The sequence below is a fragment of the Mugil cephalus genome, chromosome 16 (assembly GCF_022458985.1).
Source record: "Mugil cephalus isolate CIBA_MC_2020 chromosome 16, CIBA_Mcephalus_1.1, whole genome shotgun sequence".
NCBI classification, from domain to species: Eukaryota; Metazoa; Chordata; class Actinopteri; order Mugiliformes; family Mugilidae; genus Mugil; species Mugil cephalus.
In genome coordinates, this window is record NC_061785.1 from 5,389,036 (window position 1) to 5,459,005 (window position 69,970).

A 69,970-nucleotide genomic window follows, 5' to 3' on the forward strand; every position below is an offset into this window, starting at 1 on the left:
TGCACCACAACCCCCCTCTATGTTATGATTATGGCACTGATTAGTGAAATACATATGTATTTATAAATATATATTATTTATTTATTTGTTTTTCTTTTAGAGTAATCCCAAAATTAATTAATCCGATAAATGTTCACCTAATCTGATAAACTGGAGTGAGACTGTCCAGATGGAGATTTGCGCACAGTGGGCCTGGGCCCTGCTTCCTGTCGCCTTTGCAGGACTGTACCAACGGTCACGGCGAATCAGCTGATCATTGTGGGACCAAGTTAAATTTGTTAAATCTGCCCTGGATTATTTCATTAGAGTAATTGCGTGGTATTTTGTGAGTTCATTTGAACAATTACGCAAGGATTAGGAGCCCGGCTAATTGATTTTATGCACTGCAGTCACGTCACTTAAAGCCATTTGTCATAGATATTTAGAATAATATAAGACCACCGGCACGCACGGAACTCTGGAAAAATCTGACTAAAAATGCATCATAAGAAATTAATCGGGTCATTAATTTAGCCCGAGGCACATGGCCTACAGGTTTATATTCCAATGGTTAATTTGAGCCATTTTTCATCAATGTAATAATAATAACCACATTAATAACAATAATAATAACAATATAACGCGTTTATTTAAGTCACAAAATGTTAGTGTTTACTGATTTTTTTTTTTAACCCACAGGTGAGTTTTAAAGGGGTGAAGAGTCACGCGCAAAGTCTGCTGCAGGAGCGACTGTGGATTCGCTTTTTTTTTTTTTTTTTTGAAACCCTCTTTAACCTTGTCCGATGTCCGATTAGTTTCATGCGTCGGTCTCTCTGCAGTCTCCACCAAAAGTGCATGACCGGGAGAGAAAAAAAAGGGGGTCCCTCTTTTTGCGCGTGTGGACACTCGGGCTCCTTTAACGGCGGAGAATAATGAACAGATGCTGAGTGAATTAGGAAAGAAATACTGGGTCCCTCCCACAAGGGCCACTTTGGCAGGGGTCGCCGGGCTGCCACGTGGCGCAGCTGGCACCGGGTTGGTGATGGTGGGCTCTACTAGTCTCTGGCTTTACTGGTGCTCAGACATTTAGCGAGTTGGCACCGAGCTCCGTCATCAAATCCTCTGCCAGCCGCCGTGCCCTCCTCACTAAATAATAAAAAAAGAACTCGGGAGCTAACCGAGAGGTTAGAGTAAAAAAAATAAAATAAAACTAGAAAGGTGACTCTGAGGCCTTCCCTTCACCTGGGACAGGAAGTTAAAATGGATGACCATGACTAAAAGGGATAGAAGGACTTTCGGATGAATGGATTTTTTTTTTTTTTTAAGATGCAAGACATTTACATGCATGTTTAAATGTAGTTTTAGTCGCTCATGCGCCCACAGGTTACAAGTGTCTGAGGCATGCGTATTTTTCGTTTGCATTTATTGAGTTAGGTCGATGGATAATCTCAAAAACCTGCCATCTAAGAGAAGACGTGTCAAAAAACCCACATCTCAAGACTTTAATTGTGCTAAATTAAAGGGTCTGCATACTATATTTTTCTTTATTTTAGGCGTATATTCGTGATGTAGTTCATTAATAAAAGTAAACTTACTTTATTTTAAAAGCAAAATAATCTGCCAACCTAACACGATGATATTTTGCCCCAGTTAGATATTTAAGAATCATAAATTCAATGTATGTTTTAAATGAAATCATTCAGTTTTTGATGCGTAAATGCACAAAGAAAATAAATTAATGTTTTTCCCCTTCGTCCAAAAATGAGAATCTTGAAAATATCGTTTGAATTAACCAACTTTAAAAATTTAGAGACAATTAAATCATCTGCTAAAGCTATGAAGTCAAAGTGCACCCAAAAGCAGCTACTGCGTAAATGTACTCTCAAAAACCTAAAATCCTTTTCTTCTGTCTTTTTTTTCTGCTGCTCCTCTGCCCTTGATGATCACTAAAATGCGGCCTTGCCAACTGCTTTCCAAATAGTTTATTTATGTATCTATTAGCGGTAATGATATAGTCACAATTTGGACTGTGGTCACAGAACATGATCTGTGATGGGAGGTATGTGTGTGTGAGAGAGTTCATTCTTCCATCTCATCTTCATTTTAAAACCAACGGGCCATTGATTCACCTGATTTTGCACCTGCCCCTCTTTCTCTCAATCATCCGTAGAGTCAGATGGACCTTTTACGCAAAAATAAAATCATCTGGAAATCTAAAAATACTAATAATAACATTTTTAAATACAACGTTGTGCGGTGTACGTCATTTTGATGCAGAATTTGCTGATGTAGTTTTTCTTTTTTCTTTTTTTTTTTCTTTTCTTTTTGCCGTGGTCAGTGTTGGATGGGACGGATTCCACCCTGCGGTGCCCGGTACTGATTTCCCCTGGATGTCCGCAACAACATATGGGACCCAGGGCAGCGATCCAAATGGTGCCTGCTCCCGCTATTCATAGGAGAAATCACCAATGATGTGTTGTATCCCACATGAACGCGAACGATCAGATATTCAGTTCAATTGTGGGAGGGTGGCTTAAAACACGGGGAAAAAAAAGTTCCTCACTTGAATTTGTGACCAGTTTTCGCTTCATTTTCCTACAGTGAGCCGATATGCTAAATATTTCTAAAAAGAGAGAAACAACTCTTTGTTTTAGTGCTCTATTTGGAAATGTTTTAGGGTTTATCAATGAGATGATTGTATTATTCAAACAGCTGGACGAATTTACTCACCTGAGAGTCAAACCCACGGCGGTGTGACAGGGCCCAGATCCACCAGACTGCGCACTGTGCGTTTGCCGAGTGTATACGTCGAGTTTTGGTCCACATTAGTGAGTGTGAGGCCTTTAAACGAAATACTGACCAATGCAATGCATTCCCGAATAAACTATCTGCGCCTCTATAATGTTACAGGCAAATCGATGTGCACAATAATTCAAAATCCAATCCAGTGTTTGTATTTTTTTTTATTAACTGGTCAGTGTTCGGGAAATTATTTTGGCGACAGGTCAGTCGCACCTTAACCTGTTGGGTTTAATAAGCGCTGCAGAAAACACAAATGTTTAAGTCAAACATCGCAAAAGATTTAAGGCAGCTCGCTCCCCAGCGGGTCTGACATTTTAGAATACTTTAAATGAACTGCTGCTTTTAACGCATGTTTTTTATTCCCATTCCTCCTTGTTTTTGTGCGCAGTTGTGCAAAAAGAAAGGTCAGTGATGTTCACTCCAAACTCACTGGCAAAGTCGTTTTAATTTCTCTGAACAGAACTTCACTGCAGTCATTTTTTAATTGTGCCTCTGGCCACTCCACTCTCTATGCAAGAGGTTAAAATAACAAGTGGAGCTAATTGACTCAGAATCTACAGTTGAATTCCTTATTCAGTGGCGTGACTATTTGATTTCTGTTTTATTTTTATTTTCTTCCTTGAAATATTTTACGTAGATTTAATATTTGTTAATTTAAGCGTTTTTTCTATCTAACTAATGTAATTTTATTCAGATATTTCAGGGGCCACATCTAAAATCGCCCCTCAGAACAACTGAAAATCTACTGTATTGTGCGTGTGCCTTAGATAAGCTGTGTTTCTCATCGAGGATGTAAAATTGTTGCAATTAATAAGCCAACGCAAAATCAGTAAAGTAGCTTTTTTTCCACTAGGTCAAGTTAAGATAAATCACCTATATCATATTTATTTATGTATTGACAATATATAGCCTTCACAAACGCGGAGAAAGGGGCCAGAAAAGAACCATTTCTTTACATACCATCTGTTTCCATGTTTAATTTAATCATCCACTTTCTGCTGAATCAGTCACTGACCTTCAGTTTTTAATTTGTGTGGAAACTTTGCTGAATTGAGCTACTAAAGTTTTATTTCATGAAACCGTCAGTGAATGTTTTACTCGTGTTCGAAAGAAATTTGGTTCGATCATTTCAGACAGTTATAAAACACTTTTTTATTTCTGTTGTTTGTGTCGTAACATGTTTCTCGTTGGCCTATACATCGTTTATGTCACTTGCACTCATTCTGCATACAGGGTAGTACTGGACACACTTTGATAGGATGTACAACAGTATAGGGGTGACATCAGTAGAATACAGAAGATAATCAGAAGACTGTTCCGTCTTCCCGGAACTCTTCTCGTTTCCCAAACAATAGTAGACGTTATAGGATTGTCACTGTAAAGTTACTGACTGGATCGTTGTGTGGGCTCAGTTGTGGAAAAACGCATTGAGATCCTCGTACGGCGGCGCCCTGTCGTGGTGCAAATGCACGTCATGGAAAGGTGGAATGTTTTCTGAGTGAGCACCACTACTGCGCGCTCCGGAGGGCCCGAACGGCAGACTGTGGCTGGGTCGAGACGTGGTCAGTCCGGAGTAGTGCATAGAGTAATGATAGTTCCTGTCTGTCTCGGAGGACTCCTGCTGCTGTCTCCCTGTAAGTCCGTTGTTCAGGCAGACGGGCGGGCTGGGCTGGCCTTCGTAGTCCGGGCTGTGGTAGTCAGGAGATGTCCCGCCCGGTGGGTACGGGGCCTCGTACCCAGGCGCGTACGTGTGGCCTCGTAAGTTGAGTGCACCTGTCCCGGGCTGGTAATGAGGACTGGAAAGGCGGGAACACCGGTAGGGGTAGGGGTGGACGGAGAAAGGAGAGGACGGCATGTGGAAGCGGGCTCCGTCTGAACACGGTTCAGTCAGGAAGTTCCTGGTGTTCAGCTGCAGACAACCTGCCACCAGATTGGTGGTGGGCTGGGACAGGCCCTTACACAACATCTGCACGTAGGTCATCACATCTGGACGCTTTCCGTTGCGTAAAATCTCCCCAAGGGCTAATATGTAATTCTTGGCCAGCCTCAGGGTCTCTATCTTGGAGAGTTTTTGGGTTTTGGAGTAGCACGGCACCACTTTGCGCAGGTTGTCCAGCGCGGAATTCAGGTCGTGCATGCGTGTGCGCTCCCGCGCGTTTGCCTTCATCCGGCGCACCTTGGAGCGTTCCACGCGGGCAGGCGTCATTTTGCGTTTCTTTGGGCCACGCTTCTTGGGTTTGTCTCCGCTGTTCTCATCCCCGCACTCCTCTTCCTCGCCCTCGCCCTCATCCTCGTCATCGTCGTCGCCGGCCATCTCAGACTCGGCCCGACTGCTGCCTTCCTGCGGCTCGTCCAGATCATCGTCGTCCTCGAGGTGACAGGGATCGTGCTCGTCATCCTTGGACTTGCATCCCTCGTTCTCATTGTCCTCCACCCAGTCAGCCGCGAGCCTCTGGACGTCCGGCAGCACCTCGCTGAACAGACGGCTCAACATTGTGGCAAGCAACCTGCAAGACAGACAGATACTCTTCAGGTGGACTGTTCTGCACCTTCCTTTTACGCACCGGTAGCTGCGCTGCAAAGAAAGAGAGCCTGTGTCAGTGAGCTCTCATAGAGCCGCAGCCTGTAGGTGGACAGGGTATCTCTGCGATCACAATTCCTTATAATTGCCTCACAACACCTTGTGGTGTTTATCGCTGAAGGCCAAGACCTATATCGCTTTTCCTTATGTTAAATCATTCCTGCCTGTTTGATCCTCGTTGCCAAAGAGAGACTTGCTAAAAGATAAGAGCTGGTCCAGTCAGAATCCAGACAGGGGGCTATCAAATACGCATGAGATGATTGATATTGATCTATTATTAGGCTGAACAGAATTAGTTATAATAAAGATGGGGCCTGGGCGTGTGCACAGATTCATTAACGTCCAAGTGTGATTTTTATTATATTTTCCCATCCTTTATAGTGCTCCGAGCCCGGAACGATTCGCAATAAAATAAAAAGGAAAGCAACAGCCTGGGCCACTCTTAGGGCTCGTTATGTGCCCGGATCTGCCCCCCACCTGCAGCCCGGCGCAGGGAGCGGCGCTGGCCTGCTTCACATAATCCTCCAGGGACTTGCTCGTGGTCCGGGTCCTTCCACAGAACCAATAAATTACCAACGTGGAATTCCAGCACAACCTGGACCACGAGATTCTAGATATTTGATTTGTTTTCATATCTAAATTAGCGTTTTCTTTTAATTGCTATTTTTTTCCAATCCACAAAAAAAAAAAAAAAAAAAAAAAAAAGATTTCGGTTTTTAAAAATAAACACCAAATGTAATGCATTTCAGAAAGTGAAACGAATGAAACGAGACATAAATGTGCCTTTATTTGAGCAGAACGCGAACCTTATTTTGGACTCTTCGTCTCCAGAAGACGCAGGCCACAGCGAAACCTTTAAATGACATTTACCTTTGGTGAACTTTCGTCCGTCTAGGTTACGTTTCTGACTAAACGATGACCGTTTTTAAGTCGCGCTTTTCCCCCTTTATTAACAACTGAGAATTTTACATTTAAATTCTAAAGACCACAATGATAGGTTTTCGTGAAATATACTTTTTTTCTATTAAATGCTTAAAAAATGTAATTTCTTAACAATTCATATTATCATACCGACCACTATACTCATATTATTTATTGAAATCAAATTTAAAGCCGATGTAAATGCTACGAAATCCCTAAATCTTCTTAGCTTTTCTCCTCAGAGCTCAGCTGCGAGCGGAGTCCAAGGACGTGGGCAATTTTTTTCTAATCTTGTAAGCACAATGTAATTAATGCCAACCAATACCTTGTCAATTAGCCTGTGTATCTCTGTGGAGAATTCTACCCCCACGGTGCTTTGACGCGCGTCGTGCAGGAACACACACGCACACACACATACACACAGACGCACACACACAAATATATATACACTCCCTGTGCGCACTTTCTGAGGCAATAAAATGCAAATTGCAAATTTAAAAGTGGCACAGTAGTCCATCTCACGGGGATCGGTGCGGATTTGTAAATGTATTTAAACAAAACCAAATTTGCGTAAAAGGACCAGTATCTTTGAAAAGACCATCGATAAAAAAGCCTTGAGCCAATCTCATCACATCGATAGAGAGGTGAAAAAAAATGTACAAAGAGCGAAGAGAAATGATCCCCTACTCCAAAGCGGGTTTAATCCACACACTTATCTTTATCTGACTCCCTGATTTCCCATTTATTGTAGCTGCTAGAGGCGCAAAGGCAAAAAACAGAACCTAACATTGAGTGGAAACGTGTAACCTACCTCCGTGGTGGAGCTCAGTGACGGGGCAAAGCGGGTTTGTTTACACCATCTCTCTCCGGGTGGGCATCACATCCACACGCCCTGCACGGATGCTTATGCAGGCGAGGCGCTGCGTTCTGCTCTCACACCTCTCTCTCCTCTCTCCTCTGCCACCCTGCTCTGCTCCGCCTGATGCTGCTGATGCTGATGCTATCCCCAGCCCGAACGCGTGGAGGGATCCGTGTGGCACCTCAGAGGCAGGACTGGGTGGGTTACATACCAGCTCTGATGCCAGGCCCATATGGCTGGCACGTCATTGGCAAGAGCCATCACATGAGAGCCGGTGATTGACATGCGGCCGCATTCACAGAGACTGGCTTCCCCTGGGGGAGAGGGACTCGCCATCTGTCACTGAGCTGAAAGAGAAAATGGAATAAGGAGTGGATGGCACAAAAAAAAAAAGAAAAAAAAACGCACTGGATTCAAACTGCTTCTGTTAGCCTCCATCTTTTAGAAGAAAAAAAATGGGGTTAATCTCATATAGAAGGTTTAGGAAAACAATCCCCTTATGAGAAATAATTATAGTAAGCCTATAATAATATCTCTTGAATGAGATCATTCATGTAGAGCTACAGGAAACGAGAAACGGTTGGATGGTGATGGTATTAGGCTTACTGTGGGCTAATGATGTGTAGGATAAGCAAAACTTGATGACAGAAATAATCCACATAAGCCCAATGGGAAAACTAATGAGCTATTTCAGGAATAGACTAAGAAACAATACCCTAAATGGGTCCTAAAACACTAAATAAACACAATTAATTTCTCAAACTTCCAACAATGGGATGGGAAGCCGACTGAAAGCAACACAAAGGCCCAGGATAAAAGAGACCCGCCATTAAGATCAGAGTCAGAGTGCAATTGCCTAAACGAGTCAATTGAACTGAGCTAAGCAGAGCGTCTTGGTTTGGGTTGCCAGGCCTGGCACAGGTGCCTGTGGGCGGACCGGTGCCAAAGGTGGCACAGGCACAGATTGCAGAGAGAGGGGCCAGAAGATGGGGCAAGGCAAAGGAATAGAGAGGGAGCTTTTCATCAGCACCATGCCACTGAGACACAGTTTACTGACCACTGCGAACCAACCCAAATGATTCAAGGGTAAGATCTTGTTGTTTAAATCGACTGTTGCGTGTTCCCCACCCCCTGATCGCCACCACGAATGTAAAGGGCGTTCGGAATAGTTGGGCCCGTTTCTTTCTACAGCACTGTGTTCTTTAAGCCAAGCAGGTCGTCGTTATTTTCAGATGACGTCATTTTCAGGCCTGTGGTTAATTCTTAAGCCATTTAATGAAACTGCAACAATCATATTCATTTCCAGGGTTTATTCCACATTAACATGAGTCCAAAACATTTCACATCACATTTTATGTATATAAACATTCGGTTATCACATAAAATGAATCCTTTAATAACGGAGGACGGTTTATTTTGCCATATTTTTGCGTTGGAAGTCACTGCGATGCTCAAATCTAAAAATACATTTCCATCTGTGAATGACAAAACCTATGAGACTATGGTTTGTTTAATTGTATTTTTCCGACTGGCTTTGAGTATTATACACACAGAGAAAGAGTGTTGAGGTTAAAAGTGTGAGGTTTCATAAGTAGCCTTATGTAAATAATGTCCACGGTTGACTTCACTCTGTAGCAGATGATCTTAAATTGTCAAGTTACATGTGGGTGACATCTGCTGGTTATAAGAAGCCAGTACATGATTGTCTCTGTAAGATGGACGTTACTCACTTTACAACCGGCATGAGTGATGTTTTCATCTTACACTGATCAGCCATAACATTAAAACCACTGACAGGAGAGGTAAATGACACTGGCCGTCCTGTAACAAGTCAGTGTTCTGCTGGGGAACATTTGGACCTGGTATTCATTCATGTGGATGTTACTTAGACATGTAGCACCCACCTAGACTAGACCAGACCACCCCCACCCCATAGCAATGACACTTAGGATGCAGCCTGACAACATGAAGAACATCACAAGGTGTTGACCTGACCTGCAAATTCACTAGATCCCAAACTGATCAAGTATCTGTTGGATGATCCACAGAGCCCCCTCCACCCTCCACTCCACCCATAGGACCTAAAGACCCCCCCACTAACAACATCCTGTGACCAGACACCACAGGACACCCTCAGATGACCCAAGTCCATTCTCTGTTGAGTCACAACTGTTTTGGAGACCTACACAATATTAGGAAGGTGGTCGTAATGTTATGCCTCATCCGTGTTCATCGTGTGGTTTGCTCATAATTCTCATAATAAATGTCCAGTGTAGGCTACATCCATGTTCCCAGGATGTTAACAGACAGTCTATACTCTGAGGCCAACTAAAAATGTAATTGTAAAATATTTATATTCATCATAAAATAATTCGTTTTTACTTTTTTGCTAATATTAAATCAACATTATCATTTTAGTTAATTGGCGCCCCCTTGTGGTGGCTTTAAAAACTTCACAGTGGAGGACAGCTGCTTACATTATTATTTACAGGAACCTATGAGTATGGATTATACCGTGTGCAGTTTTCTACGTAATCCTCTAGATTATTTCTTATCTTTGTCCATTTTAATTCTGTCTGAGTGATTGATTTTAATATGTAGTGTATAGTACACTGTGCCTACATATTGCACCTATACCAAATCTCTTTTGTTCCTCTTAGAAATATTTTAAACATTAGATGGGGCTAACTCCTCATCAGAGCCATCTCAGGTGTAACGCAGTGTTCCCAAACATATGTTCACTCTTCAAGGTGAGCAGCGTGAACTGAACTGAGCTGAACTGAGCCACAGATGGGCTGTTTTGAATTTCTAAGGTTGAAGTTTTGCCTTTTATACGCAGAGACCTCTCAGGCAGGCCTGAGTCTGCTGGCAGAGATCCAGAGTAACTTTCTCAAGTTCACTTCAGTAGGAACAGGGTGAGCCTGTGGGCTTGTGGGACCTGGGATCCAACCTTAATCGAGCCACGAGGGAAATGAGCAGTTCGTCAGTTAGTCTGTCCTCTGTGTGTTCTGATCACTTCTTTATGCTCTTTCCCTGTTTTTCTGATCTTCTCTTTAAATGTACAAAACACTTACCGCACTGTTAAGCTATTTACACATAAATATAACCCAAAAACCTCCATTATATTACATTGACAATAAAATCAGTAGCAAAAATTGCCACCTACACACAACCAACACAGGCTCTTACTTTTATTTTTTATTTTTTGCTAATGCATGTGTCCCCTCTTACCCCACCAGTCACTCCCCAGGTCTCAACCACACACACGTGCATAGGCTGCACACCACGACCATACATTTTCTGCGCAGCCAACACTCAAGCACTGTGCGGAAAAACTGTCGCCATGGCAACGCGTTTCCCCAGCTGGCTCCTTCTTGCACGTTTGCAACACATGCAGTATGATGTAGCCGTAGGTAAACACTGGGGGAGCAAATTTAACAATTCTGTTCATCTAACTTTTGCTCATCTTAATTCAGCCTCAGCACTGAGAGGTCCGGTCATGTGCAGCCATTTTTCACATCCTCATCAGAGTACAAATGTACACACTGCATGTGCAGTAAAGTACCATGAACCACTGAAAAGAAACATTATTGCTGTTGGTGATGTTATCTTCTCAACTTGCTGCCCTGCGTTATTCAGTTTAGAATAGAATGGAATGGAATGGAATGGAATGGAATGGAATAGAATAGAATAGAATAGAATAGAATAGAATAGAATAGAATAGAATAGAATACCCTTTATTGTCATTATGTAGTGTAAAACAAGATTGGTGCAAAAAAACACAAATATGTACAAAATAGTACAAAGAATTACAAGCTAAAGTTAAAATACTAGTACTAAAACCAGTAAAATACTGAAAATATACAAAAAATAAATATTGTTTTTGTAGCACTAGTGGTAAAAGTGTAAACATGTACTGCACAAGGTTTTTTAGAAAAGACAGAATAGACATAATAGCTGCATCAGTGCAGTTAAAAAGTCTGTTATTGCACATCCTATATTATCTTGATTGTTGCATGTGAGAGTTCAGGGTGGTGATGGCTCTCAGAAGAAGAAACTGTTTTTCAGTCTGTAGCGCCTCCTAGAGGGCAACAGCTTGAATGGGTGACGACTGGAGTGTGAATTGTCCTTGATGATGCTGCGAGCTCTGCTGAGGCACCGTGTGGTGGAGATGTCCATCAGGGACAAGCTGTATATAGTGTGAGATTTAAAAGAAACTCTCACTGTTATTCTTGGTCATTTAAATCAGTTTGAAAGCAGCTGCTGGACTACTGTCACAAACTTCTCACCAGGATACCTAGCAAGAGCCTGCAGCTAAGATCCTGATGATTACTCTCCACTCACTGGCTTCCTGTTTTCACCAGGATTGAGTATAAGGTTTCCCTCCTTATGCTCGATTCCTGCTTCTGAAAGACCGGCAGCGCAAATTTGGAAATTTGGATGTGAAAGCGAACTGCATGGACTACTGCAAAGAGGCCAAGGTTGGAAAACGATTCAATTTCGTAACGTCAGTGATGAAATAATGTCACATATACGTGTTTTACTGTTGTTCACTACAATGAGAAAATCTGTTTTTATTAATCACGGCTTGGTCTTGTTATGTAGCAAAGCTACTGAAGTCAGTAAACATGATGTCATGCTTGGGAAATGGGTGAAATAACCGACAGCATGTAGCCGACTTGTTTAATGAAAAAACTCGAATGACCTTCTGAGGGTAGATGCTACAATCCTCTCCATTTTCTTTGTAGTAGGCTATCATCATGAAACAGCAAGAAGGACATTATGTCCTTTTTTTCTTTCTATTTTTCCTCCTGACTGTGCATAAAGAAAGAGTGAGATGATGAGTGTCAATTAGGTAAAGGTGGTGTGATTGTACATTTAAGTCTCATGCTGTGAAAAAGAACTCTGCATGTAGCTAAATGCTTAGATTTTTAAAAAAAGTGTCATTGTGCAGATAAAAGTTTTATTTTACGCAAAAAGAGAAATCTTATTTTGCAAAAAAGACAGCACATTGTATTTTATGTCTATTGAGACAAAGAATGTTTGTCTTATTGTATTAATACTTATTGTATTTTGTTGTTGTTTTAAATAAACTAAACTAAACATTTTGAACGCTGAAAAAACACTGGCCCCACCTCGGGCCCCCTGGTCATTTAGATCTAGAACCGCCCCTGGTGATCTCGCTGTGAACTCAGTAAGTTAACAAAGTGGTGAGTCAGGCTGCTTGGTTTATTACTTGTTGATCCAGTCTCACTCATCGATGCATTCAGTTGTTCCGTGCGACTTCTGACACTTTTCAAGATTTATTTTTTTTTTTTTTTAAGTACGCTACAACCCAGTGATCTGACAAACTGCCTGAACTCGTGTGACCTCGACTGCAGCGCTCCACTTTTAGAATCCCATCTCCGGGGAAATTGCTTTTCTGGGGCGCTTCTTTGAATCGCAGAGAGTCTCCGACTACCCCTGAATGCGCCGCGAAAGCTCCCCCACCTTCACTCTTCCTCTTCCTCGCATCACAGGTCAGTGGACGCAGAGGAAGCGATAGACAGAGACTGACTGTGCGTGTTAGGGAGGGAGGGAGGGAGGGAGGCAGAGGCGTGAGGGAGGAGGGGGGTGAGCACGCAAAGCTGTTAAACACAACTCCACACACCAGAGAACTGTTGGGACAGAAGGATGGAGCTGCTCACTTACTAACGCTACATTTTATTTTATTTTTTATTTTTTTTAAAGAAGTATACCTACTTGTTACAGTTTTGGCATCCGGCTCTTAGATAACACGCACACGTCGGATTCCTTTAGTCAGACGTGTGCGCGCTCGGCCTTGGAGGTGCCAGGCTGGAGGACATGGACCCGCCGCTGCACGCAGCCGAGACGGACGCGATGGAGCGAGAGGAGGCGGAAAAGGATGCGAAGAGAAAGATTCAGTTCTCCGTGCCTTCCTCCGTGCCCACCCAGCTGGACCCGCGACAGGTGGAGATGGTGAGAGCAGAGGGAGCGACCGGGAGCGTGGGATAGTTGTGTGGACGCGGTGGGGGGAAACAGGGGAGGGTCAGGTGTGGTTCACTGTTATTTCTGTGTGCAGCTCCAAACCTACTACTCTTTATATTAAGACAGTGGCTCTCATCTGCTTTCCTCCAACTTTTATCACGACTTTAACGGAGGCGATCTGAAGCGTCAGTCCTTGACACGGAGGCTGACAGACGGTTACATAAGTAGTCTAGCAAGACTTTGCAGAACTCTGTATTTTGATGTTGCATATTAGCACTCTGTGGGCAGCAGGGTATGGGCAGCGCTGGGATTAAGCTGAGCCGTGCAGCCTTAGTTTTTGGAGCCCTTCAAACCGATGAGACGTCTCTGCCCTTCAAACAGAGTACATGAGGAGGAGGAGGAGGAGGAGGAGGAGGAGGAAAGAAGTGAGGGCTGAAGCACTCTTTGTAATATTAAAATCGCCTGAGCTGCATGAAACAAAAATGCTGAAGGTCACATATTTTTAGATGGAGGTGATTTAAAAAAATAAATAAATAAATAAATAAATCAAATGTAGCAGCAGTTTATGCTGAATCATCCCAAAGCAAGTGCAGGTGGAATCTGCTGACATGGTCCTGCAGGAACTATTGTAGTGTAAGGGTGCAGTGTGAACAGAAATGATGTGGCAAAATAGAGGCAGAGGTGCACTGATAGTGGTGTCGATGCCGACGGGTCACGGGGGTAAGAGTGAAAACACGAGGTTTTGTCCGTTTCCTTTGCTTTTAGTATGAATATTTTAATCCCAGCTCTGCCACGGACGAGAGGGAAATCTCTGGGGGGACCGTGCGTAGTGTCACACATCGTAATTTCTCAACAGTTGTGGATTTGAAAAATTTCTCAGGACATCTGTTTGGAAACGCTTCTCTCTGGCTGGGATGAAGAATGACGCTAATAAGTCTCGAGTGTTTACCACACATCTCTTGTTTACAGCCTACTTTACGTTACTCTACTATATTTACTTCTTCCTCTTTTCCAACAAACTACAAGTATCAGCCTTCATTTTGGATGAAACAACTCTGATTTGTTGCACTCTTAAGTTAATTAGCTTCTTTTGTGTTAATATTGATGCATATTTTACGTCACATATCATCACCACTACATCCTCTGTCTTCGGCTATTAAGACTCTTTCCCACATAAATTTCCCCCCAAACGCTCACTGACAGCAACACGAGATAAGTCAAGCGTTCGCTATAAGACGCTCTGGCAATTTGTTTCTGCCCAGGATCTGGAAAGATTACCGCGAATCTTCGACCCTGGATCTAATAACAACAGCATCATTCTGTAGTAAAGCATGTGAAAGGTCACAGGGTTAACGCCGCACAATAAATCTTAGGTTCATGTCCGTTTACAGCCAATAAATAAATTGATGAGCGTAACCTGTTGCTGGAAGGATGGAAATCAGCTGGCGGCTTAAATATTTTTTAAGATACTGGGAATCCAGCTGGGGATAAACGGTTGTTCGGGCTGCATAATGGTTTTATAATCCATCATGTAGGCATCCTGTGTGGGAAATGTTCTTGTTTTTACGCATTGTTTTTCAGTAAATGCAGCCTGTCAGCATAATGACTGGATGCCTAATGGTCATGTCATGCGGAATAAGACTTAACTGTACTTGGCACGTGTCTTAGCGCTGCAAGGCACAACTTTCTAATTGAAGTCAGTGCTGCAGCCGCTTCTGGGAAAGTGTCTCCAGTTGGGAAGACCTTGACACTGGCGGATCCGCGTCACCAGAGATTTAACTTTCACACATGTACCTGGAACCTACCGCCAAAGCACTTCCTGAGAATTTTTTGATTAATGAATAATTTAGTGGACCATTAATGGCCAGATCATTAAGTTCCTAGAAGCGCATTGTCACATCAATAGCCTTCTCAGAGAGCAAAGCGACGTCCGGTCGGGGGTGCTTTGGCAGCTGTGAAGGCCGACCTTGCCGTCCTTTCATACGCATTTACTGGCCGAAGCTCGAAGACGCTGTATTTGCATAACACGGCGTGGAAACGGAGGCAGGTAAAGAGATAAGAGCGTGATTAAAAACGATTTGCTGAGTGGAGAGGATGGACACACAAGGGGAGGGAAAAAGAAAAAGGCATCCGACAGAAGGCAAGCAACGCAAGGAAAGGGAGGGAAGTCAGCAGCCAAGGAGACGACTGATTAAAACGAAAAGAGATTTGCTGAGGTCAGAATCAAGGGCAAGGACGGCTAATGCCAAGAGCCAAATTTTACCGCAGCGCATCCAAGAGCTCGGGCTATGCTCTTCTTTATTCCTGTTTAAAAAGTTGGGTTTGATTATTAGGATTTAAAACTAGGTTGAGTAACAAGCTGAAAATGGGAACAGGAAAATACATATGAGCCACTGAGGAAGAGGACGTGGTAAAGTTTGAAGCACATGTGTCTTCATGTCCCTCCATCTATAACTAATTTACCAGGTGTATTAGGACAAAATTAAAGCGGCGCGGTTTGCCCTACTGCTTTATAAATGGCTCTTTAAAGACCAGGCTGAATGCCAGTGTGATTTTTATGTACCTTTTCTTGAACATGTTGTGGTCAAGGGGTTATTTTAGCGAATGAAATGAAAGCACAAACCAGGGATTTATGCGTCCACTGTGTGGTCTTAATTGTTAAGTGGATAGGTTCATTTTGTATAAAAGGTTTTCTAGGTCATTGTCCCAGTACTAAGAAATGAGGTGGAGGATTAATGATTTACTATGCAAGCTCCACGCTGAGGTTCCATGAGAACCGTGACTAGGTCTCAAACAGGAACTGCAGAAAAATGCCTGAACACAACAGACACGATTGTTCACTCCAGCCATCCACGTTCTCAATGGTGTTGTTTTAATGCTTGAACTATGACAGGATACATTATACACTTTGTCATTATGTTGCATTTTCTAGATATTATTTGTACAGACGCAAACGATTGTGTGTCTAAATGCACCAGGTCTGGTTTTAGGATGTAGGAAGGGGCTTCGGCAAAGTGCTGTGCTTTTAGTGAGTTTCAGTGCTGTTAAAACTAGGGTGCATTGTGTCACTAATACCAGTAGAAAGCAACGCTTTGTATGGTGGCCCTGAAGGTCAAAACACAACAACATTTCACAAAACACAGCAGCATTACAGAAAACACAACAACATTTCACAAAACACAGCAGCATTACAGAAACCACAACAACATTTCACAAACCACAGCAGCATTGCAGAAAACACAACAACGTTACAGAAAACATAGCCCGATTAAAATTATTTATCCAACTCACGGTGCATTACATTTTTCCCATTTCCCTGTGTAAAATTATATATTTTTGCTTTCCTCTTGTGTCTCGGGGAGTGACATTGCGACAAGTCACGTTTTCAGTATGACAACTCACGTGTAATTCCCATTGACGGTATTTACTGTGGGCAAACCCATTGTTATGTCACCCATTAGGTTCTGAATATCAAAAATGAAGCCCAAACTTCTTTACTCCGCCCACACTCAGATATTCCAAATATGGACATGAGGAAGTCGTATTGGATGTTGAGACCCGCCCACCCAACTCTGATACCTAATTCAGACTACCACCTGTCACTCACAGCGGGAATGCCCTTAATTATGCAGAATTTTAAACCTTAATAAAAAAAAATAAACGAATGATTTAGAAAAAAAATCCCTTGTGCAGTTGTCATGAATAGTGAAATAAACTATTGAGACCAAAATTGCGTTTTTGTACCAGGCTGTAAACATGTTTAATAATGCTGTAAAGTTGGGCTTTTTAACATGGGGATCTATGGGGATTTGCTCCCTTTTGGAGCCTCAAGTGGCCACTCGATGAACTGCAGTGTGTTGCACTTCCGCATTGGCTTCATCGCTCAGACCCGTAGGTTGTCGCTTGGTAAAACCACACAGCGACACACACGTAAACAACAATGTAGAGAGGAGAGAGATGCGCGTTTCCTAGCTGAAAAGTCTCTATTTTGAGTTTGTGTCAACTAAAGACAATAATATTAAGGGTCGCTGTACACTCTATGCTGGTGACAAAGTCCTATCTAGCTTCACAAACACAACTTCGAATTTCAAGGAACATTTTTAGTCGCAGGTTTTGGCACAGGTTCTATCCAATCAGAAACAAAAAGTGTTGTCCCTACCCTTTCTGTAATCTGTAATGTCGTTGTGTTTTGACCTTCAGGGCCACCGTAGCTTTGCAACTATTAAATCTATTTTCTTGACCTGAATACATAGGCTAAGAACAGACCGTATACATAGACTGTATAAAAACAGGCTGCACCTCAGCACCATCAGTAGCATTTAATAGTACTCCACAGCATGTTGTTAGATGGGATAGTGTAGCTGTTGTTATTTCTCTGAAGTCTACTCCATGTACTGCAGCTAAACATCTAGTAACTTTATCAAATAGTTGATATACAGCCTCCTTCTCTCTGTCACCACAGTACTTTAGTTGTAATTAAGGACTGACATGACATGGGCTTCCTCTCTAGTGAAGTATTTCCACACTTGATGATCCGCTGCTAGTTTGCTGAAATGACCTATTAGACTCCTCGCCTGTCTTCTAGGAGGCGTCCATGTTGTTATTTTCACGTGATCCGAAAAGTCGACTAGTTTCTACAACCCCTTGTTCAAACTGGTTTTCAGACTCACCACAATGGAGTGAGACAGAATACAGGATTAGTCATTTTAGAATAGGCCAGTAGTTAGTGTTTTGGTGGCACATATGGCAATAACTGTAACTGCATGTGTACTTTTGGGACCTCCCCTCCCCAGAAACAGTGAAATGTCGGCACTTTTTGTTACAGTCTCTCTTCTATACATCCTGGAAATTACTCGTCACAGTGTTAATGCGAGTGCAGCTTCTCTGCACGCAGCAGGAGCTTCTCCGTCCGCCAGCTGTAGTAAAAGGTGGATATGAGCAGAGTTTGATACTCAAACAAAGCAGCATCGCACTGAAACTGCTGCCATTATTGAAATGGAGTCGCTACTTGAAAGAGAAGACAATTACACGGGATGCAGACTCACTTCTGTGGTGGAAAATGAATGAGCCAACATTTCCCTTTCTGAGCAATTTTTATACTAGCGCTGTATTAGAATAGATAGATAAATGTAGAAGAGTCACTGGCACTTTAGGGAACTACTGTAGTGGTCTAAGTCTAAGTTATACCAAACTAAACAGATTTAACATCATTTGGTGAGTGAAAGGCGTTAGTCTGACAAATCAATCAATAAATACACAAATAGAGAAGGCGGCAAACAACACATTAGGACGCGGATGAACGCGGCATGTTTAATATCAAAGTTTAATCTACAGACAACAATCAGCATGTGAGGAGAAATGTGAAATGAAGCAGTTACAAATCAAATCAGTCGTGCAGCGTAGACACGGCAGGTATGCACAGGTATTTCCGACATGCACAACAACAAGGACCTGATGAATGTGTTCCGTGCAGGGGTTTGACCTTCCAGCTCTAACAAAGCACTCAGAAAAGGCCAGTGCGTCTGAAAAGGCTCTCAGACAGGTGCTCAAACTGCGGTTTGCTCTTTTGGTCTCACGTTGTTTTTGTTTTGTTTTGTTTTTTTTTTTATTTCCATGAGAGATGTGTGCGTCTGTGTGCTCACATTTATTACACTGACACATTAAAATGCTCATGTTTACACGTTTTTTTTTGTTTTTTTTAAACTTCTAATTGGACGCCTCCTCTCGATTCATATTTAAATTTGTGCCCCGACAATGGCAGCGGGTTTCATTCTGGAGCGTGAGCATTGAATATGTATGAATCCAGCTCACAAAGGGGGGAAGGCAGAAGCAGTGAGATTGACTCCAGAGTGAAGGCTGCCCACGCGCTGCATGCCTACACTCCTGGCTCCTGCGATTGGCTTTGGCGAACACTCGTATCTTGTAACAATCGTATCGCCATGACACATTAAAAAATGGAGAGAGTGAGGAGCGCGTTGCATATTTTACTATAAATAACACATTGTGAAAAGATGCAGTTAAGCCTTGAAGTTGAAGTAAAAGCAGAGAAGATGCATTTAAAGTTAAATTGCATCGAATGTGTCCTATGAGGACTCTGACAGTGTTGTATCTTTATATTGCAGATCATTATTTTTGATTCATTAGTATTTAAGGAGCTTGTTAGCATTGTAGTTATCTCAATGTTATCTTCACCTTTATGATAAATGTCAGGGATCAGTCATGAAATGTTATCAGGTTTGGCCTACGAGCATGAAGAAATAGAAAATAAAAGGAATTAAAAAAGTGCAAAACCACTGACGGGAGACGTAAAAAACACTGAACCATCTTCCGATAATCCAATGTTCTGCTGGGAAACTTTTGGACTTCGGACCTGGTATTCATTCATGTGGATGTTGCAGCCTGACGCAGACACACACAAAAAGAAAAAACACTTTAGAAACGACCTGGCCTCTAAATCCCTACTGTGTGGGATGATCCACAGAGCCCCAGGGGCCTCCACTGTGGTTCCATGGTGTAATGGTTAGCACTCTGGACTCTGAATCCAGCGATCTGAGTTCAAATCTCGGTGGGACCTTAATTAAGCTGCACAATATTAAAAAAGGAGGTCATAACGTTATGGCTGATTGGTGTACCTAATACAGCGTATTTATTTTCTGCTGAACAGACGCCATAAATATAATCTAATATATAATCTTATCTACACTCAAATCTGTATTGATGCAGTCAAAATAAAAATGATTTCATTTGATCTTCCAGAAATTTCATGATTGTGTAACTGATGGTTTCAGCCAGACAACAAGATGATCAAGCAGTAGCTGCTGTGTATGTGGTGGTGTAAAAAAACCCCTGAATGATTGCAACCAAGTGATGAGAACACCTAGTCAATTTAAATAATCCGTCTGTGACAAGATATAATCCTCATTCAGGAACAGTGTGCATCTTTAGCTCATTGTTACGTCATGATGTGCATTTCCTCTTTGGTTGCCACCAAACAAATCCTCTGCAGACGCCAACTGCAACGTGGCTGAATAAAAGGCTGTTGACTGTATAACTGTAACGTGATGTTTGGAAATCAGTCACACCTTGTTTGGGTTTTCGAGGATAGCACTGCTTTTGTCAGAGTTTTGCATAGTTCCAAATATATGAGTGTGAGACGCACGTGCAAATATTTGCAAATTCACACTGTATTCAACATTTAGGTTTAACACACGCTTCCCACCAGCAGTGGTGAGGATAAGTCATTACTAGCCTTCCTGTGAACAAAACATATGTTAAAATTACAACAAAAAAATGAGAATAATAACAATAATAAATATCTAAAACCTTTATATAACATATTTATCCTTCCGAGACCCAGCGTCATCATATGGGGACATTACGTTTTAGGTTTGCTGCAGCTTATTCTGCTTCATTTAGAGCTGTTGTCCTCATTAGGAGACACTTTTGTCTGCCATGTACTGGTAGCAAAGGGTCAATACACTTGTTTATTTATGCTAATTAACTTTTCTAGTTTTATATGACATGAAAATTTAACAAATTAAAAGAGTACACGTTTGAGGACATTGGGATTTCATTATGTTTTTGCATAAAAATAAACTGTTTTATATTTCGGTACACATTGGTGACTTAAATAGTATTATACAGTGAAATAATCCCACATAATTTATTTCAAACTTCCAGTTCCAATATGATTATTGCTTATTTTTTATACTTCTTAGGTCCTACTAATCCCAAATACCTAAAGATCTTAATCTTATTAAAGAAATTAGGATGCATTCCAATCAAATGCTTGGGTCTCTGGAGGATAATAAATCTCTAAAAAAGTATCTATTTGTACTATTTATCACTTGTCATGTGGATTGTTTCCTGACAACGTGTTTCATTTTACAGGGTTCTGCTGTTAAAAGTAAAAAAAATTTCCATGAAAATATTTGTTTTTTATGTAACCGGTGTAATGTCTTCGTGCTCGCTGCTAAGATTCGACGTCGGAGGCCGACGCCTGCCACGCTCTTCAGACTGACAGACCCACCGTCACCAGAGGAAGACAGCGGCACACATCAGGTACGTCCTGACAGTTAATCATTCACAAGGCATTTGCATTAAATTTCAACGGTTGCAGAGGAGAACAAGAAACTACCGCAGTACAATACGATGCTCTCTTGTTTTGAGTTGTGTCTGAGAATTTGTTCTGATAAGCCCTTTATGCACATAACTGCAACATTCACAGCCTTGTTCTCAGCGGTAGATCTAGACAAGTTTACATTGTGTGGCATGAGGATTTAACGGGGAGGCGTGGGAGGATGGTATTTGGCAGTTGCCACGTAAAAATACTGTAGGTAAATAGATTCCTCTCATTTCTTCTCACTTTCTCTCCCTGGTTTCCTTTCAATTTGTCTCCATACACTGATCAGGCATAACATTATGACCACCTTCCTAATATTGTGTAGGTCTCCCTTGTGCCTTGTGTCTGGTCCAGGTCATTAAATCCACTACTGAATCTCTACTCTGTGGGATGATCCATAGAGCCCCCCTCCCATTAACCCATAGGCCACAAAAGCCTCCACCGTGGTTCCATGGTGTAATGGTTAGCACTCTGGACTCTGAATCCAGCGATCCGAGTTCAAATCTCGGTGGGACCTTAATTAAGCTAAATTTTGGGGCTACTGTGCTAGGCTAGGGTTAGCGACTCGATCCCCAGAATGTTCCACGTGCCAAAGTCCCCTTGAGCAAGACACTGAACCCAGTAAAGTGCTTTGAGTACCAATAGATACAAAGATCATTTACTAACAAATGTAGGAATACCAGAGCAGAAGTTTCCCAGCAGAACATTGAACTGTCACAAGCTGGTCAATGTCACGTCTAAGTGGTCATAATGTTCTGCCTGATTCATGTAGCTGTATCTAATCTTTGTGTCTCATCGCTTTCTGCTAACTATTCAAAAAAATAACAGTCATTTACTTTTTATTTGTACGTTGTCTAAGGGCCGCATTACGTCAGAGGTGAGTAACATACAGTGAGTATAAATGCAAATAAGAATTTGCATGTTTTATTCTGCAGTGGGTTCTGGGAGAAAATGGAGCCCTGAAAGCCAAACTGGTTCACATGTCAACCTACCAGCCGCCCTCGCTTAAAGGTAAATGCGCCATCTTTAAATTATTTCGCATGTGTTTCCATTTACATAACACAATGAAAAAAAGAAAAAAAAAATGGGAGACCTAATTCTGCTGTGGCAACTGACATGTGGTCTATATCTGTCTGGACTACGTGAATATCCCTAAAAACAAAACACACAGAGTTGTGTGCCTCTGTGTGTGTGTGTGTGTGTGTGTGTGTGTGTGTGTGTGTGTGTGTGAATGTGTGTGTGTTGTGTAAGATTAGGAGCAGAGACAGCTGTGAGTCTGTTCTGGATCATCCTGGATTATAGGATGGGTGCACAGCTGCAACACGGTCACACAAGTGCACGCACGCACACAATCACTCAGGGAAATATGTCAAAATAAACACACTAGATTGGTTAAAAAAATATATACACATATTTTACTTTTCATGTGTTTTGTGAAATTTATGGCTTTGACCCTTGTAATCATGCTGTTCTATTAGATTTATTTGCGCATATGTCAAATATAACATACACGTCTCCACCTTAAATCATACATTTAAATATATTTTCCCTAAAAAAAATAAATAAATTTCCAGATTCTTGACATTTACCCTTTTATTAAACTGTAATTAAATAGAAACAGTATATTTTGTATATGTATTTGCACACAGATGACTTTGTTCTATTAAAAAGTGAGATTATTCTTATATTTGAGACATAACTCATTAACCTTTAGAGCCGGGGTCTTCAGTGTTTTTCAGACCTCCAGACTGATGGAGATTAAGTAGGGACCCGTAGCCTTCTATATTAAACTTGGCCTAGCGCTAAATATACATTATTATTATTATATGAAGAGCTGACTGAAAGATAAAGTCTTCTGCCTCCATTTATCCATTTATATGTTGCATTCATGTTAATGTGTATTTAAAGACATTTAAATTTGTTGGGGAAAATGTTTAAAAATATATTAAAAAAAATGTCTAATCAACCAACGATTTTGAGGGAGGAGCTGTCTCAATAGCTTCCTATACACAGTAGGCCCCGCCTCATCACTGCTGAGCCAATCATGAGGCTGAACATTACACGCTGACGTCCCAGAGGCACGATGTGGTATTAAACGAAGAGAAGCTAACAGTGCAGCTCGCTACCATCAGCCAACAACTGAGGCCAAATAGCTTTGTCACTTGAACGAAAAATAGAAATAGAAAAAATATTTGAATAGTTATTATTAATATTAATGTACATTTACAATTATATAGAACACTTATAGCAGGTTCAGGTTGGCCTGAAAAACATTGAAGAGCCCTGATCTAGAGGCTGGTAATGACCTTTTCTTGCAGGTATAGCGATGCTCCACGTCTCCCTAAATGGTCACTTCATATTTTTCAGCTGTCCAGAGGATGGCCCAAGCCCACTTCTCCTCCCTCGACATGAAGTCTGTGGACAAAGAGGACACCTCCTCCTCTGATGATGAAGAAGAGGAGAACCAGGATGAGCAGAGGCAGCGGACACCCTCTCTCACAGGTGAGCGGGATAGGACAGTTCGCCTCATTTCTCTTCTCTTCTCAGACTCACAGAAAATTCCTCTGTATCAGATTCAAGAGAAGAAAGCACGTCGCTGAGAGATCGGCGTGGCCTGATGGACGGTTCGACAGAAAGCGGCGATCTCAACCAACGCTGTGAAGATAAGGAGGAGGCCAAGGGGAGAGGGGAATGAAAGAGAGGACGAGAAGACGAGGATCGGAACGTGCGGCACACGTTTGCATTGTGTGTATGTATGCGAGTATGTATGCGTGTGGTTTTGGGTCACTGTGTGTGCCTGCAGGGAACAAGCGAGCTGAATGTGGAAACTCAAACGGCCATCGAGGAGGGTCATAAGAATATCAATGAGGGGAAGTTTTAACCTGAGACTCGGGAAGGAAATCACGTCTCGGTTCAGCCAAAGAAGCCGCGGCCAAATCCCAATCAGCACAGGACACAGCACGGGAAGTGAAATGTGGGAACTGCTAAAAACTGGGGTGTTTTCATAAATAAATAAATGTTTCTTTTGGTTAGTCTCAAATGATATCCAACAATGTATGAACGTGTTTGTAACTTTAGAGCTGGGGTGCCACTTAGGGTTAGTCTCCTCCGCCTTTTAGGTCAACGAAATCAAAGAGGAAGATGGATTTCGGACAATGTGAGCAGTCCCCAGCACAGTTAGACCTGATTACATCACATCAGACTAATCCAACTAATCACGATCACACAGCACAATTTTTTTTTTCTGGTTCGATATTATAAACAGGCTTTTTGTAACACGGGGGATTAGGAAACATGATCTGATTTTTGTTTTTTTTTGGTTGGCACGGTGCACGTAGGGCTGGGACGGAAAAAAGAACCGACTTTCATTTTTTTATTTTTCAAAAGCATAAATGTACACGATTAGAGCGAAAGTTCATTCATGACCCTGTGTATAAATGATGTTTCGTGCTGGTTGCTAATAAAAAATTGATGATAGTTTGCTGGTGTCTGTGTGATTGAGGTCCAGCCATAGTCATGCAGCAAATAATTATTTGTTAGTTTGGAGGAAAAACTGAAGAACACTTATTATTATATTATTATGCTTGATGGGTTTTACTGTACTTTCTTTTGCGTGTATCCAGACTGTAAAACACTAATTTATCATGGCATGCATATAGACTTCAGCTGTTTTGGAGGTAAGAAATGGTCTTATATGATAGAAGTTTGATAGATTGAATTTAATGGTGTTTGTGATCGATATGTTTGTGTCAAAGACTACTCCAAGATATATTTTGGTCACAAATTTCTTTTTTAACCATTTAATAACACAATTAAAGCAGTGCAGTGGTGTGGCGGTTAGCACTGACAGTATTGTGTCCAAAGACGTGCTCATTATGCTTGTTAGGTGTGAGTGTGAATGGTTGAAAATGAATGAATGAAGGAATGAATTGCAAAGTTTTGGGCCATTGGCTGATATTTAAAGAAAATTTAAGGTGGCCAATGGTCACATCTAGTGGTCAGTGCCTCTAATTACACCGTAAATCGTTTTTATATTTTAAAATCACCTGAAGTAACATGTTCATAGACGAATTAACTGGACCGTGAAGCTGTGGAAAATGACGCAATGGATAACTCATTATTTTAAATTTTTTATTTTGTTTTTCCATTTTCATTCTTTGCTTATATCATCTTAACATCGAGACAAGTAAACTTAATGAAAACTCGAGCTGTGTTTTTATTCATAGACACAGAAAGAATAGAATAATCTATCAAAACACCATTTACACACAACTAGATAACTGGATTTTGGATTATTTGTTTTATGGTATGCAATATAAGTTAACAAAAAATAGGAAATACATTCTTGTTGCTGTAGGAGCTGTCTTTGAACTGGAGGGGGCGATGTGTGATCACATTTATAAAGAATAAACAGAAAAAAAGGGCTTGTTCTATTTCATCCATCTTTGGAAAGGGAATTTAATGTAAAATAAAATGGGATAAAATGAAATGTGTTGCCATTTTCTTCCTTGAGATTCAGCTTTTTCAAAATTCATCACAATCAAACCAACTTTTTTTTTGTTATTATTTGCAAAACTGCAAATTTATTTTTAATTTAATGTATAATATTTACTCATTTAATTTCTTATTGTTATTTGCCCTCTTCGCCTCGTCTCCTGCTCATTAATCCTTCCTCGCCTTGACAAAAAACACTCCAGTCACGTCATCAACCCCCACCCTCATATCCTGAGGCAGCGTGTAAACTTCCAGCCGGATCAGGGTGTAGCCGCTCTCCTTCAAGCTGGCGCAGACCTGGGCCTCGTTCAGCGGCACCACCGGGATCCTGACCCCGGGCCCTCCGAAGTAATAACTCTCCCCCAGGGCTCCGATGAGCAGGAGGTGGCCGCCGGGCCGCAGGAGCTTCCCAATGTGGCCCAGGGCTCTGGTGAAGGCGGCCAGGTCGGGGCTGACGCTCTCCAGGCAGAAGCAGGACACCAGGCAGTCGGCCCCGGCCGAGGGAAGCGCGTCGGGGGCCAGAGCCTGAGAGCAGTGCACGTCGATGGGGAGGATGTCTATGACGACGCGGCGCAGCTTGGCCGCTTTCTCCGTCCACTCCGAGGGTCTGGCAGAGACAATATCAATGAATGATGGAATACTTACTTAAAAGCAGCTGTTGCACATCTGCAATACAACATGGTATCTTTGCATCTTCAGTATTTATGGTGCTTTCGGTTCCTTGTTTTAAATGAGGAGTCTTTGCAAGCATGTTCACACATGTTCATGTCTGCATGAAGATTATTTGATCATTCTGTTGATCCCTGACTTACTTTGGTTGATGCTAAAAGACATTCGCTTTAGTCTGGACTGTATATTTAGTGGGATGCTAATATACTCCATGCACTAAATGCAGTATTTGCACATTCACAATTGTTCCCAGTGGTAGATCTAGACAAGTTTACATTGGAGCGGGGAGGCGAGGGAGGATAGTATTTGGCAGTTGCCACATAAAAGTACTGTAGGTAAATGGATTCCTCTCATTTCTCTCTGGTTTCTTATTATTTTCCATTTTTTCTCCATACACCGATCAGACATGACATTAAGACCACCTTCCTATTATTGTGTAGGTCTTCCTTGTGCCGCCAAAACAGTTGTGACTCATCAGAGAATGGACATTGGCCTTCTTAGGGTGTCCTGTGGTGTCTGGCAGCATAATGTTGTTAGTGGGGGGTCTTTAGGTCCTATGGGTTGAGGAGAGGGGCCTCTGTGGATTATCTCACAAATACTTGATCAGTTTGGGATCTAGTGAATTTGCAGGCCAGGTCAACACCTTGTGTCATGTTTTTTTTTTTTTTTTTTTTTGAGTAAAAAAACTAAACCTAAAACTATTTTATGCCTGTGTCAGGCTGCATCCTGCTGGGGATGGTTGCTAACATCAAGGAGAGTCATTGCTATTGGGTGGGGGTGCCTGTTTGAGTAACAAACACTTGACAAGTCACTTGTCAAGACACTTTTGAAACCAATTTGATGTTACAAATGCATTGCACACAAAGGATAATTTTCTGTTCATTCGATTTATATAATTTGACGATAATAGTAAAATGATTATAATATCTCTTTTACGTTAAGTAATTTAAACGGTTTGAGGGGAGCGTTTCCATACCGTCGCCCCTCCAGCTTGCAGACGTGCTGTAGATACGGCGTCCAGTCCAGGCTGCATCCTCCTTCATCCTGCAGCCAGCGCCTCAGCTCCCGGCGGTTCACCTCCAGGAAGTCAGTCAGGATCACTTTACTGAAAACCTCGCAGCCACTCAGCACCTGATAGAGGGTGGGACCCGAACCTATGTCCACCAGGAGCTCACCGCCCACGTCACCTGGGGAAACAAACACTTTTATGAAGTCATTTTATTTTTTAAAACAAATTTCTAGACACAGAAATTAATTGAAAGTTGTTGTTTCTAATCTGTGTCCCATATTAAATATTAAAAGTGCATTTACTTCAAGCAGTAGCTGCAGGAGTTTAAGAAATAAATACACCACAAATCAGTTTCTGCGATCTAAGATCCGGTCTCCTTACCTTCAGTGAAAGCTCTGTGCAGACAGGCCAGTTTCCACGGCACAATACTGTCTTTTCTTGCAAAATCAGCCCTCGGTGGAGTGTAGTTGTACTGTAGATACGCCGCAGGGTCGAATTTCTGGTAGCACGCTGCCATGGCCGCCACTCCATTCTCCTTTCCCTTTCCTTCCAGCGCCATGTTTTCTTTGCGGTTACAACTTCTGTCTCTGGAGATCAACCTTCGGGTGCACTGCATCCCCCCCCTGAGCTGACTTATATACCTGTGTGCACGTATCTGTGCTAGCACGTGTGTGTGCCTGTGCTTTGGGCTGCTCTGAGTTTCATGTCCATATTGGAGATAGCAATCCTGTTTTTAGGACCGCGCTTGCCTGATAGCATTGCTCAGTGGCCCGGGGCAATGATACAATCAGATCAGGGGGCTTCCTCCAACACTAGACCCACTAATGGACTCCTCCCGGGGCTTTCAGGTCCTTCACCCACCTCTCTAAGGCCCGTCATATCTGCACAATCATGCTAAAGGGCCTTTTACACTCAGACCAGGTTTGTCTCAGGCAACCCCTCGAAAGACACAAACAGGTCTCTCTTGAAGACAAACAGATTTGCCTGCGTCTTAGTCAGCCATTTTATTTGATGATACAGTTTATATTGAGTTTTGGAGATCGGAAGTAGGAGAAAGGTAAACAGCCAAGTGTTTCATACAAAATGGGAAGTTGTGAGGCAGAAAAAGGTGTTACTTCTGATGGAAAAACATTTCCGTGTTGTAGATGTTTAGGAGGAAATGATGAACAACTTATTTTAGGTTGAAACAAGTTGAGGTAACAGGAAATTATGTACAAGGAAGTTTGTTTATACACATTTGAATATACACACTTTTTACATTGACTTGAAATTAAATTTGTGCATTTTGGAGGCAAAATATAACATAATTGCAGTAAATAACTGTTTTCTTTCTTTTTCCACATGTATGATATTCACAGTTAAACCAAGGGATTGTCAGAACTCAAATAAAGCTGTTTAAAAAGACTGATACTTGATAGGTTTGCAGAAAAGGGGTTGTCTTATAGTATTTTGGTTATTAGTTTCTCTTTACCCATTGTGATTACTAAGAAACTTTGCATTGAGAAATTAAATTACCATCATAAAACAAAGTGTGTTTTGGGGAGGGGGATGATAATACAGGAGCAACTTAAAATGACCAAGTGATGACACCCAGTGTTCATTGATTCTAATTGCACAATGACGTCAACTAAAGTCATAACTAAAGTAAAACTATTTTAATGAAACCACTGAAAATATTGCAACGTTACACAGATATTAAGACTAATCTGCACTGATATGGGATCATGGATGTTTTCCATTCATTTTATTTTTCATATATCTACATACAAAGATATAGAAGGTCTTTTCTTCCTGCTGCTCCTGTTATGCTCCACAATGAACACTCGTAATATGTGCAATATTATTCCTCCCCAAGGTTCAACACTCTCACCATTCACTACTTACTTTGCAATGTGTACAATCCTGTGCAACATTTATTGTCCGACAATCATTATCTGTTTGCAATTCAATACTTATTGTATATATGACAATACTTGTATAGTATATTCTATTTTTTTAAAAAAAAATCTTATTATTTACTTTACTTTTATACAGTCCACTCACAGAGCCAACTGCAATTTTCCCATTGTGGGACAAATAAAGGTTTTCTAATTCTAATTCTAAGACAGGAAAACATAATAAAACCTGCTATGAATTTATATTCATAAAATCACAATTACAAAGCAAAATAATGAACTTGACCCCAATAATAAAACTTTATAAAAATGCAACTGCTATTATGATATGGTTTCCATAATGTGCTCGTACTGTATATAACTTCAAATTAGAAATACGTTCTTGTTTCTGCAGTAGCTGTGTTTGAACTCCAGGAGGCAATGTTTAATTACTTTTCTCATGCTAATAAGCGTTTTGGCCACAAAACGAAATCTGCTCCTTTACCTTTTGAGAAGATGTTTGACTCAAAATGTTGTTGAAAGCGTAAGATTCCAGTGTTTCTTATCGGGGAAATCTGGGTGTCACTTTTACACAGTGGGTGAAAGGGCAGATACTTTGTCCATTTTGTGCAGATGTCTCTGTGCCATCGTGTGTGTCCCTGCTTTGGGCAACTCTGAGTTTCACGGGCAGAGATAGCGATCCTGTTTTTAGGACCATGCTGCATTTACTTATTGCCTCAGGGCACCCACCTCTCAAAGGGCCTTCGTATCTGCACAATCATTCTAAAGGCCCTTTCACATTCAACCAGCAGTGCAGGTTTGTCTTTGCCTTTCAATAGACATAAACAAGTCTTTTTTAAAGAACAGATTTGTGTCTGTCTTCGTCAGCCGTTTTACATGAAGGAAATGTTTCTACTGAGTCGTGGAGAGTGGAACAAGTGAGAGCTTTGAGGAAATGTAAGAGTGTTTCAAAGCTTTCAGTGAAATGTACATTTTCTGTACATATTTGGATTAAAATGACCGTGTTGCTCATGAATGTGGCAAAAACATAAAGCGGCGACAAAGCAGTGAGCTCCCTCCTTTGATTTAATGAATTTGCTCCTTTCCACGGCAGCATTTTATATCAGCTGACAGGGAGCGAAGCCGCGTGCCAATCAAACATATTAGTTTTTCAGCGCCTCAATCATCCCTGGCAGGTGCAGCGGAAATCTCAAACACGCACACACTTCAGACATCCAAAATATCAAAGTGTCCGCAGGAGACAAGGTGTTTGGGATGTAGAAATGTGCCGCGCGATGCTGTTAAAATTTGAATATTTTGAGATTAGAGAGACGGGCTGGCTTCAAGGGGTCAAAGTTCTTTTACGGGAGACTGTGAATGCAAAACGTTTAAATATTGCCTCGGACGTCTTCTGCAAACGTTGACTACATCTACATGAATTAAACTTTCACAAGGAAATTTTTTATTCATATTAAAGATAAGTAAATTAATTGGGATTTACATTAAATACACTGGAGTCTGTTAGCGTGTTAGCAGTAACATTTTTGTTCATGTGCTGCTGCAGCCAACTTGATGCCAAATGGCCATAGATGTGAGTATGAATGGTTGTGTGTCTTAATACTTTTTACTCCATTTTGCATTTCTTTTTTTTAGGTTGCTTTAATGTCGTCCCAAACATACTTGTCTCTATAAATGCATTAGCAAAAAAATGTAAGAGTGATTTGATGTGGAATCTTTTCTGGATAGTATTGGCTGTCATACTAATTCATACCTGGTTAAATCACAATGTTTGTGAAGTCATGTACTGATTTAATTCAAAACATTTAAAAAACAGCAGTTGCAACTCATATTTTTCTGTTAATCCTTCCCTCTAAGAAATCTTTCCGTGCACTCTTTCTGTCACTTATTTTCAGCTTATTTCACTTTGATAACTTTTCCACGCACGAACTTTCATCTTCAGCGGTGAAAGCACAGCTCCTCTGATCTTTGCCACTTTCCTTTAAGATAAAAGCTCGACTGTATGTTGTTTGAGCATGTGGGTGTTATGCTGTTACGCGACTGTGTTAGAGCGACTTCGGTGCCGCACGGAAATGTTGATATTAGAAACAACGCCACACGCTGCGGCTTGCCACTTAGACTGTGGAGCACACATGCGCGGCCTCTAACGCAATCCAATTACTGTGCCGAGCCTTCCGGAGAAACCTCAAAGCTCCGAAAGAAGCATTTGGTTAAAATGTTTTGCATCGCTCATCTGGTCAAAGGTTGCACTCTTCGAGATTGAAGATCTCTTTTGATATCCCATTATTTGACCGTCTGGAGACGTCTTCCGCTAAACTCAATTAACAGAATCTCTGAAGGTTTTGTCTTCCTGATGTGCACCGATAGAGGACAGAAACATACAGAGGATGGCAACACGATTAAGTGACTGTTATTAGGCCCCGGGAAATATCCGCCTCCTACTTGCCTACAGTCATAATACAGACATGCTAACGTTAATCAGATGTACTAGTTAAGAATTTCAGCATGCTATCCTTTCTTATTAGCTATAACACAAAGTACTGCAGAAGTTAGAAGGAATGTACGCTTTGCTTTGCTTTGCTTTGCTTTGCTTTGCTTTGCTTTGAGAATTGGAAACGACATCTGGCCAACATTATCATCCTGTCTGTATCAGATATCATAATAATCCATCCAACTGTTGTGAAGACATTTCACACAGTACTACAAATATCATAAGAGCATAGGAGGAAAAGTCAGAGGGGCACCTAAAGCTACCAGCTCAAAGAAATCAAATGAACGGACGTGCACTGAGTTAAAAGGTTGTGCAGATGGATGCGCGCGCTTCCACCCACTCCCGCACAAACACACGCAGTTAGTGGATTAGCGGAGGTCAGTTCCTTCCCCTGAGTGAGATAGACAGATACACGAGCAAAGAGGTGGAGGAACACAGAAGAGACAGATAAAGGACAAAAGCAGGCAACCGAGAGAAGAACAGGACAGACGTAATGGAATAATGCTCATTTAGCCAGAGCTACAGGAGCCAATTCTGTTATCTATGCTCCTAGAGGCAGTGGGGGTTCGACAGTGTCAGTCAACTCTGCTTTGCCACAGCAAGATAGCTCAGGTACAGAAAACTGTCATCACTGCTGCAGGGCTGCATGGAGCAAATGAAAGGCAACAAATAGATGGAGAAATCATGAGAAAAGGGTTTGCACCATTCGCTATCCTATCGTACTGAAAAAACAAAACTGAGAATATTTGTGAAGAACTGAAAACATTTCACACGACAATTGTGTTGAAAAACAATGTAAAATGCATTAGTCTTATCAACACTTATTAATACCTGAATGGGGAATTCTGTGCATTAATTAAATATGACTTAAATATTCCAATTAATGTAAGTTGAACTCGACTCAGGTAATCTAAGCTGCAAGCCATGTTCACATGCATTGTGACTCTATCTATGTTCAGACTTCTTGTGAGCAGACTTTGTAGTCGCACAGTATTAGATCACACAATATATATATAGTGTGATCTAATACTATTACCAAAATGAATTTTCTTGTTCTCAGAAAAACTGAAATCACAGTACAGCAGAAGGACTTTTCTGAGTAAGGGGCCACCAAGGGGCCAAAATATTCAGAGGGACCAAGTATTTGTCCAACATCCTTACACATAATCCCTCAAATCTTCTTCTGTAAGCTAATGGTTGGGCATGGGACTGCATCCCCCTAAGGCCAGTTCCTTGCCCTGATTCAGATAGACAGATACAAGATACAAGAGGTGGAGGAACACAGAAAACACAGATGAAGGACAAAGGCAAGCAACAGAAGTCCAAAAGTTTCCCAGCAACTTTCTGCTGTCAGTGGTTTTAATGTTGTGGCTGATGCGGTGTATGCTATTTATTTGCTCAGATAAAAAAAAAAACAGGCTTTTTTTGCATAGAGGTTTTAAAATATATTGTTGTTGTTTTTTTTTTCTTTTGTTTGTTTTTAAAAAGGGATTTTATGTTGGGGGTTTATTTTGATACGCACACATTCAATCAACACTTCCGTTCTTCTTCCGGATTTCACCGGCCAACCTGACGTCACATCCTGCCACTTCATCGCAAATTTTGCGCGGCTTTCTTCGGTGTGTTATTAAAAGTCTGGGCAAATAAGAGCCGGTTATTGATGCCTGCACCTCTCCGTTAGTTGAATTTAATACATTTACAAACGGTAACACTTAACGAGACGCTCCGTTTACACTTTGCTGCAAACTCCCGCGGCTGTTTCATCAGCTCTTTCTGCTCGGGGAGGAGCCGGTCCACAGGCAGAGCCCACATCCGTTCAAACTTTGGGCGAATGAAGAAATAGCTGGAGGAAGAAGATGAACAAGACTTTGTAGAAGACGTTACAAAGGGCTGGGGCACACACACACACAGGAAAAGACATACCTGGACTTCAGGAGGTTAAGTAAGAATAAACACATTTCTGTCAAGGGGAATTAAGATTTTATCTGTAAACATGGATACAGTGGATTTGATGTTGCGTTTATATGCACCACTATTAATGTATATAATGTGTTTTTTATATATATCTGTCATTGTATTTCTGTGTTTCTCTGTGAAATTAAAGGCTTTAAAACATCACCATGCTGCTGCAGAGGCTGACTCTGTGTTCAAGAATCCCTGTGGATCCACAGAGACACGTACCCCGGCTTCTCTCCAGACCTCTGACACAAGGCAAGCCACAGCTTCACACTGTGTTCTAGTCCGATCACACGCATCCTGCAGCCTCTATTCGACACATTAAAACACCGGATCTTTAGACAACAAGATGTAATGTAATCACTTAATTAAACTTTCAGTTTAACATATCAATACTCATTAGAAAATAATATTTCAAGCACATTTGATAAACACACTTGTAGACTTTTATACCATTATTATTGCTGTCACCAGAGCATTTTTTTGCAAATTGCAGTGGTTATTTGTCAGTAATTTTTAACATTTTTAACAAGTGACATTTTAACAACAAGACTCAAGTATTCATTCATTTGTGAATTAAAAAACGAAGGAAAAGTAAATGAATGGTTTGTTGCACTCTTAAAAGTTTTGATAAAAGAAGAAAACAGTCACACAATGCTCTGTGCAAATGTGAAGCGTTCCGACATCACCTTATCAGTGTTATCTGGCTTATTGATCATAAACTAGTTGTTGCAAGTTTTTCTCTTTAAATTGGAAAACATTTCTCGTGAAATGACTCGATGTGGGTCGATAACTACCGCATGTCGATAAACATACGTGCAGGCACATGTGGGGTTTTCGGAACGTACGACTGATAAACCGCTGTCAGAACATGCATCAGGTTTTCTGCCCAGTGGCAGGATTCTGACCCGCTCTAGTCTGTGTCATGCGCCTCATTGCTTCAGAGAGATGTGTAATGTCAGCACAGGCTTTTTTTTTTTTTCTCTCTCTCTCTCTGCCGTCCCTGCTGATGTGGCAGTTTGAAGGCTGTGATTATCTGTTTCCCGGGTTACAGATGGATGTAGGGGAGGGCTTCATTCTTGTTTGCCCCATTCATGTAATCAATGGAACGAAAACCCAGCAAAACATTCTTGTTTGCACAGTTACACGAAGCTGAAGTATTTACCAAAGCACTGATACGATGCAGCCTTTTTCTTTAACACTTTAAAACATCTTGAATGGCTGAAATGAATGCGATTCTCAGTTGTCTTGATTAAATCTTAACAGTTATCAGTGGATAAGTATGATAAACGTAACACCCCCCTCCCTCTCTGTGCAGGTTTGTGGGGCAGGGCCCATGGCAGCTCCTTTGCACACCGCGGTGAACTGCGTCAGGCCAAGAGGATCGTAGTGAAGCTCGGCAGTGCCGTGGTCACACGTGGCGATGAGTGCGGCTTGGCTCTGGGGAGGCTCGCCTCGATTGTGGAGCAGGTGAGAGGAGGAAAATCCGCAGGAAAGACAAGCGCCAACACCAGCCGTTTCCTTATTTATAAACTTTTTTTCTTCCTCCGGTTTTATTTTTTTCCCTGTGTATTTAAATGAATTTCCCCTCCATCTTCTGCTTCTGTCCAGCTGGGAGATAAAGTGGGGCTCTCCAGCCTTCCCGGGATTTGTGATAACAACAGATGAATGGACGTTTGCTCTCACTGAACAAATACATGAGCACTTGAATGTAGTTTCTCTGGCTTTGAGCACCGCAGGCTTAAATCTGTTCTCTTCAAACCTTCACTAATAGTACAAATAAAATGTCAGTTGCCACATGGGAAAAGTAAGAACGCGTTTTGGGTCGCACTGAAAAATGACAGCGTGCTCAGCTACGGTTCATTTGTGTTAACTGGTTAATGTTGTCGTCCAGGTGGCCATGCTGCAGAATCAAGGCAGGGAGATGATGATTGTTACCAGTGGAGCCGTGGCGTTCGGCAAGCAGAGACTGAGACATGAGATCCTGCTGTCCCAAAGTGTCCGACAGGCCCTGCACTCTGGACACAACCAGCTCAAAGACATGGTGAGGAATCCGGCATCGTCTTAATTATGGCTGCACTCCTCTCTGCGTTTTACGTCTGTTAATTAGAAATCTAAATGTAACTGAGCTATCGTTAACACACATGGGCTTTCCGTACAGTTCAATCAGGCATAACATTATGACCCCCTTCCTTATGGGTTAGGAAGAGGGGTCATTCTCTGTGGTCCATCCCACAGATACAGTTCGGGACCTAGTGCCGCCCCAAAAATTCAGCTTAATTAAGGTCCCACCGAGATTTGAACTCGGATCGCTGGTTTCAGAGTCCAGAGTGCTAACCATTACACCATGGAACCACAGGGGATGCCTTCGGGTCCTTTTGGTTAAGCGGAGGGGGCTGTATGGATCATCTCACAGAGTAGGAATTTATGAATTTAGTAGTGAATTTAGAGGTCATGTGCTGTTCTTTTTGTTTTTGTTAGCTGTTCCTAAAGCATTTTTATGTGTGTGTGTGTGTCATTGAGTGTCATCGCTGTTAGGTGGGGGTGGTGCTACATGTCTAAGTAATATTCACACGAATGAGTGTCAGGTCCAAAGGTTTCACAGCAGAACATTGAATTGTCACAAGATGGTTTGAATGTTATTCACTTCTCCTGTCAGTGGTTTTAATGTTATGGCTGATCAGTGTATGTTATTTGGTCAGAGTATTGTTGTCAACTAGGACATATTATCTACCTTATTATAAATCTGACTCCCATACTACTACCGATAACCTGCACTAGGATGGTATGATTTGATCCAAGCGTGTCTCCTTAAAAGCTCAAGAGATGATAAATATAACCACATGTTTATGGTATTTGTGTCTCAGTCTTTGCCGGTGCTGGAAGCCCGAGCCTGCGCTGCAGCCGGACAGAGCGGCCTGATGGCCCTGTATGAGGCCATGTTCACCCAATACAGCACTTGCACTGCACAGGTACTCGTACACTTCACAGCAAAATAATCACTTGGAAATAAATACTTCAGAGGTCCGTCCGCTTCCTCTCCGTCACTCACATCTCTTCCCCAATGCCCTGCCTCCCCTCTGCGCCCGCAGGTTTTGGTGACGAATCTGGACTTCCACGACGACCAGAAGAGGCAGAACCTGAACAGCACGCTGCAGGAGCTGCTGCGCATGAACATCGTGCCCATCATCAACACCAACGACGCCGTGGTGCCCCCTCCGGAGCCCAACAGCGACCTGCAGGGGGTAAATGTGGGTACAGACAGCATGGGGGCGACGCTCGTGGTGGTGATGGTGGCGGCGGTGGCAGCAGGGGTGCCGAAGGGGCTGGCAGAGACGCCGTTTAGTTATGCGCCGGCACCGTTCATTAACTGAAGTATTTTCCGCCGTCCACGCACACACGCTGACACACCTCTGCCGGCTTACCTCACCTCATCAGCTCTGCGTTCAACCATTAAGGCATGTGCATGCAGGGAGGGGACGGACGGCGGTGCATGCGGACACCGAGGTGTGGTCTGAACGGACTTCGACTAACTTCCAAACTCCCGCAGAAATGACTAACAGCTTTACCCCACATAATTAAACCTCATTCTCCTCTGGTCTGTATTTCTTTGATACCACAATCACTGTCATTATAAAATACATTTATTATCACGTTGCCTTTTGACAGACTGGAAGAAAAACAACGATGTTATGAAAGTCAAAGGTTTGATAATGTTGTAGGACTCAACTTAATTCACTCTTTTCTTTCATGCAACACATTGAAATTTTCCCTGATTGCGTCGCACAACCACCACTTTCACAATGCTTAAGTGTTGTGATTAGTTGTTGGCAGATGTTGTATTTCCTGCTGTTTACAGGAGCTAATATCTGCACGTCTCTGGTTGTGTAGGTGATCAGCATCAAAGACAACGACAGCCTGGCCGCGCGGCTAGCTGTGGAGATGAAGGCCGACCTGCTCATCGCCCTGAGTGGTGACGTGGGAAATGGTTGTTGATGGTCTATCTTGGGCCCTTCGGTCGTTGGGTAAACTAAACCTCTTCTGCCTCTTCTGCTTCAGAAAACTCTCTTTAGGGTTCAAGCGCTCGTCGTCACTGAGTGAATGATCGAATAGTGACCCTGCGGTTTTTTTTTGTTCAGTGTATGGTTAAAAGGCTCGTGTGCCTACATGAGCACATAAATGTGGGTTATTGAGTGATAGTTATTTTTTTTTTTAATGTTAATATATTTTATCATCACTGACCAACAATGAAATGTGTATATATATATATAATTTATTTAAGAATTATTAATTTGTCAGGACTGTACAACAAACCACCCGGGACGGATGATGCCAAGATCATTGACATCTTCTATCCTGGAGACCAGCAATCAATCACCTATGGCACAAAGTCCAGAGTTGGGATTGGAGGCATGGAGGCCAAGGTATGTTAAAAGTCCTCCAGTCAGTCTTTTTAAAGACACATTTGTTTACAAGTTAAAAAAACGTTATCATAGCAGACGCTCATCATCTAGGCAAAGTGCAAAGGTTCTTGCATTATGGATTTTCTTTTTTAAAACTTCAATAATCTTCTGGAATCTTCTTTAAGAGAATTACGGGCAACCACCAAAACAGAAAACCAGATCTCATAGACGTGGTGTTTTCTTAGAATATTCCCGAAAGCCTAGAAGATAACGAGTTGGTATGAATTTGTAGCACAACGGAAATGTAAAGAAAAAAAGTGTGATTCAGAGAAAAAGTCTGGACAATTCAGTTTTGCTTTATTTAGAACAGGGGTCTTCAACGTTATTCAGGCCAATGACCCCCCCAAACTGATGAGACTAAATAGGAACCCACTGTGTTTTCTATATTAAACCCAGCCTGGTGCTATTTTTAAACATACGTTATTATGATAGTAATATAATATATATATATATATACACTTTTATATATAATATATAAAATTGGACCTCCTGTTGAAAACCAATGATTTAGGAAATCACTGCATTAAAACATTGTTGTAGGAATGCAGCAGAATTCATGCAGCCGTGACCTCTGACTGAACAAGTTGGCTCACACAACTAATGTTCTGTCTCTCTTTTACTTACTGATTCAGTAATTCTCTTGTTTCCGTGTTTCCCTGCAGGTCAAAGCAGCCCTCTGGGCGCTGCAAGGTGGCACCTCAGTGGTCATAGCGAACGGCACTCACCCCAAAGTAACAGGACACGTCATCACTGACATCGTGGAGGGCAAGAAAGTGGGAACGTTCTTCTCTGAAATCAAACCTGCAGGTGAGTGTTTTTTGTTTGTTATTTTTGTCTGTACTATATCAGTAATAATTGCTGCTGTCATTCTGAAGCTGCAGCTTCCTTTTTATTGTTGTTGTTTCTGACTTCTCTCCAGGTCCAACCGTGGAGGAGCAGACGGAAATGGCTCGTAACTCTGGGAGGAGTTTGGCTTCTCTGCACCCAGACCAGGTAACTGTTTGTTTTCAAACAAGAATGTGTTTTATTAGTTCAGGTAATGTCATAAATCATTGTTTAGGACCTCATTTAATTTAGATTATTTGATTTAAAACTCTGTCCTATATCTACATTTCTGTTCATTCATTCATTTATTCCTCACATGAAAGTGGACGACAGCATTTGTGCCTAACTACACACAGCACAAATAAGCAAAACAAAACAATAACCCATACAAGTACAGCTCAAAACAATTAATCATTAACATCCAGTTTAAGTATTGAGTGCACATTTTTTTTTTTTTTTTGTATTTATACATTTTTTTTTAATCGATAAACCAAAGTGTTCTCAAGGAACACTGAACTCTTGTGTGTAATGTGCTGCTACCTGAGCCCTGTCTCTATTCGGTTGGTTGTGTTGTCAGAGAAGTGAGATCATCTGCCATCTAGCAGACCTTTTGACTGAAAAGAAGGAGGACATTCTTAAAGCCAACAAGATGGACATGGACCTGGCTGTGAGTGCAGGTACGAGGACTGATGATGAAGCAGTGTAGGAGCCGGCACATAAGAACAGTTTGTAGCAGTGTTTGAAGTTTTCCATTTCCTGATTTTCAAATAAATTTTATTATATTTTTCTCTCAAGAAATATAAGCCCAAAATATAAACCTGAGAGCTCATTCTGTAAAAGAAATCCAAATGCTCCATTTAATCCGTATCTCGCCACCAGAGGGCGACAATCACTTTACTCTTTACATGGACGTTCTGATCAGAGTTCCTATCAACTTGAGGCTTTCGACTTTCAACAGGCCTCCTGCCTCCTGCCATGTTGAAGCGTCTGAGCCTCACACCAGCCAAACTGAACAGCTTGGCCATAGGTCTGCGGCAGATAGCCGTGGCAGCGCAGGACAGCGTGGGCCGCGTGCTGCGGAGGACCAGGGTGGCTCACAACCTGGAGCTGGAGCAGATCACTGTCCCCATCGGAGTCCTTCTGGTCATCTTCGAGGCCCGACCCGACTGCCTGCCGCAGGTATCGCTGCAGACTCGGAACAATCTGACCTGTGCAGACGTATTATTTTTTTGCTTACACGTAACCTCCTTTTTCTAGGTGTCTGCCCTGTCCATAGCCAGTGGCAACGCACTTTTGTTGAAGGGAGGCAAAGAGGCGGCCAACACCAACCGCGTCCTCCACCAGCTCACCCAGGAAGCCCTCTCCATGCATGGGGTCAAAGAGGCAGTTCAGCTGGTAAAAACCGGTTTACTACACATTTATTATGAGTCAACACAAACCTTATTTAGTATTTACAGACGTCACATTTCACGGACACGGGGAGCTAACACGTATTGATGAAAATGCCTCACCTGAGACTGATTTGTTGTGCAAATGTTACCAGGTGAGCACCCGTGAGGAGGTGGAGGACCTGTGCCGACTGGACAAGATGATTGACCTGATTATTCCCAGAGGTTCGTCCCAGCTGGTCCGAAACATCCAGCGGGCGGCCAAGGGCATCCCAGTGCTGGGCCACAGTGAAGGGATCTGCCACGTCTACGTCGACGCAGACGCCAGTGTTGACAAAGTCATAAAAATTGGTAAGTGGTAATACAGTTTGTCACGCTCGATCCAAAACATATAGTTCACCAAGACTGATAAAACTGTAGTGATGGAAATTGAAGGGCATTTCTGCCAGACGTGTTTCATGTCTGAACATCACCGACTGATCTCTTCCCGTTTTTAGTGAGAGACTCCAAATGCGACTACCCGGCTGCGTGTAACGCCATGGAAACCCTGCTCATACACCGGGACCTCCTCAGGACCCCGCTGTTTGACCAGATAATTGACATGCTGCGCACTGAACGGGTAAACACCCTAATTGCACGCAAATTAGTCCCAACTTCACACTAGTGCAGCCTAATCAGCTAATCTGCAGAAGTCATTAAATTCTGTTTCAATATACTGAGGAATTGTTGATCTTTTCGCCTTTTCGCGTCTCCAGGTGAAGATTCACGCCGGCCCCAGGTTTGCCTCCTATCTGACGTTCAGCCCTTCAGAGGCCAAGTCTCTGCGGACGGAGTACGGTGACCTGGAGTGCTGTGTGGAAGTGGTGGACAGCATGGAGGAGGCTGTGGATCATATACACAACTACGGCAGCTCCCACACGGATGTTATCGTCACAGAAAATGGTAGGGGGGAGGGAGCTTCTCCTCACGTTTTAGTTGTCTCTCTTACTATGCATGCATGTCAACCCATCGTTTTATCTCACCACGTCATAACTAACCCCCATCTGTCAGGTTTGGTGATATTTTCTTGCTTCATGCGCCTTCATGCCAGTGTCCTTCTTGCCCTATTGAATTTATTTCCCTGCCATCTTAGTTTCTATAATTAGCAGCGACAGGGTGAGTGCATGATGAGTGCACACCATCCCTTTGTCACTCAACATATTATCCCATTTAAAATGTTGAGCAGTTTAAAAAAAAAAACAACTTTGAATGGCTCCGACTAACACGGTGCAACACGTTTATTATCTTCTGCTCTCGTTAAAACAAATGTTCGTACACAATAAAAATGCAAAGAGGCCGGGAAGTTTAAATTACAGTTACCTGCATGCACTTTTCCTTTTGGAGATCGTAATTAATATTGAGCAGCTTTGGGAAAATAACAGGAGAAAGAAGCGCTGTTCACATTTCTACATTGAGGATTATTCTCAGCTGCAGTGGAGGATGCGCTGCTGCCATCTAGTGGCCACAGAAGGTACCTCATGGAATTAAATAATATTTGTGTAAGCTTATGTCAGAGTAGAGAGACAGGGAGATTGATGTTAGGTGCACCAGAGATATAAGGATATCAAGCTAGTGAGGAATAGAAGGTTAGATAGATTAGTAGTATAGTGTCGTAGATTTATGCAGATCAGTAGTTCTGCACAGTTATTAATAAAAAAATGCTTTGGCTGCAAATATTTCTGCTTATTTCCATTCCATAACATGTCGTCTGCTTTATATTTACACCAAGCTATTTAAATTTAAAGTAATTAATGCTTAATGCACCAGGTGTGTATTTAAAGGTCGGTAGTTGTTTTTTTAATACGCTTTCCCTCTTAATTGGTGCATTAATATATGCTCAGTGTAATCCCTGAAAGGTTTTTCAGAGGTAGCAATCAGAAGGTTGAATAATCTGTCTTTCTCTTACAGAGGACACAGCGGAGCAGTTTCTCCAGCAGCTGGACAGCGCCTGTGTTTTCTGGAACGCCAGCTCCCGTTTTGCCGACGGCTACCGATTTGGCCTGGGTACGAACGACTCTTTTCCCTCTGAAAATAAAAAAATAAATAAAATAATGCATATCCTTGCTCCTATTCTACTGAGACGAGTGCCCTCTGTCTCTCCACACATGATGATGTTTTTTTTTTCTATCTCCAGGAGCAGAGGTTGGTATTAGCACGGCCCGAATCCACGCCCGGGGGCCTGTAGGTCTGGAGGGGCTGCTCACCACCAAGTGGGTCCTGAGAGGGGACGGGCACACGGCGGCCGACTTCTCGGAGCACGGCAACATGAAGTACCTCCACGAAAACCTCCCCGTGGAGCAGACTTTAGCTGGACACAGAGACCACAACTAGACTAGAGAGACTTTTGACAACATTCATGTGCCAGTTACCCTCCAAAAACTCCCCAGCGTCGCTACGCACCAATGACTCATTTTGTGAGCACAGTCACAGAGATGTTCATGTTCAGATTTACAATGTATATAGTTTACAATGTTTTATATTCTACCTCGTGAGTCAAGAGGACGCGTTTGCTAAAATTATGTCAGTACATAATATTGTACCACACATGCATTAAAGTAAGTGCTTAATTTTTTAATAATAATAATAATAATAATGAAATCTCAGGATATCATTTTGAAACTGGCTTCTTAATTTTATTAAGAATATCAATTTGTCAATTTTTCTTTTTTTTTTTTTTTTTTTATTCAAGCATTATTCTAACCAGAGATGAGGAGCTGGAAGAAGTAATTTCAGACGTGAAGTAACCTTTGTAGCAACCAGTACATAGTTGTATTTTATAGCACATGTTACGTAGCATTATCTCTTTAACAATTTTTTTTTAAGATTTCTTTGGTCAAAAATCCCGGGATGGAATTGGTTAGAATTGTTATGTAGTAATGTAAGTTAAACACACTCCATCTCGCGTGCATCCATTTGATTCTTTATATATTTATTTATTTGACTGTTGTTACAAGTTGTGCTCCTTTTTTTTTTTTTTTTTTTTTCCCATGCTTTGTTGCTTTCCTGCTTGTGGTGCCCAGAGCCTCTGTCAGAGCAGGAATGGTAATTGACAAGACGCCTCCTTCGAGCTGGAGGGGAGAATGCAACTGCTTTTAAATTAAGCTCTGTAACATTCCAGCCTCTGAGCTGCAATCTGATGTCTTGCGATGCACACGTAAGGTTTGGTTTGGGTTATTTAATAGGAGTAATGTAGAATGATAATAATAATAAAAAATAAAACAGTGGAAAAAGACTATTTGGATATTTTTCTCACTTCCTTTCATTTCTATCACATGAAACATTGAGGATTTTTGCGTGTATATTCATTTCTGTCCTGGCTCTTGTCTTTCTGCTTTCACAAAAAACACGAATTAATAGGGGGGGAAAAAAGTCATACTGATCTAAAAAAAAAAAAAAGAAAAAAAAAAACAGATGTCTAAAAAGGGCCTTTTTAAAGTTGCCCATAGGGGAATTCGCATTGCTGGAAGTGGGGCAAGGAAGATGGAAGACAATACTATAGAGGTTTAATTATCCAGCCATCAGAAATGAAAAGAGAGAAAAGGAGAACTGAGACTAATAATGGAATCACAGGCTTATGTTCTGGGTTTCTCTGTTTCTTTTTTTTTTTTTTTTCCTCCTTTGTCTTTTCTATCATCTAAAGAATTCATTCTCCAAAACGAACTACTTACCCTTCAATCAGCTCCCCATCATAAGTCCAAAGGGTTCAGAGATGAAGAGGGAGACAAAACTCGAATCTCACTCTTTTGTCCTTTTCATGTGCGAAGCGATTGAAAATTTCATCTAAATGACTTGAGGTAGAGAAGGAACAATCTAGGGACACGGAGTATTGCCTCTTTGATGCAGAGTGTTTTATAGAATTGTATTTTACCGTATGTATCAGTTATTTGCTGCAGTAGCTTAAGATGTATAAGTGCGTACACCTAGTTACTGCACTGACACAAGTTTCCTACTTAACAGGAAAATGCTTCTACTGTCAGGTTGGAGTGTAACTGTCATTTTAAAGTCGGTGCTGATTTTGCACCTAAATGATCACATTTTCTCTCAATAACCCTCGGATTACATAAATACTTAAAATGTTCCCACAGTAAACTATGTGTTTGAATCCCAGTCATCAACTGAACAAACATTTCAATGTGGAAAATGCACCAATTAGCTACAACATTAAAACCACTCACAGGAGAAGTGAATAACATCGACCATCTTGTGACAATTCAACGTTCTGCTGGGAAACTTTTGAACCTCACATTGATTCGTGTGGATGTTACTTAGACGTGAAGCACCCATAATGGTCATAATGTTATGCTTGATCTGCGTTTATATATTTGCTTTACTTTTTTTTTGCTTGGGCACAGTTGTGAGCTAATTGCTTGCAAGCGAATGCTAGCAAGTAACATTCAACGTGTTCTAACCTACACAGTTTTAGGAAGGTGGTCATAATGTTATGCATGATCGATATAAGGGGCAATTAGTTGTGCAGTGCTGTCACAGTGGTAGGGAATTTGAAATGTGCAAATATTGCAAATATTTGTCATAATGGTCATAATGTTGTGGCTGATCGGTCTGTATTCCCATGTTATGTTGCTGTTTTTCCAACCTTTAAGTCATGTACCAACTTTGAGGCCCTTCTATCTCTCTATCTAAACATTTCTGAACAGGGACAGTTGTCAGTGATGTTACTGGTGGAGAATGAGATAGAGTACTGTTGTCTTTATGTAAAGCTTATATAACCATAAACCCTTTTTTTTTTATAGTTCTGGCAAGTGTGAAATGCTTTCGTCCTGGTTCGTATCTGAAGCCACTGCCCCTCGTGACCTCACATTAACTTCTAGTTCTGTGTCGGGCCCCGGCAGCCTGTAAAGTCCCTCTCATCTCTTATCAGTCATTGCCCCCAGACCCCGACTGTGATCCCATGTTGCACGCTGTTGATGTTGTGTTGTCTACTGGGCATTGTTGTCCACAGATATAAAAAAGACGACGAGGGCAAATCACTGGTCTTGTACAGCAAAGCTGACAATCCTTTAATTGGACATTATTCAAGGCCAAAACTCATATTTCTTGGTGTGCTTGATCTTAAGAGACTCTCAAATGCACTCCCTACTGGGCTTCAAATTTTTTTGAATCAATAATTAATGGTCAAAGTTATTTATTCATGTGTATCTTCGCCAATTACGTATCGTCTAATTAACAATTTCAATAATTGATATTTATTTCTGAAAGGGTTCAGTATCTTGGGCTGATGAAAAATGCATGAGCAGGGATGTGGACTGGGTTTTGTTTTTTGTTCTGAGAGAGCTTGATGCTCGGGGCTAATACCAGGCCACTTTGACTCCAACTCTTTGAGTTGGCACTGGCCCTGTGATGTGGATCTAATATGGGCATCTTTCATGGACCCAAAGCGCTTACTCTGTACCATGTGATCTCATAAAGACTCCAACATGCCCATCCTCAGATACCCTTTTGTTAGTCTTTAATAGCGAACTTCAAAGAATAAGCTTCTGTTTCCTTGATAATTTTTCTTTGTGTATGTGGAACGGCGATATCACGAAAAAACTGAACAAACTCTCGGTCTTGCTAGGACCTCAGTGGTTAACGCTACAATATCTAACTCTGTGGCCTGATGAAACTGAAGTTCAATCCCTACATTGAAGAGGAAAGTATCCCTCAGATTTATGACAAGCCATATCCCCCTGATCTTTTGATAGTGACAGCTGCAGTCAGTGGAAAATTAACAAAGGGCTCCCTTTAGTTGACTTTCATCAAGTTTTCATTTATTGTGATTCCAGTAGGACAGGAGGTTGGGGACTGGCGAGGCAAACCATTTTGCTGTGGAGCAACCAAAGCAAAAAAAAAAAAAAAATTCACTGGGAACGTTGTTTTAGCACAAAGTTGGGGAGGAACTTCGTCCAACAGTGCAAAACAACCCAATAAAACTAGAACCAGACATCACAACAATGCATTTAACCCCCTATCATTAGAATGTGAGATTTCAGGTATGGACACCACAGTGTTGAGACCACACAGAGGTTGGAAATCTACAACAATGGGGGTGGGTGGGCGGGGGGTGAATGGGTTAAAAATAAAAACAGAATCAGTTTAGCTCAGTGACACGTCTCAGGGACCCGAAGGTGGGGCTGGTGCTTCCCCACTCGCTGTGCCTCCTGTATTCTCCGGGACGCAAGAAGTACTGGCGTCCCCTGTAGTTGGGGTGTTCGTGCAGAATCCAGTAGCCCTCCATGACGTTGAGAGAGGAGATGTCACGGGTGTGGAAACGCTCGTTCAGGTCTGGGCAGTCATCGCTTAGCTCCAGATTCTGGCCGGTAAAGTCGGACCGCTCGAAGATCTTCATCCTGTAGTTCCCAGTGTACTAGGGGAAAATGAGAGGAGATATAACTGTATAAATAAATTGCTCCTTGTCCAATAACTAGAGTCTATAGTTTAAGGAGTGAAGAGATAAATTAAACATTCGAGTGGTGAATACAGCAGGGCTAAGTCTTTTAATCTTACATAAAACTTGGTCGGACACAAGGTAAAAACTCACAGGTGGCACCATGCGGCAGGAGCGGATGCAGTCATTGAAGCCCGCCCAGCGCTGGTAGTCAGGGTACTCTCCTTTTTGCAGCATGTACTGGTAGCCGCCGTAATTTGGCTTCTCGTAAGCCACCCAGCAGCCGCTATCAACTTTTATCGAGTTACAGCGGGTGAAGAAGCCGTGCATCTCCGGGCAGTCACTAGTGCACTCATGGTGACGACCCTGGAAGTTCCTGTCTTCGTAAAAGATGATCTGCGCAGTGACAGATGGGTTAACAGTAGCACCGCGGAGACACGCATGTCTTTAGTTCAAGTTATCTGTCCTCAGGCTGTTCAGATATTACTAATTTCCTTAACCATGGGATTTAGTATTCTGAACCAGCGTTGAAAGTTAGTTTGATAGAGTTAAGTTTTTGAATAGAACATTTGTAGTTTAGACAAGGTAATCTTGAGGATGCATAAAAAAAAAAAGTCCCAAATGAAGTACCAGGAGCAAAGCTGGATAAAATACAGTTTAACACATGGTATATTTTAATGAAAAGCTGAAGTATGCAGGGCTGTGTCAAAAGTTCCTGGTCTATTTTCACATGTTTTAGGACTAAAAGCTAAAGATAAAGGCTTAAGTGTTTCTTCCTTGAGATTATTGTTTCATTATATGTTATAAAAAAAAGTATTCTTTAGAACAACTAGCTAATAAATCTTTACTCCAGAGAGTGTTTTTAGTTTTGCTCTATAAGGGTCATTCTAAGTAGGAAGTGTTTTAGCATTTATCAACCTTATCACACAAATCACTATACAGGAAATCAACAGCTTTGCATTGCCCTTACTTCATAAATTTTTAAATTTCGTGCTTACCTTGGCCATTGTAACTGAGTTACGTTTAGTTTATACCAGACACTGGGCTGCACCGGGCCTCTTTATAGACCCCGCTGGGATCACGGGCTTTGCAAACACGAAACAAAGCTTTGTCGTGTCAGCACTGCACGCTCTATAGACCCCACAACACTATAGCACTGGCGAGCTGCAGCAGCCTCTTTGTCTCTGTCAAAGCTCTGTCTGTCTATGGAAAATACTGTACAACTGCATTTTCTCAAAGGCCCACAATTAGAGTTGCAACATCTGCCTTTATTGGCATGGACATGGAGACTGTGAAGCTAGACAGGGTGGCAAAGAGAAAAGATGTCAGGGACACAGGTCATTTAGCAGCACTGGGAAATGTGCTGCTTTGCCAAAGAGCGTCAGCGTGCTTCACACATTCGTTCAAATAAACTCACAGGAGACATTCTTATTTGGAAAAACTCAGATCTTTAATGTTCGGTTCAGATGCGCAAAGGTGGAGTTTACATGGTAGTCCTCATTCTCCTGAAGGAGCCCACGATGGGGTTGTGGCAGCCCCAGTCTCCACAGGCCCTGTACTCCCCAGGACGCAGGAAGTACTGGCGTCCCCTGTAGTTGGGGTGCTCGTAGAAGATCCAGTAACCCTCCATGATGTTGCAGGAGTAAATGTCGCGGTAGCGGAAGCGGTCGTACACATTGGGGCAGTCATCCATGAACTCCATTGTGTGTCCCATCATGTCAGGCCTGTTATAGATTCTCATTCTGTAGGATCCTCTGTACTGTATTGGGAAAAATAAGCCACAACATAATTAATATGCTATTTTGGTAGGTGTGAACCCTAGAGAGACATTCTTGAACCAGAGCGAGTACTGGTGCTACTTCTTTAAGCAGCTACAAATGACAATGAACAACAACTCTTTTGAAGCTTGGCTCCCTACGCTGCCAGAAATACTCAACCTGATGCACAAAATTAAAGTGAAGGCATCAGGTCTTATGGGGGGGGAGGGTGGTGGTGGGAGGGTTGTTTTGTCATATTCCTTTTAAAGGTTGACTGGATCTCCTTGTGGGCCTTGCACCAGAGACTTTTAAGCTATGACCTGCATGAGTATCTGTAAATGACATCAAAAGCTAGTGACTGACATCCATTTCTAAAGTGCCATTTGAAGTGCAAGGTGAATGGCGGGCGGTGGAGGGGGGCGGTGGGTGAACGGGCACTACCGGTCCTATCTGTCTGTTTGATTGACTTACGGGGTTGAACATCTGGCAGGAGCGGATGCAGTTGTTGAATCCCATCCAGGAGTGGTAGTCGGGGTACTCGCCGGGGCCCATGATGTACTGATAACCCATGTAGTGAGGCTTCTCATAGGTCACCCAGTGGCCGCCGCTGACACGGATGGAGTTGCAGCAGTTGAAATGCCTAAAGGTGTCCATGCAGTCGCTGCTGCACTCCCAGTGGCGGCCCTGGAAGTTGCGGCCTTCGTAGAAGATAATCTGGAAAAGGAGAGAAAAGTATGCATCACTGAGAAGTTTGCATGTGGATTTTCTCGTTGCGATGCTCATGGATAGACTGTAGGGGACACTGCTCTCCCTTGTACAAACTTAATTAGTCCTTTTTGACTTTACAAACCTCTCTAGTGCTGTAGGGTTGTATATTATTTTCAGTATTTGACAGGTGAAATCAAGGGCTAACCCTAACCCTAACCCTAACCCTAATGCAATCTGACACATTATCAAATTAAGAAATATCTACTTTTTTTTTTTTTTTTTTTGCAGTTCCTCAAACTATTACTTTAGCTGAAACTCTTCTCTGCTGCCTTATGTCTTCCATGTTGCACTATGACATGTGTTCCCAAATCACGCCTTTTCCCTCCAGCGGCTCAGCTCATCATTAAAGCCGATGCCTTAACGTGTGTGTGTGCTCGTACCTTTCCCATGGTTGCAGGGCTGTGGATGTTTGCGCACCGTAGCCACGGACACACTTGCGCGTCCTTTTATACTCTCCCACCGACGGTGAGGCCTCTAACACGTCAGGAACTACTACCCTTTACCTTTTCTGACGTTCCCTTTGTCCGACATGCCACGGGTAACTTATCTCCTGTCTACTAGAGTTTACCTATAGAATTGACCCCCCCCTTCCCTACCCCCACCCACCCACCCACCACCACCATTTGCAAAAAAAAAAAAAAAAACAACCACACAAGTGCTATTCTGTGTTTGCGTGACCCTTGTTCCGCCGTGACCTTGTGATGCAGCCCTTTTGAAATATCACACAAAAGCCCTTTTGGATATGCGGCCCCTCAGCAACAAAGCGTTTAAAGTGTACAGTGGCTTAGGTCATTTTTTTTTTTTTTTTTTTGAGGGGGGCACTCACTAAACTAGTACTTAACCAGGTCATGACTTTCCTGTCTTGCTCGGACAGAAATCTACTTTTGATTCGGCTCCAGTTAAAGCGGCTTTGGAGCGGCGCATTCCTTAAGTGGTGTTGGGAGGAGAGTTTACTTGTTGTTGGGTTCCCGTTAAAGGAAAAAAGGTGTTGATACTGTGGACCGAGTTAAGCTTTTGTGTTGATATAATCTACAGTGATCCGCTGTTTCTTTCTGCTTCCATAGCCTGCAGTTGTACTATGATGCCAGACGGGACCGGTCTGTTTGCACATGTACAGACAGAACTGTTGAGCGTGTGTTATAAAAGGAGGGGTTCGGGGGCATCTGTGTGTTCGAGTCTTTGTATAAAATGATAGATGTTTGGACTTGAGGATTTGGCTTGTAAGCGTAGCCCAGAGCTGAAGGGGAAAAGGCCAGAAAGAGTTGCCGCCATGCATTGTGCTCCAAAAGCCCAGCTGATGCCAGAAAGGTCAGTCCCATCCTTTAGCCTTTCATCGGGATAAAGAGCCTGTGCCCCATCTCCACTTTGTGTTTTTTTTTGCAGCTTCAACTCTGCAGAAAAAGGGGCTTCAGAAAACACAATAGCCATTATGTTCATGGGCAAAAACACAGCTACCCTGGTAGTATATCCAACGCCATATGACACTGTTACTGCGTTAAGGAGCAGTGTTGATAAGCTCCTTTGATCAGTGGATCGACTTGAAACTCTCATAGGCTTCAATAGGTTTCATGTTTGAAGCGCCGCTCTTTTTCCATGACATAAGTAGATCATTGATATCCTTTCATCACTCCGTGCAGCGTAATTGTAGCCGATTATCAGACATGATGTTGTTTTGTTTTGCCAGTTTCTGGAGCAAATATTTACTCTTAGAGGAAAGGTTTTATCGGAACGTATAAGGAACAAATGTTCAGATTTTCCTCATATGTTCGCAGATTAATGACTCCTTTCATTGCGCTCGTTGAATGTAAAGTCTGTGCGGATATTTGCGCTCTGTCAAACTCTCGTTGGAGCCTGGAGACCGTCACGCGGCAGCGAGCATTTTTTGAGTTGACTTTGAGCTGGACTCCGAGGCTGCAGCTCAGCCTGACCTCTGACATCTAGTAATGACAGAAGCGCACCGAGACAAAAAAATAAAAAAATAAGAATCTGATCTCTGGTAGCACCATTGAGGAACATCAGCTAACCCAAACTCATTAGTCGGGACTTTGGCTCTCTTCGTGCGTCTGTGGCTTCCAGAGGGGAACCTCGTTTCACAGGATCTCAAATGATCATCTTTAGCTGTGCCACAAGACATCTCCTCCCCACCCTGAAGGGAAACCAACATCACAGAGGCCCTCGCTTGCTTTCGCAGTTCCCCCCGGAGGAGAAGAAAGCTACCCACTGCGGAGCGTTCCCCTCTTCATCTCGGAATGATGGAAGAAAAGGAAAGGAGAAGGGTGCAGAGTGGGAGTGGGGGGGGGGCTAGATTTGCTGCTCCATTGTGTCCGAGGTATCTCATTGTGCAATCTGTGTAATCGCGTGGGAGATGACGACACTGTTAGCCCGCAGAATGACAGTCAGCTGGGGACCTGTGTGATTGATGTGCACCCCACAGAGATGGAGGAGAAACTCTGACACATAGCAAACCCGGCACTAGTTAACTTGCACCTTTTTCATCTACCCGGCTTCCAGAATAAAAAACCCATTCATGTGGCTGATACCTAATTAGAATGTGAATGTGCGACTCGCTCAGTAAAACATATTTCAGGTCAGAGGAGACTTCTTTCAATATAAAAACAAATCATATTCTCATAATCCAAAGTACGGTTCGCTCTGACCCTGCCGCATACGGGAAGGCTCACCCCGTAAATGTTGCAGGCAGAGATAGGAGAGCGGCCGGGGCCCTTTCAGCGCCTCCAATGTGTCGTTTTACTCGACAGCCGATACAAAACGGTACTGAGGCGTAAACAAGGGGTCTGTGTGAGTTTTGCTCCTGAGAGCCGGCTAATCTGGTGGTGAAAATGCGGGTATGATGGGGAAGTGCTCGCCAAAAAGCCTCCCACGCCGGGAGTAGAATGAGGACCTCTCTTTTGCTGAGAGATCATCCTCTCCATTCTTTCTGTCAGAAAATCTCCAGGCATCCTCCGTCTCTTGTCACTGCCAGCGCGCCGGCTCTATCGGGACTGCCAGACGCAGGAGCCACTGTGAGCCCGTGCCAGGGCCAGGATTTACCGCGATGCGTCTGATGTGCTCCATCTTTTTTTTTTTTTTGCTGGGGGATAATTAAAAGAGGAAATGGTGTTGGAAGAACAGAGTGGAAAAGCGGGTGGGACGGAGGGAAGGGAAGTGGGGGGGGGGGCTTGGACCGAGCGAATGGATGCAGCTGTCAATTATGTTGAATTGTTGATATGTTTGTTTCCCTCTCTCGGAAATTGTGTGTTGTGAACTGTTCCCCATCAGGGTTTAGTTGTAAAGTTTGTGGTAAATCTCCACTCCGTACATGTAATTAAAAAAACAAAACAAAAATAAAAACATTTAGGCTAATTAAGAAGTACTCTCAGCAATGAAATCACCGTAAAGATTTCCTCTTAGTCCGATTCTGATGACCCGCAGGTGAAAGAGCTGTGAAAGAAAAAAGTTTCCAAACATTCACACAACTACGGTACATTTAAGATGCACACACTTTCATGTCCTCTCGAGGATTAATTATGTTCGTTTCCTTCTTGTGTTCAGAAATTAAATTTGAGTTTAAAACTAGTGACACTCGATACCAACGATTTCCCTTACGATCCGATAGTGAGTAAAATTCAGGCTGATATCGGCGATACCGATAGTTTGTGTGAATAAATGTGTCTGGTAAATCTAAAAAAATTTATTGTATTACAAATAATAGCTTCATAAAGGATACAAGACATCAGAGTAATTTATTTATTCATTTTAAACTCTAGTATATTGAGGTATCGGCCTCATTTACTATATATGTCAGCCGAGCTAATACAACAACAGAAAAAACAAACAGAGACACAATCATACAAAATATATGAAAAGGTTTGTTGTCCACTGTTTAGTGACTTTCCACTGTGTTCCTCGAAAGTATCGATATTTTGATTTGAGAATCGATTATAGGGCTCGAAGGCCTGGTATCGGAAGTATCGATATTTCGGTGTCGCTCCTTAAAAGTGTTTGTGCAACCACCACATTCACATCAGTGCGTGTGTGTCTCTCTCACACAAACGTGCACTGTTTGAGTCATCCGCGCGTCTCCCTTTATTTGACTAAATCAATTTGAGATGCTCCACCACGCAGCATGACCCAAACTCTGTGAAAAGCAGGACAGCTCCTTCGTCTCCGAGCAGACGCACCTCGGGGAGCGCTGGCTTTTAGCTGCTCTCACTCCTCATCACCCGACTCTGTTTTGACGTGGCGTGTCTCCCGCAACCCCGAAGCTTTAAAGGTTTAAAGAGCAACTTTTCACCCTGTAATCCAGGTGCCTTTCAAACAAGTCACGCTGTTTACTGACACATGACAAAAAAAGTTCAACCCCCCTCTCATCTCTGCTTACAAGACTGTAACTCACCTCAGAGCCTGGTAGTCATTCCTCCAGAGCGCCCTGAACAAACAGCCTCAGCGAGGAAGGGGCCCCTGCCTTTCACCGCTCACTAAATTTGTAATAAGATGTGATGCTGTTGTTCACTTCTTCAAATTTGCCATCAAAGCAAATGTGTTCTGACAACAGCTAGTGACAAGTGCACCAGAGGAGAGGCGGCAAATCAGCTCTTTCACGCCGCGTATCAATTATTGATCATGTTGCACCCCTCCCTCCCTACCTACCCCCCCCCCCCCCTCCCAGCCCTCCCCTCCCGTGCCACCCCACCAAGTAGACACCTTGTGATAATGAAATACATCAATTTAAAAAATAAATAATAAACCGGGGTCGGCTCCATTGTTGCAAAGCCTTAAGAGCTTGATTGACTGCCTGCACATTTTCCTGGTTGGCAGTCAGGCAGATCAAAGCAGGGTTCCTCTTATTGCCCAAGGCCACTTGCAATTTATTTAGAGGAGCAGTGCTGCTGTCCCAGCAGGTAACATTATTGGGCAGAGACACTCAGGATAATCATAGCTTTGAGGTGCCTCTCAAATCCCACCTCTGCTGGCGCTATCATGCATACACAAAAAAAAAAAAAAAAAAAAAAGAAATAAAATACACGCATATGATTTACAAAAACCATTCATTATTGTAGTAAATGAAGTGGCAGATAGGACTACATTAAAGTCCTTACAGGGAGGATCCAGCTGCTCAAAGGCTTCGACCTTAGCTGCTCTGAATATGTTCATAGGTTACACTGGATTTGGTGACACGTGTCAAGATTTATCGGACTGAGTTGTATGTTATTCAAAAAAAGAAAGAATTTTATGTTAAATACTTTATTCTGTTACAATAAAACAGGAGCCAGGAGAAAACGCTTTGTGACGCGACACAAAAACCTAAAATGTCTTAAAGCCTGATTAAGTGACAAACACGTGGACAAAAGGTGCCAAGTTTCATGTATTGACAAATTATGTTTCATTTCGTTTTTTTTTTCTCTTTCTGTTTTTTGTTCAATATTCAGCGTGCGGTGTCAGACACCTTAAATTGTCAGAGGCTTTTGTGTGCGCCTCATTAATAATACACGACAGAGCGCATAATAACGGGACATACTTGTTTTTTTTATTTTGTCCCGACTCACCCTTAAGAGCTAAGAGCACATAAATGCACAAGATAGTGTAAAGTCACAAGGCTTAATAATAATAATAATAAGTACTTTTATGTCTGTGTAACTTTATATCTGAGATTACGAATAAACTGCAAGAAGCATTTAAGTTATTAGAGATGCAGATCAGCTGATTTACTATAAACTTACTATAGCAGGAGCCCTTTTGAACAGTTAAATGTAAAATAAAAAATATGAAAATACAAATTACTGAAATTAAATTGTTGGTTGGTGATATATATCATAAGTAAGTAAATTTTTTATTTTATTTTAATCATTAAAAATGAATCTGTCAATCTTTTATAAATGCCTTTAATCCTGACAGCATTTTCATACGCTTACATATTTGTAGGATAGTTTAAGGAAACACATTAAAAACAGCCATGTTCCCATGTTACAGAATTGCACGTGCAGAATTTCTACTGTTTTATAATCTAAATGCATTTTATTGTTTAAATTTATTGTCTAAATGTGTTAAATGATAATTTAAAGCTGCTGTTACATCATGCAGTGGCATTTCTTTAAATTAAATTACTCCTTGTCCTTTTTAAATCCCTTTAAAATGCCTTAAAAAATAACAACTCATCAATTTAAAACATATTTTCCTAAACTATACCTACAACTTTGTGAACACAGATTTGTTCTTTCTGTTAAACTAGTACAATCCAGCTCAGTTTGTCCTCACAGTGGACCAGTTTTTCCCACTTAAACTTGGCTTTGAGTTCCAAGCACTAGAGGGCACTAGAAGCCAAAGCATTGTCTGCCTCCAGGATGCTGTTTTAACTTCTTTCTAAAGCAGCCGTATCTCTGAGCGGCCCGCATGTTTGTTTGCTTGCATGTATACATTTGTAAGTAAGCCTGGGCACACGTGTAAATACATGCAAGTTACACAAAGGCTCAAATTCATGTGGTACGGCTCCATGTTCGCCGGTGCCACGGCTTCCCGTCTGTACCGACTATCTGTGGTCCGACATAGCTTCACCAAGGGAGTTTAAAGAAAAGAGAAAAAAAAAAAAACAGGTTGACATGACCTGTGTCCCAGCACGCACGCTGCTGCTGCACCACCACCGGTTTGCAGACGTAAAACAACACATTCTGTGGCACGCACGCACACCACAGCGATATTTTTCCCTCTAGTTTCAAACAAACTTAGACCGAGGCGCACACAGCATGGCCAAACAAAGTCTCAGACAGACAATGAACAGTTAGCTTTGTAGCAGTTTCAAGCCAGCGTGTGTTTTTGAACTGCAGATGTGGATGCTGACTGAAGGATCAGTGCACAAACTGCAGGACTGCAGAGATGGCAGTTCTCCCATAGGGTCTGGCACAGCCCGGGCCTTTGTGTTGTACCCCATTTACACTGTTCTGTTCATTTAGCCATGTTGAAGAGCTGGTGGTGCTCTGTGCCTGTGCGTTGTGACGGGGGTGATCTTTTGAAAGCACGTCCTCAAGCCCGCGTGTGCACATTGTGCCTCCATATGGCACGCGTTGGCTTGTCAGGCAGAGGTTTTGCGGGAGGATAAAGAGTTTTAAAAAAAAGGGTTTTGTCCATTTTGGAACATTTGTGAGTGAGAATCTAAATTGAGCTGTCCGGTTTCCTCGCTCGGTATCGGAGGCTGCACATCTTACATTTATGAATTCTACAGAAAAAGGGGGGGGGGGCTTATCTCGCCGGCAAGCACCGGTTTCCATTCCTGCTGGGAATTAATTGCACGACCATGAAGCGCAGGTATGTGAGATGGAATCAAGAACGTCATTAACATTCGTGCGCAGTTGTTTTGTGCTGCAGGATGGAGGAGTGAGACGTACAAGAGGCTTGACTTGATCTGAGGGAGGCCTCGGAGGAGCAGGAGAGAGGCGCCGCCGTCCCCGGACTGCGCACCGAACGGGGCCCACGGCAGAGTCCCCCGGAAGACCGAAAGCTCCCACTCAGGGGAGTTTCAGCCAAATTAAAAAACAATGACACACTAAGGGAGAAACTAATGCCAGTTCCCATCATCAAGTCCCACATTCTTCACTATTTTTCTTTTAACTTTTGTTTTTTTTTTTTTTTTCCCTTTCCTTTCCCTCTCTGTCTCCGACTCTTTCTCTTTTCCCTCCGCACTGTTGTTTTCTAGTTTGTTTTCCATCCGCACTCCTCTGGCTGTCGCCGAGCGCTACAGCCACTTTCAAAGGCTCGGCTGTCACGCGCCGCCTTTGAGTCCCGTTTGAAATTTTAACGTACATGTTGTCAGGGTGCCGTCAGGAGTGATTGACAGGTCCGTCCCAGAGCAACACCGGGCTTGGCAGGCTGGCTGTCTTTTGTCAGAGGCAGCCGAGGAGAAGCAACAAAGGGAAGGAGCAGAGGAGGAAAAAACATACATAAATAAAACAAAACTGCTCTTACCCATTTCTCAATAAAGACCAAATTAGATTAATCTTAAGGCAGAGCAAGGCTAGGCAGACAGTTGCGGAAAAAGACTTGATATTTTCTCTGGCTTTGTTCCCTGCCATTGATGGCGCGCAGCTTCGACACCCTCTCAACAGGACACCAAAGGCTGCACAGCAAGAGTTGTTTAAAGAGCCAGCTGTACATATTAATCTTCATTATCACCTCCCTTCAATGCAGAGAAATTCCAAAGTAGAGTTTGTCCTGTGCTCACCTGTGTTTGAAAGTGGAGCTGCGGCATTTGTGGCCTTGTCAGCTGCTGATTTTTTATTTTTTTTTATTTTGTTAAAGTAAAAACTGGATCTGGTGGAAAAATACACTTTTCTTTTCAATGTTGCATCAAGTTTTTGGCATTTTAAATTTTAGGATACCACAGTTGTGCTGAATGCACGACTCAACCCAGAACTCAGTGATACCAGAATCAGCGCAATGTGGCCAAAACTTCTTTTTACAACATCATGCATTCAATATTAAGCCCTTATCCCTTTACTAAAATATATTGGATCCATGTTAATGTGTGTTTAAATAAATTTAAATTTGTGGCGGGAAATAAAATAAATATATATATATATATATAAATATCCAATCAACCAAAGATTTTGCGACTGTATGCTATACATAAAAATAAATTAATAATTTAAAAAATAATTAAATTTTCAAAATATTATTTAAAAAAAATAGTAAAAAGGGAAATAGTGTTAGGCAGTTACAAAAATATAATAATAATAATAAATAAAATAAAGAATAAGATTTGCATATACACAAATCTACAAGAAATTTAGTAAATACACTAAATACAATAGAAGTAATATAAAGGCTAAATTATAAGGTATAAAAATATTGATGGAACCTCACTTTTGTTTCTTTAGTCAATCCAAAACCAAAACTAGATGATAACAATTTATTCAGTGAAACAGTCTTTCAGATTGATGTTAACTGTCAGTGTTGGGGTTGCAGGTCAGTATCACCGGGCCTGGGGGGGGGTTTGGGGGGCACCCAGTCTGCTTAAGTGTCTTTGAGCAAGACACCGAGTCTCTGCCAGCTCCAACCTGATCTCTGACCTCCCCGTGCAGCTGGCACACACACACACACCATCACACACACATGCACACACACAAAAAACTTTATCCGAATAAAAATCAGAAGTAATGAGGACAGAAACAGAAATGTAGGCTGATGCGAAAGTTGTGCAGAAGTTCGTTTGAATGGTGCAGTGGAGCAGCTGCGGTTGATTCTGTGGCGCGTACAGGAGCCCGACGTCGCCTCTCCCTTTCTCGTACTAGTGCGGCTCAGTGTGAAGGGAGTTGAGCGTGAACCAGAGGAAGCAGGAACACAAAAATACAATCCAGTGTTGAGCAAGTTGTTCCTGTCAGTCTGGGTGGTTGGTCGTGCCGGGTGATCTGTAGCGGCCATATTGAAATGTGGGAAAAGAGGTGATGCTAAAAGGCTTTGAAGCTTTTTTTATATATATATCTGATCTTTAAAGCTCTTCTAGGTCTGGCTATTTATGTTCTTCAGAGAATTAAAAGCCATTAAGATCTAATGACATTTTGCACCTGTCTGTTCCCCGTGTTCGGACTGAATAAGGATAAAAAAGCTTTTAGTTCCTCTGCCCCCTCTGCTTGGAAAACCTTTCAGTGTGAACAAAAAATGTCTGATCTTCTCTCATTTGAGGCCTTCCGCTCTGTTCCAAAAGACCAACGACGCGATTCAGATTGTTACCCAAGTCATCACTCCTGCTCTGTCTTGACCAGGTCACCCTTGTGAAAGAGGTGTTGATCTCAATGGGTCTTTTTATCTGGTTAAATAAAGGTGAAATAAAGAAAAGTAAAACAAAACATGACCATGTATTGTAAGAGTCAGGAAGTATTTAATTCTTAAAGCATGGTCTTGTAGAATTAAACCGTGTCTCTTTGCTCCCCGCTGCAGCCCGCGAAGCCGATAATTCCCCAGAGTGAAGTATTTTACGATTCCATTTACTTCAGCCGTCTGCAGCCCGCGTCAACAACTGCAGATTTGAATCGGAGGGGAAAGTGTAAGCCCTGTAAAGAGCAAGGGGTTTTTTTTTTTTTGCTCGTGTAAGAGTACCGCACATGATGGGATGAGTGACTTCCACTCACTCGCTGAAAGGTTAGGCTTTTCCTTCTGCCGGTATCTTTTTAAAAGAAAACATGTCTGCTGTTTGATAACTGCTTGACATTTGACAGTCTTTTCAGACCAATCAGACTATTTTTTTTTTTTTATGTCGGCCGTCTGGAGGAGCAGCAACAAGAAGAAGAAGAAGAAAAAAAAAACATATGGTATTGTCACTTTCCTCAAGCCTTTCAAAGGCAGTCTTTCGCCCCGGCTATCAACATTTGATACCGTGGGTGCTGTGGTTGTTTGTTTCCCTTTCATTTGTGTTTATTTCTCTCTCCGTCTCTCTCTCTTTTTTTTATTTATTTCTTTGGCCTAACCCAGTCTACCGAGACCTCATCGCAACAATCAGAGCTGAACTCAAGAAAAAAAAAAGAAGAAAAAAAAAACGCTTTCCAGTGTCAAAAGTGTCAACCACCTAACCTTGCTGCAGCGCTGCCACATTGCGAACGTGCTCCTCTCCTCTCCTCCGCAGTTCTCGGGAATCGACTCGAGCTGGTTGCACTCTGTTTTTTGTTCTCTGTGGGGCATTGTCGCTATAACTTACTTTATAGTTTCAGAATGTGTTCTACTGTAAATTACCAGCTGCATGTTATCTTGGAGGAAAAGCGAAGAGCTCGAGAGAAGCAACAAAGCCACCAGTCTCTATGGTTACATAATTCATGTCAGCCATATTCAAATAAAATTTATCATATTGTCAATCACCGGGAAGCAAATGTGTGCGTTGGTGTGCGTGCGCGTCTGTGTGCACGTGTGTGTGTGTGTGTGCGCGAGAGCACCGATAACTCTGAAGTGATAAATTAATAACGTTCTACCATGGGAGCATGTGAATGAGCATGTTTAGTCATTCTGTTTGACAACAGAAGGAAACGGCCTATTCCGTGGGGTAGAAATCAAATTTCACACTTTTCATAGATATTGTTCCCTCCTCCAAATGTTTGAAATGTGGAGCCTCGCTCTTGCAGGGAAGTGGCTCAAACAGCACTTTGCGGGGAAGTAACTTTTGTTTGGCCATAAACCAAGAGAACATTTTCTCAAGGAGGAAGAGCGGTATGTGGTCTGGATGTCCTTGGTTTGAGATGGAATAGTTTGCCGAGGAAAACGCCGGCTTGTGACTTCTGAATAACCCGGAGAACCTTGAAAATAAAGGCTCGGCCATATGCCTTATTTGTGTTTCTGAATGTAATTATCCTTTATGATTCCCTTTGTTGTTACTTTCAAGGATAGACGTTTTGCTGTAAATAAACGTCCCCCGACGCTCGGCTCAGCAGAGTTCAACTTTCCTTTAACGCCGTAATTAAATGGCAATCAGACAATGGTCGACGCGTTTAATCACATACGTGCAAACACGTCCTCAGCGCCGCGCCGTTGTCCGTCTGCCCACATCTGCTTTCCGGCGAGGCCTCTTTATGAATCCGCCTATAGAGGAAGATCTCCCTGAATGCATATAGGCTTGAACATGTGAGGAGTGACTGAATGGATGATTAAAAAAGACGCGGAGACTTCTCGGCTGATTTGGGCTCTGAAGTCAGCCAGCCAGGTGTCGAGTGTTTGGGAGATATCGTTTGAAAAACTTGTGAGAGACGCGGAGGAGACGACGACGACGACGACGACTGATTGAGAGCGATTATGAGCGAGAACAATGTGCCACAGATAAACAAGCCCTCACATCTCAAAACTGGAAGTCTAAAATGTTCGACGTTTGAAAGCTTTTTTTTTTTCTTTTCTTTTTTCTTGCCTCCCTCTCATCGGCATGTGTTTCCAGCATGTGTACCGGCACAGACAGACTCCCACCACCATATGCACCTTCTACCTACTCCGCTCTGTCCCGCTCCGATAGAAGCTCCGCTGCTGTCTAAACGGAGGTATGCCAAACAACGCATTCCCTTCTTTCCCTCTCGTTTCCTTTTGTGCAGGGCCAATCTGACCCCTGTCTTGCACCAGGTGTGCGTTTCCTTGATCCCGCTCTCCTTCAACCCTCCCCTTCATATTTACACCCCTGCCGCCCGCAATGAATGATTCACTCGGAGAGGCTCCCTTCCTCCATCAGAAAGCTTTGCAACTATACACTACAGCCCAGCCTCCATTTCTCTGATCTCACTATGTTGTGTAACGCTTGAAACACCCTTGCGTTCTCGTACTTGTTTCTTTTTTTTTTTTCTCCACGCTCCCTCTCTTGCTCTTTCTCTGAGTTACATTCAGTATTGACTGTTTATGCTTTTTAATGTTGTGGAGAGGGCCCGGGGCTTGCGGATGGGGGAAAAGCGCTCTTCTTGACACACTTACGCCCCCGTAGTGAACTCTAGCTCCCAGCACTCTAGCAAGTACACAGACCTTCTTCTTTTTTTCCGCAGCCTCCCTCCTCTGTCTCTTTCGCTCCCTCTTTCTTTCTACAACTGGGAGCTCTTCTGAACATCAGCACCCCGTGTTGCTCCACTCCAAAGATCACCTTATGGAAGATTAAGACGCTCAAATGCTCAAGCGCAATATTTACACAACCCCTCCTTTTTTGCATCAAAGAGGAGGCAGTGGAGTTGAGTGGAGTGATCTCATAGGGAGGTGTTGGAGGGCACCTGAGAGTGCAGCAGTCACCTCTGAGCAGAGAAGGCCTCGGTCAAACCTGACAGAGAACAAAAGTGATCTCTCCATCTTCAGGTCCTCCATGTGGCTTGGATCTGGCAGCCCACCTTCAGATCCCCCTTTTGACTCACACTCTCGTTCGCGCACTTACTTTCCCCGATCGATAGGCAGAAATCTCTGCAGCCCAGTTGTGATGAGGAAACACTACGGCAGATGAGGCTTAAATACGAACACGCGGACTTTAATAGTTATTTGTCTGCTGGTATATTTAACTCACTTTTTATCTTATCTCGCTGCCAGAATATATTTTCTCACTTCAGCTTCATTTTGTGTGGGTATTCTCAGTAGAACAGCGCTAGAAAAAAAAAACAAACAAAAAAAAACATACGCAACAAAACAACAAGACAGTGCCAGGCCAGGAAGCCATATGTTGCCTGCTGCAGGCTGCGTGGGTCAGCCAAGTGTCTTGAGCGAGTCTCCGGTCTCTTTCTGCAGAGCTGCACGGCGAACGGGATCTCAGTTCAACGCAAACGTGTCGTTGCACGCCCAGCAGCTAACACGGAGCGACAGCTAGCCGCTCGCTAAAAGGCCCGCGCCTGCTCTCTGCGTCGGCGCCGATGCTACTCGCTATGGCCGGCACCTTTACCGGTCTGCAGCGGGCGCGGGAAGCCTACGTATTATCTCTGGATTTTCCTCGTGCGCCGTCCCCGCCACTTTGATATCCGGTGATTGACTCCTCGCTGGCATTTTCAAGCAAAAAAAAAAAAGAAGAAGAAGAAGAAGAGGAAGCTTCAAGTCCCGCTCATCTTTCAAGTCTCGTTCATGTGCTTAAAGAGCATTTCATGGTCAAAAATTGCATTCAGGCGCCTCTTGTTCTGGAGGCAGCCGCTAATAGAGTCGGTTTGAAGACTGTTTGGAGTGTGTTTAATGAACACTAGTACACAGTCAGATCCATCAGCGCTGCCTCTTTGGCGGTGACAACCAGATCCTGTAAAGTCGATGTTTTGAGATAATGCTACAAATTAAACCGGCGCATCTGTCCCATTGTGCCCACGAGGGAATATACGTTACCAAACCCCTGAAATACAGCTCCAGTCCCAACATGCGGATACCAGATAGATGGCTCTGATAAGGAACATTAAATGGGACTGTAATGTGGAAAAAGCCGGGGTCTGGTTTCCGCTGTTTAATCACAGAGCCTGGTGACAGACCAAAGAGGATGCTTCCACCGTTCAGACAAAGGGACAGAGAGGCTGAATGTCTAGTGGAGGAGGAGGGGGACACTGCCCCCTCCTCATCCCCTTTTTTTTTTTTTTTTTTTTTTTTTTTTTGCTAAAGGAAGACATCATTATGAGTAAATGACATGAGGCGGTTGGTTCTGTTCCACTCCTGGCCCCCCAAGGACTCTTTTGCCCACTGTGTAGCCGGTTCCCATCCTGCTTTGCTGCTGGCCACGGGCCTTCAGAAGCCCGGGCTCAGGCTGCAACTCAAAGAGATGGACGCTCGCACATTATTGATTGGACACTCGATAAAAGGTCATGGGGGCCCTCCTCTGCTGTGGGGTCCAGCACTGTTGGTAAGCCCCTCTCCATCCAACCACACACACACACACATGCACACACACATGCACATCACTGTCCCCTGCACCAGCCACCTGGGGGATAAGCAGAGCTTGCAAACAAGCTAATCATTTTCTCCCTTTCTTTTTCTCTCTCTCTCTCTCTCTCGCACACACACACACACAACAGCTCCTGAGTGGCTGACAAATGTCAGAATGGCTTGTATGGGATTTTTAAGAAAATTATTTATTAATTGAACTGGTTAATTAGGTCCCTGAGGCTTGCACGCTAATTGAGAGCCACAGAGCTGGCGAGGAAAGAAAGACGAAACAAAAGCTCAAACAAACAGACAAACGCTCGAGAACGGCTAACTCTCACACTCGACACACACACACACACACACATTTACCCATAAATTAAAAATAAACAAACAACTGTTTACATTTTTTTTCTCTCTCTTCTTCTTCTTCTTGGGCTTCCCCTTTCCCTCGCATAATTTTGTGACCTGCCAAATGTTCTCCTCTTCTTGATGTTCCAGCGATGGTGAGAGACGCGGCAGCCACTGAAATCTGCCACATTGCACAAAGCATCTGTCTGCACACAGCGCCCCGCATTCATTAAGTTTGTACCAATTAGCAGCAATAGCTCATAGCGCAAACATCCATTTGTGCCTCCCACTTTGAAAAAAACCTTCCTAAAGTGAGCGTGTCCCTCAGCGTGCCCTTGTGTCACCCAACTTTATCTTCACAAAGTCTCCTCTCCTTGCATAATTAGAGAAGAAATCCATTTCTTCTTCCCATCTTCTCTCAGGCTCTGTCTTTGTCCCCCCCTTCTTTTTTTTTTTTTTTTTTTGTGCGTCGCTCTCGAGTGCACCTTGAGAGCGAGCGTGCTTTTGTCAAGAAATCACACCAAGGTTGTCTGAAAGACTTACGAGACGGAGTCATAGGCGGAGGTTGGTTCGGGGACCGGAACACAGAGAGAGGCGCGCTGACACCTCGACAGTTACACCTGTTTCAACAATTATCCGTCTCTCTGATAAGAGCCGAACTCCTTGGATGTGTGTTTCGTCGAGTTAACCGAAAGTTTTCATTGGTGACAAAGTCTTGTGTATTCTAACTTCCAAGCCCCAGTTTCATATCATTTGAAGGTTGGATTACTGTGAAGGTAGAAAGAAAACTAGCTGATGCCGAACATTATAAATAGATCTGTACACCTTTTTGTATTTTAATTTAAAGTGCGACGTAGGAACATGAGATTTTGATCTCCGCCGCAGACTTGAAAGTAATACGGGGTTTAATTGGTAACCTCACTACTGCGCTGACTCCTCGTGTCAAATGAGTGATGATTTAGTGACTTGTGGTAAACACCCATGTTGACAGTGAATATCTGGGTCTGAAGGCGTTTCTATAATGGATATATTTCGAATTATTAGCACAAGAAGTCAACTTAATTTGACTCTTCCTGTTGTTTCAAATATATTTATATCCATATATATGCTTTTACACTGACTGTAAGATTTTTTTTTATACTTAGTTTTTGTTCAATTTCAAACAGAGAAATTATCAAAAGTGCATGAACATCGTCAGCAGTCGACACCAAGCTCCTGATTTCACTAAAGGGGTCTAAAACAAAAACACATCACGCAACCCATGGACTACTCCTCTGGCCAAAAACATGCAGAATTCATGAAAGGGAAGACATAAACTGCTCAATCAAGACTATGAAGAAAACCTCCGTACATATCACTCTATACCTCAAGAAACAGAGACCACTTTTCCCATCTTACCATGTAAAGACCCTTTTTAAGTCTAAGTAAGTCTTTCCAATATCTACTGTATGTGAATCATATTTCACCAGTTTTGTGTTTTGTTTTGTTTTTGTTTTTTTGCAGCCACAGTCATAATTTTCATTAATTATTACACAGGATAAGTTGTATAACATTGTATAATGTTATAATCCCTTGTGCCAAGATCCACGGCAAAACGCATTTAGAAGCCCAGTCCGACTGAAAACCGACCAGCAGGCTAGCAGTTAGCTACCAGCTAGCATCTGAGAAGAAGACCCCAGCTAACTAGCCTAGCCAACTGCAGTAGGGCCATGTAATCCCATTGACCAGTAGAGTGTGAGTGGGAAATGCCAGCATTTTCAGTTTTTAGTAAGGATTGATTGATATGCCACTACATGTCAACCAACACTTCTCTCTTCAGGAGAAGATTCAGGACAAAACACATTTAGAAGTCCAGTCCAACTGAAAAAAAAAAAAAAAGGCTAGCAGCTATCAACTAGCAAACAACAAGAAGACCCCAGCTAACTAGCCTAGCCAACCCAATCATCAGGGTTTTCAACTGGGCACCACACAACCTAGAGATTAGCTTAGCCCCACTACTAACCACTAAAACCACTCAGCAAAAGATACGTCATTTACTATCAAGTCTACTGGAAAACCTCCCAGACAGAGTGACACATGCGTTGGTGGGATCTAAGTATGAGCTGCGAAGCTGTCTGAACATTTCCCCAAAATACTGTAGGTTTATTGCTGGACAGCACTGAAAAATGTGATGATGATTTGCAAGAAGTAGTGAAAAGAGATGTTGTTCCATTGTTGATTGCATATTGCCTCACCCAACTCTTAATATAATTTGTAGTGATCCCCCTAGTCATTGCAATTCTTCTGTGTAGTTTTGAAACTATTGATTTCGAGATACCAGAATATTCATTAACTATTAGTTGTATAATTCTGTTCCGTTCTGTTTCTATATTGTCTATATGGTTTATTTATTTATTTTATTTTTCAACCTGATCTTGAGTAGAGAAGGGTGTAAAGTAGTTTCCTGATGTGAGATCTTGCACACATTGTAATTCTAATCATAGCTTGTTGTTGTAATCTCTGCAAAAGGTCAGCATTTGATATCCGGGGTAATTTCGAAGGCCTTTAAAACAGTCCTCCTTTAACATTCGAAAGCAAACGTGACCCCAGCAGCTAGAGCGCTATCACATTATGATTACCCGCTTAACACCGCCGCATTGTGAAATTTGCCCCCCCCTTCACTCCCCGAGTCAACTCTGCCTCTGACCTGCATCGCCTCGCTCTAGAGAGACGGTTCGCGCTCTGTCTCGAAAGGGAGACTCGGATGATGGGGCGCCGGGGTCAGAATCTATCGAGCGATCCTTCAAATAAATGTGTGAATAAATTACCCGATAAATGAACGGAAATCACAGGAGGGAAGGCGAAGATTTGAACTCGACCGGAACGGTTGCGGAGGAAAAAAAAAAAAGGGTGAAAAGAAAAACCGAAACTGTGCCCTCGTTTCGTGTCTGGAAAACTTACTATTTTTAATTGATGAATAAGAAAAGCTCAACTGAAATCACAAGACTGAGACTGAAGTCAGAAGTGTAGTTGTGCAGAAAAGTTGGACACTAAAATTGTTCTGTTGTTTTCGTTTATCAACTGCAAATTAAGTTCCATTGCACAGAAGCAGCTTTGTAACCGTAACCGTTAACAAGTTGCAAGTCTTCATTTAAGAGTCCAAGTCAAGTATCACATCTCTTAGCATTGCTTATAGGCCATTAGCATGCTCATTGTACCAATTCAAACATTTTAAAGTAAATTAATGCACCACTTTCTCCGCTTTTTGTCTTTCCAAATTGAATTTTCTAAACCATGAAAAGATGCCGAAGATGGTACACGGAGATGTACAGGATCTGCAGAATGTCTGACTTCAGTAACAGGATGTCTACTGAAACATATTAGAGCCGGGAAAGAAGTAAGAAACCCAGTTCTCTTTAGCCTCCAGAGCTTTGAAGTTCTGAAAGTTAAAGGTTGCTACGTGCAGCGTGATACACAGAAGTGGAGGCTGAGCTTTTTGGCCAACACAGCTTGCTACGCGCGCTGATCATGGCTTTATGTTTTTTGATCCGTTCATGCGACGGGCAGGTGCATCAAAAAAATCAAAAGAACTTCTGGAAATGTCCACAGTACCGGAGAGGTCACCAAGCTTGTTAGCCGTTTTTCTGTCCACGAGCCGAGTAAAGTCCAAGAATTTGAGCAAAGACCGGACGTGTTCTTACCTTTTTCCGCGTAAATTCAGCGTAGCTCGAGCCCCGTCCCTGATCTAAATGCCAAGAATAACGTTCATGAATGGAGCAAACGTTAGTGGCAAACTGCCAGGTGCTCTGCTCCGCTCTGCCGACCCCTCAACTACCATACGGGTGATAATTTCGAAAGTGCCGTATCTGATTTTCATGTGATTCACAGACATTCACTTGTCTTGTTGGGTCAGCGAGTGTGAAGTTTAAAACCTGCATCACAATCCCGCTCGTTTTGTTCTGTGATGCGTTCAGATCTAAAAATAAATGAGAGGATGTGGTTGTTGAAACAAATGTGTTTTTTTTTTTTTATTAAATGTTCTTGTAGTATAAATAAGACTAGTATTCTTGGGATTTCTTGCACTTTTCGTGCAGGCGTGTCTGCACATTTGCTGGCTGAGAGCTTCAACCAAAGATAAAACTAAGGAAATATAAAGTTTTTTTTACTGGTCATTGTGGAGTCATCCTGAGAAGTGTGATCCTAGGTTTTTACTTCCATTTCATAGGAAGATTAACAATGATTTTCACGTGTCAGGACAGTTTTTCACATAGTTTTTCAACAGAAATTTAACCAAAATGTTGCTGCATAGTTTCTTATGTTCTTTGAGCGACTGTGATGACATGAAGAGTCATGGAACGACTCAGATTAGACTTAATAATAAATAATAATAACAACTCTTGTAAACCAAAGAAGAATAGGTGTTGAATAAAAAAAAATAAATACAATAAAAATAAAAAGAATAAATAAAACGTATAAGAAATAGAAGTTAATACACACTATATACATATAGCGATAAATGATGAGGTGCAATAATATGAGTGGAAAAGCACTGACTTGAATAAGATGTGACATTCTCCAACATGTATGCAACAACGCACCTTACATGTACCTAAGCACAAGTGCTTCTATATCTATATTTGTCATTTTAAAGGCAAAGTCTGGTCACACCACAGCAGGGTGGGTCGTTACTGTCGCTGCTAATTAATAAATAAAAAATCCTGCCAGTAAGCACGACTTTATTTTATTTAGATTTTTTGCACAGGAGCCGATAAAATGTAAATCCTCCTGAGACCTGGAACTTGATCTTCTTATTGTACATGTGAGCAATATGAAGGTGGGGGTGGGGGGGCTTTGGGATGGTGTTGAAGACACACTCTCAGCTGTGTGATCTTAAAATAAAAACGCGTGAAATGAGAAGTCCCTCGAAAGGCTTAAAACATGTGTCCCGATCCAGCCTGACAGCGGCGTCACTGTCACCCATGTGTCCATGCAGAAAAGATTTGACTGCGCCTCCAGTCTTTAGCTGATGGACGCCCCCCCTCCCCCCTCCCCTCCTCCTGCACCTCAAGGCCCCGCTGTCCCAATCCCCCTCAGACTGGCACTGATCGATCGCTGCTTGTTATTGACATGACACCTGCCGAGCCGGGCTTTAAGCTATTGAAAACCGATGTGGCAGATCAAAAATGGGACGCCGGCTTTCATGTTTGTAAACAGTATCGATTTGCATAATAACCTTAAAAATTAGTTCCCCCGGATTAGGCAAGGACAAACCTGTTTCAGCGTTTGTTATGATGCCTCCAGCATATGCCTAATTAGAGAAAAAAAAGGCAGAGGCTGTGATCGGCGTGAAAAACAGGCTGTGATCGGCTTGACAAGTTGGTGCATCGCTGTCAACACCTTTTGGTTTGCCACTGTTAATGAAAGCCATTTTCCATTAAATAATAAAATAAAAACACACCTCTAGACTTCTTTGGCAGACAAAAGCGCTGATGCGTCACTTTTACACGGATGCAAATTATTGCTGCGTGTCACAATCATTTATTCATGAGGGGGGCCTTCTATCTCTTGGCGGGTTTACCTGTGCCATGGAAGTGCTCTTTCCTCCATTGTGCCACGGCGCTGAGAGAGATGTCAGACTCCAGAAATGACGAGGAGACAGATGTAGTAAAGAAACAACACAAGCACCACTCCGCTTCACCAGACAGGTCCAGTTTAAAAGCACTGAATTATGTATCTTAGCGGCTGACACAATCACAGAATTACTTGTCAGCGCTGAATATCTCCATTTTCCGAGAAACCGCGCCTTAGTTGGAAGCCGCAGAGCACTGATTGGCTGGAAAGGCTTGCAGATGTTCGACTAACGCCAATTATAATGACATTAACTGAGAGGTTATTAACTGCTAGTGCTATCAGCCGCACGCGCATCCCTTCAATAAAGCAAT

General features: G+C 42.5%; 6 protein-coding genes and 3 non-coding genes across 10 annotated transcripts; 4 read left to right on the forward strand and 5 right to left on the reverse strand.

The window, feature by feature from the left end:
- Nucleotides 1–3,908: 3,908 nt before the first annotated feature.
- LOC125022514 (neurogenic differentiation factor 2-like) lies at nt 3,909–7,493 on the reverse strand. 2 transcript variants are annotated; one of them, XM_047609220.1, is made up of 2 exons: nt 7,354–7,493; nt 3,909–5,288 (listed from the first exon to the last, which is right to left on the reverse strand). In XM_047609220.1, the coding sequence occupies exons 1-2, from the start codon at nt 7,476–7,478 to the stop codon at nt 4,190–4,192; spliced, it is 1,224 nt and encodes a 407-aa protein (XP_047465176.1). In that variant the 5' UTR covers nt 7,479–7,493; the 3' UTR covers nt 3,909–4,189. The 2 variants fall into 2 exon arrangements, with proteins under 2 accessions (XP_047465176.1, XP_047465175.1); XM_047609219.1 differs by having other exon boundaries at nt 7,095–7,440.
- A 5,232-nt stretch (nt 7,494–12,725) lies between these two features.
- LOC125022516 (protein phosphatase 1 regulatory subunit 1B-like) lies at nt 12,726–24,729 on the forward strand. The gene is made up of 5 exons (XM_047609223.1): nt 12,726–13,121; nt 21,108–21,191; nt 22,188–22,263; nt 23,620–23,754; nt 23,826–24,729. The coding sequence occupies exons 1-5, from the start codon at nt 12,987–12,989 to the stop codon at nt 23,945–23,947; spliced, it is 552 nt and encodes a 183-aa protein (XP_047465179.1). The 5' UTR covers nt 12,726–12,986; the 3' UTR covers nt 23,948–24,729.
- Nucleotides 19,633–19,704, forward strand: trnaq-cug. The gene has a single exon. It is a non-coding gene; the product is annotated as a tRNA-Gln (tRNA).
- Nucleotides 21,698–21,769, forward strand: trnaq-cug. Its single transcript has one exon. It is a non-coding gene; the product is annotated as a tRNA-Gln (tRNA).
- A 159-nt stretch (nt 24,730–24,888) lies between the features above and the next one.
- LOC125022515 (phenylethanolamine N-methyltransferase-like) lies at nt 24,889–28,826 on the reverse strand. The gene is made up of 3 exons (XM_047609221.1): nt 27,806–28,826; nt 27,392–27,602; nt 24,889–26,353 (listed from the first exon to the last, which is right to left on the reverse strand). The coding sequence occupies exons 1-3, from the start codon at nt 28,038–28,040 to the stop codon at nt 25,915–25,917; spliced, it is 885 nt and encodes a 294-aa protein (XP_047465177.1). The 5' UTR covers nt 28,041–28,826; the 3' UTR covers nt 24,889–25,914.
- Nucleotides 28,827–33,382: 4,556 nt separating this feature from the next.
- aldh18a1 (aldehyde dehydrogenase 18 family, member A1) lies at nt 33,383–43,713 on the forward strand. Its single transcript, XM_047608216.1, has 18 exons — nt 33,383–33,749; nt 33,912–34,018; nt 35,082–35,233; nt 35,658–35,807; nt 36,631–36,735; nt 36,856–37,014; nt 37,655–37,751; nt 38,063–38,187; nt 38,889–39,033; nt 39,146–39,219; nt 39,629–39,728; nt 40,010–40,230; nt 40,309–40,446; nt 40,595–40,790; nt 40,937–41,058; nt 41,195–41,381; nt 42,387–42,482; nt 42,613–43,713. The coding sequence occupies exons 2-18, from the start codon at nt 33,928–33,930 to the stop codon at nt 42,807–42,809; spliced, it is 2,355 nt and encodes a 784-aa protein (XP_047464172.1). The 5' UTR covers nt 33,383–33,749; nt 33,912–33,927; the 3' UTR covers nt 42,810–43,713.
- trnaq-cug lies at nt 36,047–36,118 on the reverse strand. Its single transcript has one exon. It is a non-coding gene; the product is annotated as a tRNA-Gln (tRNA).
- Nucleotides 43,714–46,224: 2,511 nt separating the features above from the next.
- Nucleotides 46,225–47,951, reverse strand: crygmx (crystallin, gamma MX). Its single transcript, XM_047609154.1, has 3 exons — nt 47,862–47,951; nt 47,017–47,259; nt 46,225–46,842 (listed from the first exon to the last, which is right to left on the reverse strand). The coding sequence occupies exons 1-3, from the start codon at nt 47,868–47,870 to the stop codon at nt 46,567–46,569; spliced, it is 528 nt and encodes a 175-aa protein (XP_047465110.1). The 5' UTR covers nt 47,871–47,951; the 3' UTR covers nt 46,225–46,566.
- A 340-nt stretch (nt 47,952–48,291) lies between these two features.
- Nucleotides 48,292–49,917, reverse strand: crygmxl2 (crystallin, gamma MX, like 2). The gene is made up of 3 exons (XM_047608236.1): nt 49,769–49,917; nt 49,092–49,334; nt 48,292–48,622 (listed from the first exon to the last, which is right to left on the reverse strand). Exons 1-3 carry the CDS (start codon nt 49,775–49,777, stop codon nt 48,347–48,349), a joined length of 528 nt encoding a protein of 175 aa, XP_047464192.1. The 5' UTR covers nt 49,778–49,917; the 3' UTR covers nt 48,292–48,346.
- Between the last annotated feature and the right edge of the window lie 20,053 nt (nt 49,918–69,970).

Excerpts from the sequence above, each read along its gene's own strand:
- crygmxl2 (XM_047608236.1), bottom strand. Across the intron at positions 48,623-49,091 it reads CCTGCCAGATGTTCAACCCC|TACAGAGGATCCTACAGAAT; the intron begins GTAAGTCAATCA and ends TTCCCAATACAG.
- LOC125022515 (XM_047609221.1), bottom strand. The coding sequence starts at position 28,040 with ATGCAGTGCACCCGAAGGTTGATCTCCAGAGACAGAAGTTGTAACCGC. Across the intron at positions 27,603-27,805 it reads GCACAGAGCTTTCACTGAAG|GTGACGTGGGCGGTGAGCTC; the intron begins GTAAGGAGACCG and ends TTGTTTCCCCAG. Across the intron at positions 26,354-27,391 it reads TGCAAGCTGGAGGGGCGACG|ACCCTCGGAGTGGACGGAGA; the intron begins GTATGGAAACGC and ends TGTCTCTGCCAG.
- LOC125022514 (XM_047609220.1), bottom strand. The coding sequence starts at position 7,478 with ATGGCGAGTCCCTCTCCCCCAGGGGAAGCCAGTCTCTGTGAATGCGGC. Across the intron at positions 5,289-7,353 it reads TGGGCCTGGCATCAGAGCTG|GTTGCTTGCCACAATGTTGA; the intron begins GTATGTAACCCA and ends TCTGTCTTGCAG.
- aldh18a1 (XM_047608216.1), top strand. The coding sequence starts at position 33,928 with ATGCTGCTGCAGAGGCTGACTCTGTGTTCAAGAATCCCTGTGGATCCA. Across the intron at positions 40,231-40,308 it reads GACCCGACTGCCTGCCGCAG|GTGTCTGCCCTGTCCATAGC; the intron begins GTATCGCTGCAG and ends TCCTTTTTCTAG. Across the intron at positions 41,059-41,194 it reads ACATGCTGCGCACTGAACGG|GTGAAGATTCACGCCGGCCC; the intron begins GTAAACACCCTA and ends TCGCGTCTCCAG.
- LOC125022516 (XM_047609223.1), top strand. The coding sequence starts at position 12,987 with ATGGACCCGCCGCTGCACGCAGCCGAGACGGACGCGATGGAGCGAGAG. Across the intron at positions 13,122-21,107 it reads ACCCGCGACAGGTGGAGATG|ATTCGACGTCGGAGGCCGAC; the intron begins GTGAGAGCAGAG and ends CTCGCTGCTAAG. Across the intron at positions 21,192-22,187 it reads AAGACAGCGGCACACATCAG|TGGGTTCTGGGAGAAAATGG; the intron begins GTACGTCCTGAC and ends TTTATTCTGCAG.
- crygmx (XM_047609154.1), bottom strand. Across the intron at positions 46,843-47,016 it reads CCTGCCGCATGGTGCCACCT|TACACTGGGAACTACAGGAT; the intron begins GTGAGTTTTTAC and ends ATTTTCCCCTAG.